The 54,640-nt window shown below is 38.0% G+C and overlaps 1 protein-coding gene, 3 non-coding genes and 1 pseudogene across 4 annotated transcripts in view; 1 reads left to right on the top strand and 4 right to left on the bottom strand.

Moving 5' to 3' along the window:
- The window catches only part of LOC138392813 (U1 spliceosomal RNA), a 164-nt gene extending 122 nt beyond the window's left edge, over window positions 1-42 (bottom strand). Inside the window, exon 1 of the small nuclear RNA XR_011235079.1 lies at window positions 1-42. This exon is cut by the window's left edge and continues 122 nt beyond it. This is a non-coding gene — a small nuclear RNA (U1 spliceosomal RNA).
- Window positions 43-8,561: 8,519 nt separating this feature from the next.
- On the bottom strand, window positions 8,562-8,725 carry LOC138392810 (U1 spliceosomal RNA). The gene has a single exon (XR_011235077.1). It is a non-coding gene; the product is annotated as a U1 spliceosomal RNA (small nuclear RNA).
- A 1,135-nt stretch (window positions 8,726-9,860) lies between these two features.
- Window positions 9,861-10,024, bottom strand: LOC138392809 (U1 spliceosomal RNA). The gene has a single exon (XR_011235076.1). It is a non-coding gene; the product is annotated as a U1 spliceosomal RNA (small nuclear RNA).
- An 11,083-nt stretch (window positions 10,025-21,107) lies between these two features.
- RAD51C (RAD51 paralog C) lies at window positions 21,108-47,814 on the top strand. The gene is made up of 9 exons (XM_069481116.1): window positions 21,108-21,261; window positions 24,198-24,456; window positions 25,054-25,220; window positions 26,015-26,148; window positions 34,334-34,465; window positions 39,662-39,728; window positions 40,785-40,845; window positions 46,188-46,248; window positions 47,576-47,814. The coding sequence occupies exons 1-9, from the start codon at window positions 21,144-21,146 to the stop codon at window positions 47,678-47,680; spliced, it is 1,104 nt and encodes a 367-aa protein (XP_069337217.1). The 5' UTR covers window positions 21,108-21,143; the 3' UTR covers window positions 47,681-47,814.
- A 4,430-nt stretch (window positions 47,815-52,244) lies between these two features.
- On the bottom strand, window positions 52,245-53,191 carry LOC138391425 (mitochondrial carrier homolog 2 pseudogene; annotated as a pseudogene).
- Window positions 53,192-54,640: the final 1,449 nt, after the last annotated feature.

The raw sequence follows: 54,640 nt of genomic DNA, 5'->3' as shown, positions 1-54,640 counted from the left end.
ACCACCTTCGTGATCATGGTATCTCCCCTGCCAGGTAAGTATGAGTCGCTTCTGACCCCGGCAGAACCCGGTGCAGCGCACATCACTGTAAGGTTCGGGTCACTCCAAAAATGATTCTAACTGTACTGTATCCACATAGTGCACGCAAAGCAAAAGAAGATTTTCGTACTGTATCTTTGTATTGGTGATAGAAATAATATGCATCTCTTTCCAGGGAACGTGCTTCCAAAATGCACTCAGTCTGCAATCTACATACTCCACCTCCCGGCGTGACGTCATGCGCAGTCCCGGCAGCTACATTCTCTTGAGCCGCCGCTGCGCACCCTCTGGGCCGACTTCCAACTACCGGTTCCTCCTCCTGCTTCCGCCTACTCTAGTGACGTTTGTCAAGCTATTTTCAAAATGTACCCCTCTCCCAACTTCTGGTGCACCGGAAGGCTTTCATATCTTCCTGTGTGGAGAGTTTCCTTGAGCAAAAAACGGACGCGAATGAGGTTTTAGTCACGAGCCGACTTCATGCCTTCTTTGGCTCCGCACCAGCCCGGCACCATTTCGTCCTATTCCAAGGGGGGTCTAGGGTGTCTGGCGGAGTGTATTGCAGAGGGGGGATTTTGGAATCCCAGGTTTAGTCTGCAATCCAGTGTCACACTGCACGACTGTAAATAAGCTTCTAGCCTGTTAACCTGTTCTTCAGTTTGTAAAATACGCATTTCTGATTTTGGAAGAGTTCTTGTGAGGATTAAACCAAATAAATTAACAAAGCAACAGCCTAAACCGTAAAGCATAATTATAATAATAACATATGAGTAGGCAACCCAGTAAAAACCCTAAAGAAAATCAAGAAATACTAACAGCTAGCATCTACTGAGTACTTACTATGCACCTGAACTTTACATTTAATGCTCGCACTTTTGAGGTAGGAAATGGAATCATCCCCATTTCACAGATAAAAAACCTAGAACCTGAGGCATGACAAAGATCTTTTGTTTGGTCAAACTTTAGTCAGGCTTCTGGACCTTCTCTGAGGCCCCCACCTGTGCATTTTCTTGTAAAATCCAGTTTTAGTAAAAGAACCCTACTAAATCAGTTCAGCCCAAACCCCCTATTCTTTTTTTTTTTTTTTTTGAGACAGAGTCTCACTCTGTTGCCCAGGCTAGAATGAGTGCCATGGCGTCAGCCTAGCTCACAGCAACCTCAAACTCCTGAGCTCAAGCGATCCTCCTGTCTCAGCCTCCCGAGTAGCTGGGACTACAGGCATGCACCACCATGCCCGGCTAATTTTTTCTATATATATATATATTTTTTTTTTAGCTGTCCATATCATTTCTTTCTATTTTTTTAGTAGAGATGGGGTCTCGCTCTTGCTCAGGCTGGTCTCGAACTCCTAGAGCTCAAACGATCCGCCCACCTCGGCCTCCCAGAGTGCTAGGATTACAGGCGTGAGCCACCGCGCCCGGCCTAAACCCCCTATTCTTGATAGCTGATCAGGTTCCTCATCCTGCACCACCTCCCAGGTGATATCTGTTCACCTTGGCCTGTCTTCAGTAAGAATCCTCCTGTTAGGTCAGTTTACCCAGAATGCCCCTTACCCTTGATGTTCCCTCTTAGTAATTTTCCATCCACTGAATCCCCACACTCTTCCTTGGCTATAAATTCCCATTTATCCATGCTGTATTGAGACTTGTGCCCAATCTTTCTCCCCTATCGGAAGATCCCACTGGAGTGGTCCCTATACCTATCTGATGGTCCTAAATAAAGTCTTCCTATTGTGCTTTAACAAGTAGCAATGAATTAATTTTTTCTTTAACAGGAACAGAGGGGTTAACTCACTCAAGTTTACACGGTCAATGTAAGTGGAAGAGCCATGAATCGGATTCAAGTAATCTGGTTCAGGAGACTACTTCTGCTATCTTTTGCCTTTCTTTGCCTTGCTTCTGTCCTTCTCCCTTCTCTATATCGTTAAGAATAATCACCTTTGGCCGGGCGCGGTGGCTCACGCCTGTAATCCTAGCACTCTGGGAGGCCGAGGCGGGTGGATCGCTCGAGGTCAAGAGTTCGAGACCAGCCTGAGCAAGAGCGAGACCCCGTCTCTACTAAAAATAGAAAGAAATTATATGGCCAACTAAAAATATATAGAGAAAAAATTAGCCGGGCATGGTGGTGCATGTCTGTAGTCCCAGCCACTCGGGAGGCTGAGGCAATAGGATCGCTTAAGCCCAGGAGTTTGAGGTTGCTGTGAGCTAGGCTGACGCCACGGCACTCACTCTAGCCCGGGCAACAAAGTGAGACTCTGTCTCAAAAAAAAAAAAAAAAAAAGAATAATCACCTTTAACATAAATACTTACATTTCATCTAATCTGATACCAATTGCAAGATATACTACCATTCTTTTATGTTCCAATAAGAAGAAACCCCTGCAGGCAATAACAAATGCTGGCAAGGATGTGGAGGAAGGGGAACTCTCGTACGCTGTTAGTGGGAATGTAAATCAGTGCAACCACTATGGAAAACAGTATGGAGGTTTCTCAAAAACCTAAAAACAGAACTACCATATGACCCATCAATCCCACTGCTGAGGCCGGGCGTGGTGGCTCACGCCTGTAATCCTAGCACTCTGGGAGGCCGAGGTGGGCGGATCGTTTGAGCTCAGGAGTTCGAGACCAGCCTGAGCAAGAGCGAGACCCCATCTCTACTAAAAATAGAAAGAATTATATGGACACCTAAAAATATATATAGAAAAACTTAGCCGGGCATGGTGGCCATGCCTGTAGTCCCAGCTACTCGGGAGGCTGAGGCAGGAGGATCGCTTGAGCCCAGGAGTTTGAGGTTGCTGTGAGCTAGGCTGACGCCACGGCACTCACTCTAGCCTGGGCAACAGAGTAAGACTCTGTCTCAAAAAAAAAAAAAAAATCCCACTGCTGAGTATATATCCAAAGGAGAAGGATTCAGTATATCAAAAAGATATCTGCACTCTCATCTTTATTGCAGCACTATTCACAATAGCCAAGATATGGAACCAACCTAAGTGTACATCAGCAGATCAATGGATAAAGAACTTGCGGTAAATATACACAGTGGAGTATCATATAGCCACAGAAAAAAATAAAATTCTGCCATTTGCAACAACATGGATGGAACTGGAGAACGTTATGTTAAGTGAAATAACCCAGGCCTACAAAGACAAATCTCACATGTTTTCACTTATATGTGGGACATAAATATTAAAAACAATTGATCTCATGGAGACCAAGAGTAATATGATGGTTACCAGAGGCTGGAAAGGGCAGCAGGCAGGAGGGATAAAGTGGGGATGGTTAATGGGTGCAAGAATATAGTTAGATAGAATGAACAGTATTTGATAGCACAACAAAATGACTATATTCAACAATAAGTTAGGGTATTTACTTTAAAATAACTGAAAAAGTGGAATTGGAATGTTCCTAACACAAAGAAATGTGAAATGTCTGAGATGATGGGTACCCCAATTACCCTGATTTGATTTATTCACATTGTATACCTGTATCAAAATATCCTGTGAACCGTATGAAGATATATAACTATTATGTACCCATAATAATTAAAAAAAGAAAAAACCCCGCAAATTAATAGTAAAACATGGATTGCAAGGTGAATTCTCATTTCACAGATATGTGAAAAAAGAACATCTTAACATCAATCATATAACATGCTAATACACATTTTTAGATATATGTAATATATATATAATATACCTTGGCACTTCCATACATTTAGAGTTCAATGGTTGACACTGAAGCATCCATCTTCAGGACAGAATGTCTCTCCCATCAGGACAATCACCTCTCATCTCACCCAAAGCCAGTCTCTCCCTCTTGTAGGCCCATGTATGGCATGGTCACTTCTAATATATAAGTGCACTCACTTCACAGTCCAAATAAGCACTTTTGACATCACTTAACAGTAAGTGCTCATTAAAGGTTAGTTGGTCTTATAATTCTGCAAAGTCCCAATTCTCTATGCAGAGCTAAGAACAAAGCCATCTCCAACCTAAACACAACAGCAGAGTGCTAAAAAGTCTGCCAACACACAGTCCCCTGGAGGAAGGCGTGTTTCTCCTCAGTGGCCTTGGAGTTATCTATTTACCTATTACAAACAAGCCCCCTTTACTTTGGTTTTCTCCAGCTGGTTTTTATCCTTTGGTTATGTCCAGCTTCCCTTCCTTCTCATGCTCTGCGCCTTTAAACGTTTACTGAAGCCTGTTTTTCAGTGTCACTCAAAGCACTATCAGCATTGTTCTTCTTTTCCCTTTTTCCTTCTGAAAGAGTACAGAATGCTTAGGAAGCCAAACACTAATTTTAAGAAAGCCATTATAAATTCAAAAGTTAGGTGGAGTTTGAAATAGGCAATAAAATTTGGTCAAGGCCTATACCCAGGTCAGCTCCCTTTCTTCAAAGAATCCACCCTTATGCATACTCAGGCCGCCTCTGTTTTGTGGAGTATCTTTTCTATTTGCATTTTCTATCCCAGTTCTCTTTTTCAAGGTTCAGAAACTGTCAAGATGCCAGGAAAGGGCACTGGAGCTCCTCTAATCTAATCATGTCATTCATACTTCCTTGCCCAGAGCTCTTTAATACCCCCGACTGCCCTCAGGATATGAAGCCCCAACAAGAGATACTTCTTTAGAGGGAATCAGAGCAGGCTCCCTAGAAGGGATGACATTTGAGACAGGTCTTAAGGAGTGGGAAGACACAGTATCCTACTACTTATGAAGGGAGAATAAAAGGTATAGAAAGAAAAAAAAGAATAACTGGGATTTAGGTGGCAGGTTAGGGGATATTTATATGTGCTATTTATATGTGCTATTTATTTAATTGCGAAGTCTATTTATATGTAATTAAAATAAATGTTAAGGAAAGAAAAGAGGGGTAGGATTTACCCATGTAAAGACGGGCACTGTAGGCCAAGAGGAATGTATCATCGTCAATAGTACATGTTGGTCTTAAGGCTGAGGGGAGGGGTATCTGTTCATGGACATCTGGCACAGAAACGAACATTAGAGTGTGATAGGACTCTGAATGCCAGACTACCCACTTTAGGCTTTGGATAGGAGGCAATGGATTCTTCTGAAGGTTTCAGTTGGGGGGATTATAGGTTCTAGGTGAAACAAAGAGCTATCAGCTAGTTAGAGATTAACCGTGGGAAAGGGAGAGAGAGCCGTATGGAAATCTATAAAAGAGATGGAGAAGAGGTTAAGGTCAGGGCTGGGTTCATAGACATGTTACCCACACAGTAGCACAAGGCCCTGCACATACCTGGTTTAATACTCTGCTATCAATGTCTTCAAATTCTTAACTATTTTTTAACAAGGAGCTCTCATTAACATTTTTTACTGGGCTGGCAAATTACATAGCCAAGGGAGGAGAAATGATGAAGCGTATTGTGGACATATAGAAGAAGAGTCCTACTCAATGATAAGACAAACCTTCCAATTAAAAAATAGACAAAAGGCAGGGCATCGTGGCTAATGCTTGTAATTCCACTACTTTGGGAGGCCAAAGAGGGAGGATCACCTGAGGCCAGGAGTTCAAGACCAGCCTGAGCAAGAGCGAGACCCCGTCTATACTAAAAAGAGAAAAAATTAGCTGGATGTGGTGGTTCTTACCCATAGTCCCAGCTACTCAGGAGGCTTGAGGCAGGAGGATCACTACGCGAGCCCAGGAGTTTGAGGTTGCTGTGAGCTAGGCTGCCGCCATGGCACTTTAGCCTGGGCAACAGAGTGAGACTTTGTCTCAAAAAAAAAAAAAGAAAAGACATATGTGGACACAGTTGACACAATGACTTGTGTGCAAATGTCCATAGCAACATTATTCATAATAGCTCAAAAGTGGAAATAACCCAAGTATCTATCAAGAGAAGGATAAACAAAATGTAATATATCCATATATAACAGAATACTATTCATCAATAAGAAGAACCAGTGATACATATAATAACATGGATGAACCTCAAAAACATTATGCTAAGTGGAAGAAGCCAGACACAGAAGACTATATAGTATATGATTCTGTTTTATATGAAATTCCGAGAAAAGACAAATCTATAGACATAGTCAGTGATCAGTTGCTGCCTGTGGCTGGGGTTGGGGTATGGGAATCGGGAGTCATTGCAAATGGACACAGGGGAATTTTGGAGGGGGAGTCATGAAAATATTCTGGATTATAGTGATGGTTGGGCAACTGTATAAATATACCAAAAATCATCAAATTATACAATACGTTAATGTTACAGTATATAAATTATACCTCAATAAAGCTGTCAAAAATGTCCAGAAAAGGAAATAGAGCCCTATCTTTAGAGATATGAGTTAATCTTGGGTGAAATATATACTATGATATATGGCCTTTGCTTCAAAATAATCAGGTGGGGGGTGTTTTAGGGTACGGAGGGATAGATGAAACAAGACTGCCGTTGAATTGATCATGCTTAAACTGGTATGGTAAAATGGGAGTATTCTGTATTATTCTACTTTAGTTTACATTAGAAGTTTTGCATAAGTTTCATAAGTTTAAAAAAAAGAGAGAAAGGTTCAAGGAGACCAGCCTTCTCCTCAGGATTCTGAGTACCCTGACATGTTGATACTTGGGCCTCCCCACCCGTGAATGGGAGTGGGCAAAGAGGAAGGGCAGGAGAGGCAGCCCTCTAGATTCTATTTTTAAATTGGTGAAAAAAATGTATTAAAGGAGAAATATAAAACGGATTTGAGGGTCATCCTTTTCTACTTCCTTTCCTCTCATATCCCACATTCAATCCACCAGCAAGTCTTACTGGTTTTTCCTTAAAATTATATTCAGAATCTGACCCCTTCACCTCCAGTGTTACCACTTTGTGTATATGTGTGTGTGTTGCCACTTTTTGGCAAGCTGCTCTCATCCCCTGCTTGTAAGATTGCTGTAGTGTCTGGACTCATCTCCCTTCATCCTTGCTCCCTCAGGCTTTTAACAGAGCAGCCAGGAAGACTGCTAAAACCTAAATTAGATCATGTCATTCTTCTGTTCAAAATCCCCAATACTAATTTCACACAAGCTGAGAAAACAGAACAGGAGAGAACATTTTCCTATTTATTTTCAGAAGCCAGCATTACTCTGATATCTAAACCAGATAAATACAAGAAAAATACAGACTATTATCCCTCATGAACACAGACACAAAATTGCTTTAAAAAATTAGAAACCAAATCCAGCAATATATGAGGGTAATACACCATGATCGAATAAGATTTATCCCAGGAATGTAAAGTTGGTTTAACATTAGAAAATTAATCCCTGGCTGGTCTCCGTGGCTCATGCCTGTAATCCTAGCACTCTGGGAGACCAAGGCGGCAGGAGAATCGCTTGAGCTCAGGAGTTTGAGACAAGCCTGAGCAAGGGGGAGAACTCCCCATGGAAACCTGCTTGGGTAATACCCTAAATCTCAATAAAGGCTTTGGTCCATGGGTCCTTCCCTCTGTCCTTCTCACACTGACCAGGCTCCGTGTGGCCCTCAGGCATACCTTGTATCCCCTTTGACCTGTAAGTAATGAAATCTTTATTTCCATGTTGTGTGTCTTCTAATCATTGAAGGAGACAATGACTTACTCTTCATCTTAAAGATCCTAAATTAATTAATATGACACGGAAGTTTATGTAGAAAACCCTAAATTACCATTTACCACAAAAAACCCTAAAAATTCATAACTGAACTTAGAAAAGTTGCAGGAAACAAGATCAATGCATGTATTTATTTGTACTAAGCAAAATGAAATTTAAAAATTGATATTACTCCCAACACAAAGAAATGATAAACATTTGCGATGATGGGTATCCTAATTACCCTGATTTGATTATTGCAGGTTGTATGATGTATCAAAACATCTCATGTAATGCAGAAATTTGTTCAATCATTATGTATCAATTAAAAAACTGACCAACCAGAAAGAAGTCATTATTATTTACAAGTAGTAAATAAATCACATATTCCTACCATTCACATTTGTTCCTGCCCTTTCTTCTACCACTCTACACAATCTACATCATTAATTTTTTTATGGGTGGGATAAGGCCTTGCTAATATCCTCATATTTCCAAATGAGAGGTCTACAAATAATAAAAGTATACAACTATAGGAACCAAAAATTGCTCCATTTATAGTGCAAGGCTAGAGAGGGAAGGTACTGGGGTGGGAAATATTTAAGTAAATTCTTATTATAAATACCAGCACAAAAACATTAAGTTTCCAGAAAAAACAGCTAAAAATTGGACAGCGGACTCTTTCAGGCCAAACCCCATTATCAATGTTCTCAAAGTCACATGCACATGACATACTTCAGTAAGAAGTAAAACCAGTTTAGAAGAAAACAAAACAAATTCAAGGTCTAAAAAAACATTGAGAGAAACCTGTCATTACAACAATCACACCAAGCTATAACATGGCCAATTACTTTGCGAATTTAAGTGTAAAAAAACGGAAAGCCTCATCTGGGGCCATAGCTCAGAACACAAGACTAACTTGAGAGAATAGTTTCTATTCTTTAACAAAGAGTAATACAGGGGAAAGCGCGAACGCAGTCCCCCACTACCACAAATTATGCAGTCGAGTTTCCCACATTTGGGGAAATCGCAGGGGTCAGCACATCCGGAGTGCAATGGATAAGCCTCGCCCTGGGAAAACCACCTTCGTGATCATGGTATCTCCCCTGCCAGGTAAGTATGAGTTGGAAAGGTCGCATGGCATCTCACCCTCAGATTCCAAATACACTACACATAGGGTCAATCTCCTTGCACAAGTTCTAGCTTATCACTCATAACATAAAGACGTCTCCCAATTATAAGAGCCAGACAAAAACATTTTGGACCGAGAGTATTTGCAAAATCCTAAGAAATATATGTACAGTGTAAATAAGACCAGAAGACACTGCGCTCATCTACATATTCCAAGCCCCTTTTGGTGACATCAAAAACTCCGGACGAATTGGAGACTTTGGATGATGGACGCAGAATAACACCCCACCAAAAATGTCTTCCTTCCTAATCCCTGGAACCTGTGAATCTGTTACTTTCCAGATGTGATTAAGGATTTAAGATGAAAAGATTATGTTTGATTATCCAGCTGAGCCTATCATAATCACAGAGTCCTTATGAGAAGGACACAGGAGGGCCAGAGAGAGAGAGATTACAAAAATGAAAGAGAAGTCAGATTTTCTAAATTGCTGGCTTTGAAAATGGAGCGAAGGCAGCTTCTCAAAGCTGAAAAATGTAAGATAACAGATTCTGTCCTAGAGCCTCCTGAGAAACGTAGCCCCCTAGACTTCAGACTGCTTTGAGATGTAAAACATTTTGTGTAGCTTTAAACCACTAACTTTGTGGTAACCCTTTACAGTAGCTTAATGGGGAGAGTGGAATGTAAGGGATATATACATATTGGCTTCCATGACAGAGAAACAAACCAACCCCAGGTATCAGGAACTTGGCTTTAAAACCCTTCCCACTGGAGATCATTGTCTTAAGTGAAAAAACAAGAGAACAACTAATGTATGTGCTCCCTAACAACTAAGAACTAAATAACGTGCACACATTTTAAGCATAAGAACGGAGGACAACGGAGACTCAGAGTAGAGAGAAGAGACAACAGCAAATTTCTTTGAGAATTAAAACTCCTCTGTTGATAGATTCACTGACACCCCGTTTTCTCACACATTAGACTAAAACTACGCACGAATTCCACACACGTACGAAAAACCGAAACAAAAAACCTGGAAACTCCAAAAACGCTAGACGCTAGAAAAAAAAAGCAAAGACATTCTCACTACGCACAAATGCACGTTCTATTCTTGAACAAAGTTAAAACAGGGGATAGCGCGAACGCAGTCCCCCACTACCACAAATTATGCAGTCGAGTTTCCCACATTTGGGGAAATCGCAGGGGTCAGCACATCCGGAGTGCAATGGATGAGCCTCGCCCTGGGAAAACCACCTTCGTGATCATGGTATCTCCCCTGCCAGGTAAGTATGAGTTCTGGTCGTTGCCTGGCCCTTCACACTCAGATTCAAATCACTCTAAAGTAGGGTCATTTTTCTCATGCGGTCTATCGAGCCCTTTACTTGCGGAATGAAGATTTTCCAACTATAATAACCATGTAACAATAATTTTGTATTTCTGGATATGTCATAATCTTAAGAAACATAGGCCTAGGGTACGAATGACCAGCAGTCACTGCGTTTTATCTACATATTCCACACCCCTTTTGCTGATCTCATTCAGTGCGTCCTTTGCCCGCAAGCTTGATAATACTACTGAAATAAAATTTAAAGACGCTTTACGGATTAAAATGTAAGCACATAAATTAGCTCCTGCCTTTGAAGATTTGGCGTTACTGATGGCACTGTGATTTTGTGATTTCCTTTTTTTTTTCCCCCCCGCAGCGAAAACTCCTGGCCTCAGGGGATCCTCTTGCTTCAGCCTCCGGAGTAGGGGGGACAACAGGGGCGCGCCACCGCGCCCGCCTCCGTCCCTGTGATTTCTGATGCAGTTAAGCCGCTATACCCATAACCTAAATAAGCAAGTCTACCAAGATGAAATTCGGTAAAAGTTCCTTTGAAAATCCAGTCTATATATACGTTGTCAGTCCAAAGCGTCAAGTGTAAGCACAAAATGCTCTTTCAAACATGCAGCAAATGATCACTCTTACTTTTTTTTTCCCCTCCCTTCTCTTGGGTGCTTCTTCGTAGATCACTGTTACTCGAAAGATCAAGTGCACAAACCCTTTTCTTTTTTTTTGGTCGAGAGGAGGTCTTGCTATGTTGCCCAGGCTCACAAACATTACTTCCAATTTTGAACAAAACAAACTAGGAAAACCTCAGGGAGCGCCCCCTTCCACACTCAGAGTATGACAGATGACCCTCACCTGTGGAAATACTTCTGTGATCAGTGTCCCTCCTCCCAATCAGGAATAAGTTGTGTTTGGAGGTGTCCTTAAACCCTCCCGTACTCAATACTACAAGCACAGGGTCAGCGTCTGCTTTTTCACAGGTGTTTCCGAAATCCGGAACAAGACCACTGGAGAATCTACTCTACAAGAAACTCCTGAGCCCTTCTAGATGCCTATTAGACTCCTCAAAAAAGAGCAAATCCTATCTCAGGCAATGATTAATTATTCACATATTCATGACCACATAGTAAATATTATCACTCTTCTCACCCCATCTTCTTCCTTCCTCACTGTAAATTAGAATTGGAGTTTCCAAATTTAACAGTTGTCTCTCCAAGATCACACCAGAACCACCCTACTTACCAAGTCTTTTTATTTTACAGAAGGACTCTTAACTATTCTCTCTGCCAAAATAAATCAAACAGATGATATCTTTAAAACAGGAAGAAATAATGCTGTTTTTAAAAATTTTATTAAAGATTAACAAGCAACAACTGAGAACATACTAGTGTCTGAGACGGAAGAAAAAAGTATTGGGGTAAAGGGGGATGAGATTGTGAAGCAAATAGAAAGTACTCCTCAAGTCTGATCTTCTGACAGTCTACCAGTTTGATTTTTATATACTTTCCTTTTCAAAGAAGGAAGTATTATGTAATATATACACACATATGTGTATATATATAAAATCTGTAAATAAAATATCTACATTTTGTGTTGTGAAATAAAATTAAGATACTTTGCAATCTAGTTGAGAATAAGTTGTGTATGGGAAAAAATGCTGTATGTGAACTATACTGCTATTACCACCAAACAATTCTTACATCCAAAATGCCAGTTTCAGAGGATTTGTGACTAGCAGTGCCTTCTTAAACTAATAACACAGAGTCCCTAAGGGGCCCATAATCTTCCCAAGGCCCAGGTTAAATATTTCACAAGAATTTCATTGTATTGGCTGAGTTATCAAAAGATATATGCTCAAGAGAGTCTGCCTTACGGCAAAAAGGTATCTGTCCTCCACTCTCTTCTACCTCAAGCAAGTTTAAAAAAATGCTACTGTTATAGTCCTCACAGAAACTCTTCATACTTGAATATCCTTTGAGGAGAGCCACAACATGTCTTTGATTAGGAAAAAATGAGGAAATATATATGTTTGTTAAATACTAACATAAGTTAGCACAGAAAAAAGCAGAGAGGCTTCTTAAATTCATTAAACAAAGACTGCATAACTGTTACCAAAACCAGAGAAAGCAGACATAATAATCCCACAGATCAATCTCACTTATGAACAAATATGCAAAACTCTTAACCAAATGTATAAAACCTTTATAAACTGAATCGAGTAGGATATTTTTAAAGAACAGACACAATGATTCAAGAGGTTTTATACCAAGACTATAGAACCTAAATACATAAAAATATATGATAAAAGCATCATTTCAGACACAAGGGGGAAAGATTATTGCTCCACAAAGACTACTGAGAAAATTAGCTTACTCCTGGAAAGAAGAAAAAAATGCTTCCTCCTACTTTATCTTTTTTTTAAAAAAATCAGATAGATTAAAATAGTCAAATGTAAATCAAAACCGCATGTAAAAAATACAAATAAAAAATTATGTTTATAATTTTGAAGAAGTGAAAGACTTTCTAAGCAAGTTACCAAAGTCAGAATTAAATACAAAATTTGACTAGATTTACATACACAAATCTCTATAAAGTAGAAATCCTCTTCATCTCTGTGAGGAGAAAAGAGGGAAAGAAAGAGAGAGAAAGAGAGAAAAAGACAGAGAGACAGAGAGAGAGAAAGACTGGGAGGCCGAGGCGGGTGGATTGTTTGAGCTCAGGAGTTTGAGACCAGCCTGAGCAAGTGCGAGACCCCCCCTCTACTAAAAATAGAAAGAAATTAGCCAAACTAAAATATATACAAAAAATTAGCCGAGCATAGTGGCGCATGCCTGTAGTCCCAGCAACTCGGGAGGCTGAGGCAGGAGGATTGCTTGAGCCCAGGAGTTTGAGGTTGCTGTGAGCTAGGCTGATGCCACTGCACTCTAGTCTGGGCAACAGAGTGAGACTCTGTCTCAAAAAACAAACAAACAAAAAAGACAGAAAGAAAGAAAGAAAGAAAAGAAAGAGAGAAAGAGAGAGAAAGAAAAGAAAAAAAAGAAATGAAAGAAATGAAAAAGAAAGAAAACTTCATAAAACAAAGTTTAAACACATATGGCAAAGTGGGAAGATATTTGCAATATACAGATTAGGCAAATAGCCTGTATGACAGAATATGCATATGAGAGGATAGGCAGCACAAAGGTTAAGAGCATTTTTTTTTGTTTTTTTTTTTGAGACAGGGTCTGGCTCTGTTGCCCAGGCTAGAGTACAGTGGCATCATCATAGCTTACAGCAACCTCAAACTCCTGTGCTCAAAGGATCCTCCTGCCTCAGCCTTCTAAGTAGCTGGGACTACAGGCACAAGCTACCATGCCAGGCCAAGAGCATGGGTTTTGATATCAGACAAAACTGAGCAGAATACGTGGTCTATGATAAGCACAATAAATGTTAGCTATTGTTCCAGATAATTTTTTATCACATAGACTTATTACAAATAACTATTTTAAATCAAATGTAGCCCAGTTAAAATGTAGGCAAAGGATATACACACATGTTCATACCAGCATTATTCACAATAGCAAGAGGTAGAAATAACCCAAGTGTCTGTCCACACATGAATGGATAAACAAAATGTTGTATATACATAGAAAAGAGTATCACTCAGCCTTAAAAAGAAAGGAAATTCTGACACGTGCTACAATACGAATCTTGAGTATATTATGCTAAGTGAAATAAGCCAGTTACAAAAAGGCAAATACTATATGATCCCACTTACATGAAGTATCACAGGGTAGTTAAACTCATAGAAACATAAAGTAGAATGGTGGTTGCCAGGGACCAGGGAAGGAGGAAATAGGAGTTGTTTAATAGGTACAGAGTTTCAGTTTTGCAAAATGAAAATTGTTCTGGAAATCAGTTGCACAAAAACGTGAATATAATTAACACTACTGAACTTTAGACTTAAAAATGGTGAAGATGGTCAATTTTGTTATGTGTTTTACCATGACTAAAAATAAAAATAAGCTGGCCTGGTGGCTCATGCCTGTAATCCTAGCACTCTGGGAGGCTGAGAAGGGAAGATTGCTTGAGGCCAGGGGTCTGAGACCAGCTGAGCAAGAGCAAGACCCTGACTCTACAAAAAACAGAAAAATTATCTGAGTGTGGTGGCTCGCACCTAGAGGCCTACTTGGGAAGCTGAGGCAGGAGGATTGCTTGAGCCTAGGAGTTGCAGGTTCTAGTGAGCTGTGATGACAACACTGCACTCTTCCTGGGCAACAGAGTGAGACTGTCTCAAAAATTAATTAAAATTTTAAAAAATTAAAAAAATAAAAAGGCAAGGGATATAAATGAGATAATGATGATAAAATATATGAATAAAATCATATGAAAATGAAATCATATCCAAAAATTTTGACTTCCAAGGAACATTGCTACCATAGGGGTGGGAAGACCAGCCCTCATGCACTGTTAGTAGGGGTATAAGTGGTGAAACCATGGGGGGTGGCTTTTGACAAGCTATTAAGTAAAAAATAAAAGATATTCAAATTTCTTCACAATTTGATTACAAGTATTGAAAATAAATATATAAACTTGTAGGCCAGGTGTGGTGGCTCATGCCTATAATCTCAGCACTTTGGGAGGCCTAGTTGGGAGGATCGTTTGAGGCCAGGAGTTGGAGATCAGCCTGGACAATATAGTGAGACCCCATCTCTACAAAAACTTAAAAAAAATTATCCAGAGGTGGTAGTGTGGGCCCATGGCCCTAGCCATTTGGGAGGCTGAAGCCAGAGGATCATTTGAGCCCAGGAGTTAGAGGTTGCAGTGAGCTATGATTCATTGCACCACTGCACTCTGGCCCAGGTGTCAGAGTGAGACTCTAGTTCCAAAAAAAAAAAAAAAAAAAGAAAAAGAAAAAGAAACCAAAATGATAATATGATTATGTCTGAGTTAAAGAGAAAGATTATGAATCAGTTTTCTTTTTTTATATTCTCTATATTTTGTTTTCCATAGGTATATACTTTCTACAAGTATACATTTTCTACTATATTTAAGAATAAAAAATAGGCCGGGTGCGGTGGCTCACGCCTGTAATCCTAGCACTCTGGGAGGCCGAGGCGGGTGGATCGCTCGAGGACAGGAGTTCAAGACCAGCCTGAGCAAGAGTGAGACCCCATCTCTACTAAAAATAGAAAGAAATTATCTGGCCAACTAAAATATATATAGAAAAAAAAAATTAGCCGGGCATGGTGGCGCATGCCTGTAGTCCCAGCTACTCGGGAGGCTGAGGCAGGAGGATCGCTTAAGCCCAGGAGTTTGAGGTTGCTGTGAGCTAGACTGACGCCACGGCACTCACTCTAGCCCGGGCAACAGAGTGAGACTCTGTCTCAAAAAAAAAAAAAAAAAAAAAAAAAAAGAATAAAAAATAAAAAAATATAAAGAGTAAGGAGCAAGTTAATCGTTTAATTATCCATTCACTTAACAAGTACCTACTAAACACCTAAGCCATACACTGGGCTGGACATGGTGGCTCATGCATGCAATCCTAGTGCTGTGAGAGACTGAGGCAGGAGGATCACTTGAGGCTATGAGCCTGAGCAACATAGTGAGACCCTGCCTCTACAAAATATTAAAAAAAAAAATTAGCCAGGCGTAGTGGCATGTGCTATAGTCTCAGCTGCTCAGGAGGCTGAGGCAGAAGGATTGCTTGAGCCCAGGAGTTAGAGGCTGCAGTGAGCTATGATGATGCTACCACACTCCAGCCTAGGCAACAGAATGAGACTCTGTCTCAAAAACAATAAAAAAACCCCCCTCCAAAACAAACAAACAAACAAACAAAAAAAGCCATACACTGTGTACGGGCCCTAGGAAAACAGTGATTAAAATCCACATGGTCCTGCTTTATTGAAACTTTTTTTCAGGCTAGTTGGATAGACATATGTCAAATAAATGATCACATGAATGCATTTGGTGCTATGAGAACTTTAAAGATTTGGCCTAGTTTTGAAGGAGTTTGCTGAGGTAGAGGTTCAGGGTCAGAGCAGGGGTCAATGCATGCTGACATTTGAAGGATATTATATTAATAGTAGTTAATTGGGTGAAGGAGGGCAAGGTAATATCACAGGCACGTACAAAGACTCTGTTGAGGGATGAAGCCTGGCACACACAGAGAATTAAAAAAGCGCCAGAATGGCTGGAGTGGAGGGAGTAAAGGGGAGAAAGGAAAAGGATGAAGCTAAAGAGATAAACAGGGGCCAGAACATGCAAGGCTTTTTGTAAGCCTCATTGAGAAATTTAGACCAGGCATGGTAGCTCACACCTGTAATCCTGGCACTTTGGGAGGCTGAGGCAGAAGGATTGCTTGAGGTCAGGAGTTCAAAGACCAGCCTAAGCAAAAGCGAGACCCCATCTCTACAAAGAATAGAAAAAATGGCCAGGCATGGTGGCATGTGCCCATACTCCCAGCTACTTGGGAGGCTGAGGCAGGATGATAGCTTGAGCCCAGGAGGTTGAGGTTGCAGTGAGCGATGACGCCACTGCACTCTAGCCCTGGTGACAGACCAAGACCTTGTCTTAACAAAAAAAAAAAGAAAAAAAAAAAGAAAAAAAAAAAAAAGAAATATAGTCTTTACCCTAAAAGCAAATAGAGAGTAACGTGAACTGAAATGTATTGTAGAAAGATCACTTTGGCTACAGTGTGGGAGAAGACTGGAGGGGGGGGAAGAGAAGTTAGAGGGACCAGCTAAAAGTCTCTTGCAGTACCTATTAGAAGAAGAGACATGGACATAATCAAGATATTTCAGAGAAAAAACTGATATGATTTGTGCATACCTTGAACATTGAACATGGGGAGTGAAAAGGAAGGAGGTGTCAAGCATGATTCCTAGGTTTCTGGTTTGTGCAGATGAAAGGTTAGATATGTGGTTCATGGAGGTAGGGAATGCAGGAAGAGGGTACGTTCCGGATGAAGATAATGAGTTAGGTTTAAGATAGGTTGAGTTGGAAGACAGTTTGAATTGTCCAGTAGGCAATTAGATATTTGTATCAGAAGGCCAGAGAACAGGTCAGGACTATAAATGTAAATTTGAGAGTCACTCCATATAAATAGTGAGGCTATGAATATGAATAAGATAGAAGAGAGACTGAGATACACACACACACACACACACACACACACACACTCACACACATACAAAGAGAGAACAGAATTAGCAGAGGGACCTTAAAAGAACTCTAGCCTTTCATGCTCAGGTTATGGAGGATGAGCTTGCAAAGGAGACATTTGTAGCCAGATGGGCAGGAAGGAAATCAGGAGGTGTGGCATCCAGAAGTCAAATGAGAAGAGTGTTTCAAGGAATTTGTGGACAACAAATACATATGGAACTTCTGCTAAGTATACAGCCTTGTGCAATTGATACTGCTACTCCAAATATATGTGTCTGAGGCCTTAAAGAAGTTTTTATCGGCCGGGCCCGGTGGCTCACGCCTGTAATCCTAGCACTCTGGGAGGCCGAGGTGGGCGGATCGTTTGAGCTCAGGAGTTCGAGACCAGCCTGAGCAAGAGCGAGACCCCATCTCTACTAAAAAAAATAGAAAGAAATTACATGGACAGCTAAATATATATATAGAAAAAATTAGCCGGGCATGGTGGTGCATGCCTGTAGTCCCAGCTACTTGGGAGGCTCAGACAGCAGGATCCCTTGAGCTCAGGAGTTTGAGGTTGCTGTGAGCTAGGCTGACGCCACGGCACTCACTCTAGCCTGGGCAACAGAGTGAGACTCTGTCTCAAAAAAAAAAAAAAAGAAAGAAAAGAAGTTTTTATCATAACCACCTCTAGAGCTAAGCATTGATTCAGAGGTTTTTTTTTTTTTTCCTCAGTCCAAACAATGTTCACTTTTCTTTCTTATCCCAAATCCAATTAAACATGTAGTTCTCTGTTCTTAGGCTAAAAGAAAACAAACTTCTCCCCGGTCATAACAAAAATATTCATATTACTTCTTTCCTACATCGCCAGGAAATAGCCCAGTCAACATGAAAATGTCTCATTATTGCAAAACTTTGACAGATTACAGAGAAACAGTAATAACTCCTTCCTACCCTTAGTATTATGTCTAGATAGCAACACAAGTCAGAAATACAACATATCTGAAATACTCAATAATGATCCTGATAGATTGATTATAGGCTTTGTGAGGGCAGAGAATCTGTCTTGTTTATCCTGTTACTTGGCACATAACTAGCACTTAATAAATGTTTAATCTTGCTTCAGTAATCCAATCTTCAGTGTGCTAACCTTAAAGGGGGACTCCAGTAACTGTACATAGGATTGCTATAAGGATCAAGTCAAATAAAATATGTAAAAGCACTCTAACTTTAGGACTTTTACAACGCTATGCATTTTAAAAAAATCTCACGCTCATAGTATTAGCACTCTGCTAAGTTAGGTGTTCCATGAGGATATAGTCATTGAATACACACATTAGAATATTTTCAAAATAGAGAAAGAGACTAAGATTTTTCTTTTTTCAGAGACAGGGTTTTGCTCTGTCACCCAGGCTGGAGTACAGTGGTACAATCATCGCTCACTGCAGTCTCAAACTCCTAGGCTCAGGCCATCCTCCTGCCTTAGCCTCCTGAGTAGCTGGGAGAACAGAAACATGCCATTCACGTCCAGCTAATTTCTTTTTCTTGTAGAGACAGTATCTCACTATGTTCCCTAGGCTGGTCTTGAACTCCTGGCCTCAAGTGATCCTCCTGCCTCACCTCCCAAAATGCTGGCATTCATTTGAGCCATGAGCCACCATGCCAGGCCTGAGACTAAGATTTATTAAGTACCTTTTCTGTGCTAAGTACTTTGTATTTGTTAATTTAATCTTTCCAAAAACTCCATGAAATAGCATCCTTTTGTACTTGCAAGTGAGGAAACGGAGTAACTTGCTGAAGGTCGCACAGTTGGTAACTTCCAGAGATGTCTGCCATACAAATCCAAATTTGTATGACACCCACGGCCATGCTCATTTGCCCACAGCAGTGCCTGTCAAATTTTTTCATCAACTAACCACAAATTCCAAAGGAAAACAAAAAACATTCTCAAGGGGCTTTGGGAGACTACTCAAGTATCCAGTTTAAGCCTGATCTTTTTTGACGTCTTATGTTTATCTTAAAATTTACTTTTATGTTTATCTTAAAATTTATTTTTATATTTGCATAATGCTTGTTTAATATGAAAAATTTCAAATGACTCACTAGTAAAATCATTCAAATCTTCCTTCCCTAAACAAAATTTTGAGAAAACTGACAATATAGGGAGGTGCACCTTCCATATTTATCCCACAGCTTTAGTTCCTAGTGCCTGCCTTCATAAACCTGGATCTCAGTTTGAAAGCATGACTACACAGCAAACTGCATTACAGAAATATTAATGATGATGAAAATAATAATTTTCATAATAATGAAATTATTATATAATATAATAATGAAAATTATTAATGTAATAATGAAAATTATTATAGGCACCTCACGGGTCAGAAGATATTAACAACACCTAATTGTATAGCTACAGATAGGGCTGACTAGTTTCTTAACTCTCCGCCGCCAATAAAGCAAAATTCTAAATGTGACCGATTCCAATGGGTTTGACCAAACTAAAGGGCTATTGCTGAATGTGGTAACACCATCTCTTCCTTGCCCAAGAATCTAGTTGCTTTATAAACATAAGCATGAATTCTTCCTGAGGACAATATTTATCTAATATCCAGTGAGTGCCCAGACGCAGCTCATATTAGAAGTTAAGCAATATACTTAGCGGCGAACCACATTTTGACCAGTCCTCTCAGACCTTCCCTGACCTACCAAATGGGGTACAAATGCTTCTCGCATTCTTCCCTCCAATAGGTGTTTACAGTTTGGAGGCAGCTCGCGGTAGTAAAAAGGATACTACGCTTGAATTTTGGCTTCAAGAAAACTGTGCTGGGCTTCTATATCCTTATCTTCCTCATGGAGCATTTGAAACTGTGGGACTTGCTGAGGTGCTCAACATATGTTGTTTCCTTCCGTAGACCTTATGCACTTAAAGGACTCTGATTTGCAATATTTAAAGAGTTCCCTTAAGCTGGGAAGAAAAGTCAAGGCTAAGAATCGTCGCCAATAGGTAGGGAATGTTACTCTTCTAAATAAATCATACCTAGGCAAGGAAAGACCTCACAAATCACCGTTCAAACTGCCTCCTAGTTCCCCTAAAGTTCTGTATTTTAGAAGCGGTCACCTCTACGCCATGAACACCCCATTCCCAATTCTGTACCAGAACAGCTCTTGCGCAGCCCAATCCCTCCCTCTCAGGACCCGAGGAGCCCAGGCCCAGTCCACGGTGGGGACATTATTTGCTTACTTTTCCGGCTACTTCTTAAGCTAGGCAGGCCATGTAGCACTAACGGTCTCAGAAACCTCCATGCTCCAGACTCCAGACTCGACTCGCGGGGAAGGCGTGGGTGGGTGCGGGGATTGGGCGCCAAGGACGCCCGCGGTGGTGGGGGGCTGGCCCACAATGCCTCGCGAGGGCGAGAAAAGCGAGGGGGGGCAGGCAAGGGGGACGGCCGGCAAGAAACTGGAACCCTATAATGGACGCGCAGATTAATCCTTACATGACTGTTTCTTGGACTTTTCACACCAAAAAAACTGGTGTGCATTCATTACTCTCACTACTCTCACTCTGGAAGATCGTTCCTATTAAAGATTCTGAGGCTTCCACCCGACAGGCCAGGGTGGAGGTGAGGAAACATAATGTGTAGAACCTTCTAGGCCTACCTCTTGACCCTACAGTCCCCATCCATCTCGTTACTGTCAGGATGTACATTTGACTGGGAAAGCCTAAAGGGGATTTGAAGAAATCACAACGGAAATGGTGCCGAAGTGTGAAAATTTACATGCCACCGCACAGAGGCAAAGCCTAAAACCTCGTGCGACAAGGCCGCAGACCCCGCCCCTTCCACTTTACGCCTGACGTCACACGGCACGGCCGGGCGCTGGCAGGCGGAGTTTGGCTGGCGCGGGGTTTAGCGGCTCTGTGTCTGCGCGATTGCGCGCGTAGGGTTACCGCTTTGAAATGCAGCGGGATTTAGTGAGTTTCCCGCTCTCTCCGGCGGTGCGGGTGAAGCTCGTGTCTGCTGGTTTCCAGACTGCAGAGGAACTACTAGAGGTGAAACCCTCCGAGCTCAGCAAAGGTAACGACTCCAGACGGCAAGCTCAGGCACACCGGGCCGCCCTTGGTTCCGCCCCCTTTTTTTCTCCCGCCTCAGGCTGCAACCCCGTCTCCGCCAGAATCTGCTGCCTCCCACGGCCGGCCGCAGCATTTACAACGTGAAAGAGCTGTTTAACTCCACTTAAAGATTGTCCAAATGATTAGAACTGTGGTCGTGAAACCATTTGTTAATTGCTTTTTCTGTGGCAGTGCCTGCTGAATGCTTTGTGAATTATCTTGTTTATACCCAAAAGAACCCTCTTACATGGAATATTATGTTCAATATATAGAAGAGAGAACTGATCTCTCATCTTGAGGAGGTTAAGTAACTACATGATAACTGGGCTAGGTAACAGTGGAGTCTAGAATCGAAACCAGACAAGCTGTCTAATTTTCGCTCTTCAAGATCCACAGCGGGATCTTAATTCTATCTAGGCAGGATTCGTGAAGTGTCTGTAGACACTAAGAGTGAGAAAGGGAGTAGAATTCCCCAAAACCTGGAGAAAGCAGTAGAAAAAAGACATCCTTTCTCTCCCTTAATTCACTGAAAAACCCAAAAGCTCGTAATCTAGTGCACTGCAAAGTTACACATTGCTGAGTATCACAGCATCCTGAGATGTAAAAAAATGAAGCTGGCTGTGGTCATTCTCGCTGTGTACGTTACACTATAGTATGCCCAGACCTGTGCTGTTTGCTGAAGAAGATGGAACAGAATCTTAAGTTATTGCCCTTAGTGATGGAAAGTAAGGAGGTTTCAACTCACCACTCAAGAATAAGTATTGTGGACATAACCTTAACTATTTGTTTTAAGTGATACCACAGACTGTATCCCCTAACGTTTGATGGGCTCTTTTTCTTTCAACAAGTTGGTTTTCCAAAGAAGTGAGAGACTCTGAATAATAATCGTTAACAATTATTGACCGTTTTGGATGGCCCTGTATTCTACCAAGCTTGCTACGTGTATTGTCTCCTCTTTTTTTTTTTTTTTTTTTTGAGACAATATCTCACTCTTTGCCAGGGCTAGAGTGCAGTGGCATCATCATAGCTCACTGCAACCTAAAACTCTTGGGCTCAAGTAATCCTCCTGAGTAGCCGGGACTACAGGCCTGGCTAATTTTTGTATCTTTTGTAGAGGCAGGGTCTTGCTGTGTTGCTCAGGCTGGTCTTGAACTCCTGGCCTCCGGTGATCCTCCCACTTTGGCTTCCCAAAGTGCTAGGGTTACAGGCATGAGCCACTATTCTGGGCCTTGTTCCCTTTTTATAGAAGAAAAAAATCTGAGGCAGACAAAAGTTTGATAACAACTTGCTCAAAGTCACACAGTGAGTGGTGTGGTTTCACAGGTTCCAGTGATTGTGGGGGGCAGGGTGGTGCCAGGGAATGGTGCAGTCAGGATTTACAAACCCTAGCAGTCTTGCTCCAGAGTTCAGCCTCTTGCATTGGATAGGATTTACATTTCTTATATACTTATCGCCACCATTGGCTTTCTAGACAGATGGGGCCTTGCTGTATCCCAGGATGGTCTCAACTCGTGGGCTCAAGCTATCGTCCCCACTTCAGCCTCCCGAGTAGCTGGTACTACAGGAGCATGCCATCCTGCCCAGCTACCACCATTGTCTTTGATTAGCATTGCATTTATAGTTCATATCATTACCAAATCAAGCACTGATATATCACTGATATATCATACTGAAAAGTGTTATCATCCTCACTATTATTTCCTTAGCAGCTTGCCATGTAATTGCCATTTCCTTTTCTCAGGCCATATTGTCAGGAATGAAATTGTGTAGTTGAGGAAGTATAAGTATATTGTTTAAGATATTTGTGCATTGAAAAATTGTTCCTATTAAATATTTTGGAGTGATACGTGTATTAATTACATCAGTGTTTCTGTGAAAAGTGCTATGTTGCCCACACTGGAGTGCAGTGGCTATTCATAGGTACCATGACAGTGTGCTACAGCCTCAAACTCCTGGGCTCAAGTGATCCTCCTGCCTCAGTAGCTGGGACTACAGGTGCATACCACCAAGCTCAGCTAATTTTTAAACAATTTTTTGTGGAGACAGGGTCTTACTGTGTTGCCCAGGCTGATCTCGACCCCTTGGCCTCCCAAGGTGCTGGGATTACAGGCATGAGCCACTGTCCCTGGCAAAGGTTTTATTATGCACATTCACTTCTTAAAGTTGTACCTTATTTTAGGAAGTCAAAACAGCCATTTTCTTTCTCACCTGAAAAAAATTTGTAAACCTTATGAGAGCAAGATAATTATGGCTTCATAAGACCAAAAAGGATAGTAAAAGGACTGACTGCTAGTACATTTTCATTTCTACCCCCTGAGACACTCTTAATAGGTACTCAGAAATGCCTTTTTTTTTTTTTTTTTGAGACAGAGTCTTGCTCTGTTGCTTGGGCTAGAGTACCGTGGCATTAGCCTAGCTCACAGCAACCTAAAACAACTGGGCTCAAGCAATCCTCCTGCCTCAGCCTCCCAAATAGTTGGGACTAGAAGCACACACCACCATGCCCTGCTAATTTTTTCTATTTTTAGTTGCCCAGCTAATTTTTTCTGTTTTTAGTAGAGACGGGGGTCTTGCTCTTGCTCAGGCTGGTCTCGAACTCCTAACCTCAAGTGATCCTTCTTCCTTGGCCTCCCAGAGTGCTAGAATTACAGGTGTGAGCCACCTCCCAGACCCAGAAATGCTTTAGTTGAATAGGTAAATCTTTATGTGACAACTAAGAAAACAGAGACAACTGCCTTTATTAAGTTGAAAAATTAAATAGTTAAAGGAATGTTACATTTTTATGTTTCCCTACTTTTAATATCATTCTTATCTAAAAATTAAAATTAATGAAGGTAACCCATTATTATATTAGACTGTTTTAAGTCTCTAAAATTAGGATTTTTTTAATTTTACTTTCAGAAGTTGGGATATCAAAAGAGGAAGCCTTAGAAACTCTGCAAATTATAAGAAGAGAATGTCTCACAAATAAACCAAGATATGCTGGTACATCTGAGTCAGGCAAGAAGTGTACAGCACTGGAACTTCTTGAGCAGGAGCATACCCAGGGCTTCATAATTACCTTCTGTTCAGCACTAGATAATATTCTTGGGGGTGGAGTACCCTTAATGAAAACAACAGAAATTTGTGGTGCACCAGGCGTTGGAAAAACACAATTATGGTAAAATAAAATGTTCCCTTCTTAAGGGTGGGCTTAATATATTAAAATATGTAAGACAGTATTGTGCTGTTGGTTTTCAGTCAGGAGACCAAAAGAGGCATGTATGTGCTCTTAATTTTATTTGTGTGTCAAACTAAAACCAACTTAAAATCACATTTGTGTTACTTCAGTACCCCATCTTGATAAATTGATGCAATTATTTTGATATCAAATGTTTCTTTTGCAACAATGTAGTGCAGTCATAAGGGTAAACAAAAGCAGCTTCTACTTTATTAATTCACTCCTGAGAATATATTTGAAAGTCAGATGTTTCAAAGTAGGTTTATGTATAATAAGAAAAGGATTCTGTTTCCAGAGGCCTAAAAATCATTAAAAAGTTCTTAATCTTGGTTTTATAGGCATGTCTACCCCCTAATCCAAGCATCAGTTGATTCACATATATCTAGAGTCATACAGAGTCAGATATTTCTGTTGCCTTGGGGAGAATATTTGCATTTATAAAAATTTTAGGGGTAACTGTTTGTTCTCTGGAGTTTAAAAAACACTGTCTTAGATGATCATGATAATAATTTGATCATTTGACTTTTCTCTTGACAGTATTCAGTTGGCAGTAGATGTGCAGATACCAGAATGTTTTGGAGGAGTGGCAGGTGAAGCGGTTTTCATTGATACAGAGGGAAGTTTTATGGTTGATAGAGTGGTAGACCTTGCTACTGCCTGCATTCAGCACCTTCAGCTTATAGCAGGAACACACATAAGAGAAGGTAAGTTAGCAAATGATCCTTTTTTTTTTCTGTGTAATAAAAGTAAGTTGCATTTGTGTTCATCCGAAACCTCAGCAAGAGACCATCTGGAACCTGAAGCTTAATGATTGATAGTATACTACTGTGAAACTCTTATATCTCTGTTACAGAAAAAGAAATTCCACAGCCTAGCCTGACCTTTTCTTCCCCTTTTATGGTCCTCCCTTCTTACTGCAGGACCTTTGGGGCAAAACCTATATATGTATTCCAGTGTATGATTTCAAATCATCATATTCCAATTTGCCAGATATAAGCTAATGTTGGACACCTTAATATAAGCAAATGTTGTTAAATGGATTCCAGTATATATTGACTCCCATTCTCATTTTTCCAAAACCAAAGGTAGCTTTGAAAACCACATCTGGAAATGTTTGCATTGTTAAACTGATTGACTTTGGGGGGGCTTTGAATAGTATAAAACTGACGACTTAACTGCATTAATTGAATTGTTAAAAGTGTTTGGGAGGTTTTTTGGGTGCATGTTATGTGGAAATAAAGTGTTTGATTTTTAAAATAACTTTTTTAAAAGGTAATTTGTATTCAGGTTCTTGTCCTTTCAATTAATTATAAATTCAATGGCTTCTGGATTGACTGCTTTCATTTGCTTTGTTTTATGTTATTTTTTGATTGTGCAGTCCTTATTTTCTCTAGAAGTTTAAAAAAATGTTTTCCGTAATATGGATGTCCTTTAAATGAAGCAGGTGAAATTAATTATTTTAAGATTTTTTTTTTGTTGTTGTTGTTGTTTGTTTCAGAACACCAAAAAGCTTTGGAGGATTTCACTCTTGAAAATATTCTTTCTCATATTTATTATTTTCGTTGTCGTGACTACACAGAGCTACTGGCACAAGTTTATCTCCTTCCAGATTTCCTTTCAGAACACTCAAAGGTATGGGTCAAACTACTGAAATGTAACTAACCAAGTATTTTTGGAGTTGTTTGATAAGCATGAAAAATAACTATATTTTTTTTAGTTTCGTTTAGCATAAAATGGAAGTCAAAGCCAACTCAGGCAATATCCTCCTTCCCTGTCCTACAGTTTATTTACATTTATTTTGCTATATATGTATTCATAGTTTATGCCCAGCATAAGAAATTGAAATAATATAGGAAGAGTAATGGTAGACTAGTTCCTATTAAACAAACGTATAGAAAGGAATGAGATAAAAAACAAAAACTTCCCTTTCGCTACTGTTTCTTAATGCCTCTCTCCAGAGTTGACCACTATTTATGGTTCCCTGTGTATCTTTCCAGAAAAATTTTGTACGTATTGCAGCATCTATCTTCCCATTTGTTAATGGGATTATACTGTAACATTGTTCTGCACCTTCCATTTTGGCTTAAAATATTTTGCATGTCTTTCTGTGTCAGCATATATGGATAGGCCTCATTCTTTTTTCAGCTGTATATTATTTCATTTTAAGTACTTTATTTAGCTAGTCCCCCATTGTGGACTTTTAGATGCTATTATTAAAGATGGTTTGGGGTAATCCTTATATATCTTGGCATAATTTATATATTTATGGGATAAGTTCTAAGTATTGGAATTTGACTATTAAAGGGTATGTGCATCTTTGTCATAAACATTACCAATGACAGAAATTCTCCTTGACCAAATTTGGCCCCCATCCTGTCTTTGGCCTACCCAGCCCTGTCCTAGGAAACACGATCCTGTCAGTTTAGAGAGAATCTCTCACACTGGACAATCTGATCATTCTTTTTATCTGATCAAATTCGTCATTCCCCACCTTTGATGTATAAGTCCTTGGCCTGCCTTTAGCAAGAATCCTGTTGTCAATTTAACAAGAATTTCCCTACCCTTGATGTTTCCTCTTAGCAGTTTTCCATCCCCTGACCCCTTCACCCTGCTCCTTTGTTATAATTCAAAACTTGTCCTTGTTGTATGCAGATTTGGACCCAATCTCTCTCCCCTACTGTGATGGCCCTATTGCAGTAGTCTTGGATAAAGTCTTCCTTACTGTTTTAACACTTGTTAGAATAATTTTTTTTTAATACAAACTGCCCTTCAAAAATGTTGCACCAGTTTTCACCCTTACTGGCAGTGTATGAGAATGCCTGTTACCCATCATCCTGAGGCTATGGATATTTTCGCTAGGATTTTCTACATACAAAATGCCATCTCTTTGTTATTTTGATTTATGTTTTTTCAGTTATGAATGAGATAGGGCATTTTTTCATGTTGAATAACTTGACTACACTACAGTTTTAAAAAAATTTGATCATTTAATATTTCTGGATGCTAAAAATTATGTTCTATTATTCTACTCTTTCACAACTAACAATACTATTCTCTTTTAATACATTTATCATGGAGTAATAGTCACTCCAGTGGTTTTACTTCTCCCTAAGGCAACAATGCTAAAGATAGGTTTTTTGGATATTGCAGGAAATTGACACACGTTGGGGAGTGATAGGGAGCCATTTCTGTTTTGAACCTTTTTCATTTTAGGTTTTTTGGAGGAAGAAGTGATGAGAGAGTCTTTATATTTTGTATCATTTTGTTTTTTAACCCAATTTGCTTATTATTATACATTTGCAACTCATTTTTGATAGTGGATCTGTACGGTCTTGTGCTAATTTGACCCTCTTATATTTGAGGTTGGCTGTTACCTCAGGGCTAAGATTTCTGCCCATTCAAAATACAGTGCCTTTTGAGCTGGGCACAGAAGCATAGGCCTGTAGTTCAGCTAGTTGGGAGGCTGAGACAGGAGGATGGCCTGAGCTCAGTGGTTCAAGTCTAGCCTGGGCAACATAGCAAGACCTTGTCTCTTTACAAAAAAAAAAAAACAGTACTTTTTCAACATGCCTTTCACCTGGAGGGCTTGTTAAAACATCTATGGCTGGGCCCCACCCCGAGTTTCTGATTCAGAATACAGAGGATATGGCCTGATGATTTGCATTTCCAACAAGTTCTGAGGTGTTGGTCTGGGAACCATGCTTTCAGAACCACTACTTTTAGATGCTTAGATGCCCTTACATGCTTAGCTTTAATAAGAAAGGATAAACAGCAGGGGTTTTTGGCCTTGGGTGTGGGAGATGGGTGGTATGTATTAGAATAGCCTTAAAAGATTGAGAAGCCTTTTAAACTTAAGCAAAGTTTTTCTCTACTCCTCCTGGTTTTTTCCTGAGCTAAGGTTCTTTTGGGGAGGAAAAAGTTTTCCTCTATCTTTTTAGATTTGGGAGGAGAATGCAAATTAAATTGACAAAAGACAGATTAGCAAGAATAAAAAACAGATTTAATCACTCATAAGTATGGGAGCTCAGAAAGAAATGAGACTCAGAGGGACAGTTAGAATTTAGAGCTTATATTCCATCTCCATAGGTGAAAGGTATTGGGACAAGGGCACTTAAGGGAAAACATGACTTCTTGGAAAGGGCATTTATGGGAAAACAAATGACTCTTTGGGAAGATACATGAATGGGTCCTTAGGAGAATAGATAGGAGATGGAGTTGTGTGACAGTGTGTGTTTGGGTATGTTGCAGACTTCTTTCTGACAAGGGGATTTATAACAATTGAGTTCTTCTGGGACACTCTGCTTTTAAGCAGATAAGGCATTTCTGAAACTCAAATAACTCTCACCTCAAAGTAGTTTTTATTGCCATAGTGGCATATTCTGGACTCGTTTAGTTGCAAAGTGGTATCATGGATGTGCATAGTTTAGAAAAAAAGATCCTTTGGCAATGTAGATACATTTTCTATCTGAGAACCTCTTTTGTGAAAATAGAAAGTAAGAACTTGGAGAAATTTGCTTCTTTAACTCCTATACTAAGGCTCCCACAGTTATATTCTAAATATTTTTAGAATTGAGCTAGGCACACCTATAATCCTAGCTACCTGGGAAGCTGGGGTGGGAGGATCGTTTGAGGCCAGGAGTTCAAGATTGGCCTGAGCAAGAGCGAGACCCCATCTCTACAAAAAATAGAAAAATTGGCCAGGCATGGTGGTGTGTGCCTGTACTCCTAGCTACTTGGAAGGCTGAGGCGGGAGGATCTCTTGAGCCCAAAAGTTCGAGGCTATGGTGAGAGATGAGCTATGATCGTGCACTTCAGCCAGCCTGAGCAACAGAGCAAGACCTTGTTTCTAAAAAAAAAAAAAAGAGAGAGAGAGAAAAATATAAGTGATTTTTGTATGTTGATCTTATATACCACAGCTTTGCTGAATTTGTTTGTGTCATTAGGTAATTTCATTGTGTAAACTTAGAATATACTTACACAAACTAAGATGGTCTAGCCTTCTGTATACCTAGACTGCATGCTATAGCTTATTCCTCCTAGGCTGTACATCTGTACAGCATATTACTATACTGAATACTATAGGCAATGGGAACACAATAGGTATTTGTGTATCTAAACATAGAAAAAGTACAGTAAAAATATGGTATGAAAGATTAAAAATGGAGTACCTGTATAGGGTACTTACTATGCATGGAGCTGGCAGGACTGAAAGTTGCTCTCAGTGAGTGAGTGAATGTGAAGACCTAGGATATGACTATATGCTAATGTAGACTTTATAAACACTGTACACTTAGGCTACATGAAATTTATAAAAAAATTTTTTCTTTCTAACTGGGCGGTAGCACATGCCTGGAGTCCCAGCCACTTGGGAGTAGGTGTTCAGCCCTTGAGCCTAGGAGTTTGAGGCCAGCTTCCAGCCCGAGCAACATAGAAAGAACCTGTCGCTAACAAAATAATATTTTTTCTTCTTGAACAATAAATTCACCTTAGCTTACTATAACTTTTTTACTTTATATAAACTTAGTTTTTAAAACTTTTTGACTCTTTTGAAGTAATAACATTTAGCTTAAAACACAAACTCTTTGTACAGCTATACCAAAATATTTTCTTTATATCCTTATTTTAAAGTGTTTTTCTGTTTTTTTGGGTTTTTTTTTTTTTTTTTTTTTACTTTTTAAAAGTAAAATTTAACAATTTACTTTTTGTTAAAGGCTAAGACACAAATGCACACATTAGCCTAGGCCTAAACAGGATCAGGATCATCAATATTACTATCTTCCACCTCTACATTTTTGTCCCACTGCAGGGTCTTTGGGGGCAATAAAATGTCATCTCCTATATTAACAATGCTTTCGTTTGGAATACTTGCAGGACCTGAGGCTGTTTTACAATTAACTTTTTTTTATAGGTAGGAGTACATGCTAAAATAATGGAAACAAGTATAGTATAGTACAGGGGTGGGGAGCCTTTTCATGTTCGAAGGCTGCATTCAAGAAACTTCGGTTAAATATACTTAAAAATATACATTATTTTGTAAAAATCTGACTACTATGTACTTAATTTCAAAAAATGAAAACTCTTTTTAATTTTAAAGTTAACCATTTAATGACTCTGTCCTGTCTGCTTTTTTTTTTTTTTTTTTTTTTTTTTTTTGAGACAGAGTCTCACTCTGTTGCCCAGGCTAGAGTGAGTGCCGTGGCGTCAGCTTAGCTCACAGCAACCTCAAACTCCTGGGCTCAAGCGATCCTCCTGTCTCAGCCTCCCGAGTAGCTGGGACTACAGGCATGCACCACCATGCCCGGCTAATTTTTTCTATATATATTTTTAGCTGTCCATATAATTTCTTTCTATTTTTAGTAGAGATGGGGTCTCGCTCTTGCTCAGGCTGGTCTTGAACTCCTGAGCTCAAACAATCCGCCCACCTCGGCCTCCCAGAGTGCTAGGATTACAGGCGTGAGCCACCGCGCCCGGCCCTGTCTGCTTTTTGTTGGAGAGCATTTGAATATTTGGTTGTAGCATGGAGGTCTGCAGTTTCAGTTGATCCTCTAGATGGGTATCAGTCATTTGCAACCTTAAGGGCATTTGATTTTGATTAAGCATTGCACAGTTTACAGTAGTGGACATGTGTAGAGTGGTGAAAAATTGAGTCACCTTAAGCACACATTGCCAGCTGAGGTTGAAGAAAGTGATGTTCTGCCACCTTGTTTCCATTCTCGTACTATAAAAAAACTGTCTTTTTCATGGTCTAAAGAATGGCACATTTTTGCATTTTAGGGATTTTTTTTTATTGATTTCACTGTTTAAAATGGCCATCAAGTGTAGTGCTGAAGTGTGTTGGCTAGTGTTCCTAAGCACAAAGAAGGCTGCTATGTGCCTTATGGAGAAAATATATGTGTTAGATAAGCCTTGTTCATGCATGGGTTACTGTGATGTTGCCGTAAGTTCAATGTTAATGAATCAACAACATATAATTACTATCTTTTTTTTTTTGGTGCCTTTTTTTTTTTTTTTTTTGAGACAGAGTCTCACTCTGTTGCCCTAGCTAGAGTGCCGTGGCGTCAGCCTCGCTCACAGCAACCTCAAACTCCTAGGCTCAGGAGATCCAACTGCCTCAGCCTCCTGAGTAGCTGGGACTACAGGCATGTGCCACCATGCCCAACTAATTTTTCTATATATATATTTTTAGCTGTGCATATAATTTCTGTCTATTTTTACTAAAGACAGGGTCTTGCTCTTGCTCAGGCTGGTCTCGAACTCCTGAGCTCAAACAATCCGCCTGCCTCGGCCTCCCAGCGTGCTAGGATTACAGACATGAGCCACTGCACCCGGCCTATAATAACTATCTTTAAACAGCAACACATAAAATAAGGTTATATAATGATCAGTTGATGAAAATATGTGACTGGAGGCTCACAGACACCTAACCGTGTATTTTTCCTAGGAGCAATGGTTCAGTATTCACTACTTCAGTATTGGTGGTAGCTTTATAGACTATAACTACAGTGAATTACAAGAATCAACTTTCTGATATTAGCAGTGGTTTTTCATAGATACCTTTTATCAAGTTGAGGAGGCAATCTTTTATTCCCAGTTGAGTGTTTTTGTCATAAAAGGTATTGGATTTTGTCGAATGCTTTTCTGTATCCATTGAGATGATCATGTGGCTTTTTCCCATTCTATTAATGTGGTGTATTCCACTTGTTGATTTTCATATGTTGAGTCACCTTTGCATTCCTTAGATATATCTCACTTGATCATGTTGTGTAATTTTTTTTTTAATATGCTGCAGGATTTGATTTGCTAGTTTTTTGTTTGTTTGTTTGTTTTTGTTTTTGTTTTTTTTGTTTTTTTTTTTTTTGTTGTTGAGACAGAGTCTCTCTCTGTTGCCCAGGCTAGAGTGAGTGCCGTGGCATCAGCCTAGCTCACAGCAACCTCAAACTCCTGAGCTCAAGGGATCCTCCTGTCTCAGCCTCCCGAGTAGCTGGGACTACAGGCATGCGCCACCATGCCCGGCTAAGTTTTTCTATATCTATTTTTAGCTGTCCATATAATTTCTTTCTATTTTTAGTAGAGATGGGGTCTCGCTCTTGCTCAGGCTGGTCTCGAACTCCTGAGCTCAAACGATCCGCCCACCTCGGCCTCCCAGAGTGCTAGGATTACAGGCGTGAGCCACCGCGCCCGGCCTGATTTGCTAGTATTTTGTTGAGGATTTTTGCATCTATATTTTTAAGGAATATTGGTGTGTAGTTTTCTTCCCTAGTGATGTCTTTGTCTTGCTTTGGTATCAGTATAATACTGGCCTCAGAGAATAGTTTAGAAGAATTTGAGAAGACTTCGTATAAATTCTTCTTTAAATACTTAATAGAATTCCCAGAGAAGCCATCTAATCCTGGGCTTTTCTTTTTTGGAAGGCTTTTGATTACTGAGTCAATCTCTTTATTTGCTATAGGTGTATTCAGATTTTCTCTTTCTTCTTCTGTCAGTTGTGTTAGTTTGTCTATTTGTAGGAATTTGTTCATTTCATCTGAGTTATCTCATTTCTTGGCATACAAATGTTCGCTTTCTTCTAATTGTTTTTATTTCTGTAAGGTTGGTAGTAATGTCCCCACTTGCATTCTTTTTTTTTTTTTTTTTTTTTTTGAGACAGTCTCACTCTGTTGCCCGGGCTAGAGTGCCGTGGCATCAGCCTCGCTCACAGCAACCTCAAACTCCTGGGCTCAAGCAGTCCTACTGCCTCAGTCTCCCAAGTAGCTGGGACTACAGGCATGTGCCACCATGCCCGGCTAATTTTTTCTATATATATTTTTAATTATCTATAATTAGATAATTAATTATAGCACTCCCAGAGTGCTAGGTTTACAAGCATGAGCCACGGTGCCCGGCCTAATTTTTTTTTTTAAAACACAGGTCTTACTCTGTTGCCCAGGCTGGAGTATAGTGGCATAAGCATAGCTCACTGTAGCCTTGAACCCCTGGGCTCAAGCAATCCTCCTGTCTCAACCTCTAAAGTAGCTGGGACTATAGGCTCATGCCATTTCACATATCTAATTTTTTTTTTCTTTTTTACATTCCAATGTCAATACTCAAAATTTTTCTTATTTTATTTTATTTTTTTTTTAGAGATGGGGTCCCAAGCTGGTTTTGAACTCCTGGCCTCAATCAATCCTCCCACCTTGGCCTCCCAAAATCCTGGAATTACAGGCATGAGCTGCCATGCTCAGGTATAATTTAATATTTGAAGGTGTTGTGGGGTTTTTTTTTTTTGATATAAAAGGAACTCTGAAGGTAAAGTTGGTATATTTAAGAAATTTGTTTTGCCAGGACTTTAAATGTGCTTTTTATCAGTAAAAACTGTGTATAGTGGCAATTTATAAGAAAATTATAATTTTTCCTTTTTCTTTTTGAATTACTTTTTTTTGAAATTGACAAATTATCAAACCACAGTACATTTTGACTTTTATTGATTTTATTGATTACTATAGAAAGCATTGGATAGATTTCCAACTCCCACTCTGGCATAGTAGTCCCTGTAGTCCCAGCTACTGGGAGCGAGGGGGTGGGGATGCTGCAGGAGGATCACTTGATCCCAGGAGTTCAAGGCTGCAGTGAGCTATGATCCTACCATTGCATTCCAGCCTGGGCAACAGATCAAGACCCTGTCTCTTAAAAAAACAAACAAAAAACACCTCTCCATGAGAAAACTATTCCTTGGAGAGTTGGAGATGAAGCCCTGAATTTCAAGATTTTTTTTTCTGTAATGGATGTCACTTTTATTATTTTATTTTTCGTAGCTAATCTAGTATCATTCTCTCTTTAGGTTCGATTGGTGATAGTGGATGGTATTGCTTTTCCTTTTCGTCACGACCTAGATGACCTATCTCTTCGTACTCGGTTACTAAATGGCCTGGCCCAGCAAATGATCAGCCTTGCAAATAATTACAAATTAGCTGTAAGTATTACTAGTGAAGAGAATTTCATAACAAAATCAAGACACTATAAAATATTAATATCTAGAAATAGCAAAATAGAATTTGCCTGGCCAAAAGCAAATAATACAGACATGCCATTTTAAGTATAGTTTTGTTTTGGTTTAGTTTGGTTTCTATAAAAAATCAACTCTTGTCATAAGTGTTGTGTGGCAGTTTTCCTATAAAATAACAAGCATAACCAATGTCATTTTTAAAAATGGACTTTGATAATGAAATGCTACCTTTGGTAATTGCAGTGTTTTCTTTGTCTAAATATACTTGGATTTTTTTTAGGTAAGCTCTTCCAACATCTCTGTTTTTCTTTTACTCTGAATCTTGATTATTACATAGTGTACAATCACAGACTCAGGTAGATTAGAAAACTACATAGTGTAAATAAACTAGATGTTTTAAGGTAGGTCTAAATAACTCTTCTAGATTTGAAATGTGGGGAGAGAGGTAAATATAGGCTCAGAAGTGAAGAGATACAAAGGAATGAGGTAAAAGTTTTTTTTAACTGCCTGTTTGCCATTACTTCCTTCTCTGTAACCCCATCCCACCACTGGCACAACTGTGCACACTTGTCTGGGAATGAGATGGAAGAAGGTCAAATTATTTAACTTGATTTCTTTGTCTTTGCTTTGATTAGGGTCCTTAGCACATACCTGCAATACATCATAAGTAAATAAAAACTATCCCAATAAAATCATTTAAATTTAAAATCATACGTCTTTTATTTGAGTTTCCAGATTTTTTGCCATATGCTGAAAAATATAGTGCTCTGTGTTTGAATTATTAATATTTCTTGCTATTAATTGTAATTTAGCATTCTGTTTATGTCAAGGAGTGCCTCCAGTAGGGGGCACTCAAGACTAATGGGTTGCATAGTTCCTTAGGTTTTAGTTTTTGTTTTAAAAGACATAGCTTCATCTTTTCTGGTTAAAAAGGTAATCCAAATGATAATATCAAATAATGTGCATTATTTAAGAAGAGTAATGTAAATATAACATACCAACATGGAACAAGATATATGCAGATAAAAGATTATGTGAAAAAATTTATGTTGCATAAAAATATATTTAGTGTGGCCAGGCATGGTAGCTCCTGCCCGTAATCCTAGCATTTTAAAAGGCCGAGGCAGGAGGATCGCTTGAGGCCAGAAGTTTGAGACCAGTCTGAGCAACATAGTGAGACCTTGTCTCTATTAAAAAAAAAATAGAAAAACTAGCTGGGCATGATGGCATGCACCTGTCGTCCCTGCTATTTGGGAGGCTGAGGTGAAAGGATTGCTTGAGCCCAGGAGTTTGAGATTGCAGTGAACAATGATGATGTCACTGCACTCTTCCCCGGGGCAACAGAGCAGCACCCTGACTCAAAAAAAAAAAAAAAAAAAAATACTGTGATCCCACTTTTGGGAAAAATTACAATTATATGTGTGCATTTATATTTACATATATAAAGAAAAAGGTCTGAAAGAACCAAAACATTAACAGTGGCTACTTCTAGGGATAGGACTTTATGGGGTTAGGAATATACTTTTCCCCTTTACTTTATAAATTCTTTGCTTGATATTTTTTTCCCCAGCTAGCATGTATGGAAGCATATATGACTTTTGATAATAAACATATTTAACAATTATAAGTTATGTATATTTGTTGTAACAAAAAGTTCTAAACAATGAAAAATGTAGAAAGTAAGTGATTATCCGTTACCCAGAGATGATTATTGTGTGGTGTAAATATTTTTTCAGACTTCATTCTATACATATACAAACATACTTTTTAGAAAATGAGATCATATTATGCATACTGTTATGCAAAGCAGTTTTTTGTTTTTCACTTACTATATTGTGAACATCTTCCCATGTACATTACTTATAAGTCTACCTTACCTTAACAGCTGCATAGTATTCCATTGTGTGATCAGCGTAGTCTTTTCTTTTTTCTTTTTTTTTGGAGACAAAGTCTTGTTCTTTTGCCCTGGCTAGAGTGCCGTGGCATCAGCCTAGCTCACAGCAACCTCAAACTCTTGGGCTCAAGCAATCCTTCTGCCTCAGCCTCCCAAGTAGCTGGTACTACAGGCATGTACCACCATGCCCGGCTAATTTTTTCTATATATTTTTAGTTGTCCAGATAATTTCTTTCTATTTTTTAGTAGAGATGGGGTCTCTACTAGCCACCATGCCCGGCCTAGCATAGTCTTTTAACCACCTTCCTATTGATTGTCTTTAAAGTTGGCTCCAATTTTTCACCATTTAAAACCCTACAATTAATAGTTTTATATTGGCCAGGTACAGTGGCTCATGCCTGTAATCCTAACACTCTGGGAGGCCGAGGCAGGAGGATGGCTCGAGGTCAGGAGTTCAAGACCAGCCTGAGCAAGAGTGAGACCCCGCCTCTACTAAAAATATAAAGAAATTAGCCAAACAACTAAAAATAGAAAAAATTAGCTGGGCATGGTGGCGCATGCCTGTAGTCCCAGCTACTTGGGAGGCTGAGGCAGAACGATTGCTTAAGCCCAGGAGTTTGAGGTTGCTGTGAGCTAGGCTGACACCATGGCACTCTAGCCCAGGCAACAGAGTAACACTCTTATCTCCAAAAAAAAAAAATAGTTTTATATCTGCATCTTTGTTCATTTGTCCAGTTGTTTCTTTAGCATACATTTCTTAAAGTGAAAGTATTAAGCCAAAGGAATATCTCCATTTTTAAACGTTTTGTTATATATTATCAAATTACTCTCAGCATATTCTAGAGTATGTTCTCTACAGCAATGAATGGGAATTCTTGTTTTCCCATATCTTTACCAACTTTGAGTGTTAACTATTCTCTTAAATCTTTGCCAAACCGATATGGGGATAGTCCTTTAAAAAATACACTTCTTGGGCCAGGCGTGGTAGCTCACGCCTGTAATCCTAACACTCTGGGAGGCAGAGGCGGGTGGATCGCTCGAGGTCAGGAGTTCGAGACCAGCCTGAGCAAGAGTGAGACCCCGTCTCTACTAAAAATAGAAAGACATTATCTGGCCAACTAAAATATATATATATGAAAATTTAGCCGGGCATGGTGGCACATACCTGTAGTCCCAGCTACTCGGAAGGCTGAGGCAGTAGGATCACTTAAGTCCAGGAGTTTGAGGTTGCTGTGAGCTAGGCTGAGGCCACGGCACTCACTCTAGCCCGGGCAACAAAGCGAGACTCTGTCTCAAAAAAAAAAAAAAAATACACTTCTTGGATTATTCGCAGAAATTTTTTATAACAGCTTTCATGAGATATGACCCACATATCATAAAATTTACCCTTTTAAAGTGTATAATTCAATCATTTTTAGTATATTCATAGAATTGTGCAACCATCATCACTGTCTAATTTTAGAACATTTTCATCATCCCAAAAAAGAGACACCCCCACCCCACAATAACCTTGACCATATTAAAAATGTATGCTTCTTCACTTTGACCTTTAAATCTCATGCAAATTTCTCTTGTGATCAACCCTAACTTGGTACTGAACTGGGAAAGTAATTCTGGGAAGCACAGTTCCAGATTAAAAAAAAAATTTCTTCCCTTTAGTTATTCCCTATTCTGCCCTTCTCTTAGTCCTTAACAACCACTAATCTGCTTTCTGTCTCTTTAAGTTTGTCTTTTCTGGACATTTTATATAAATGGAGTCATACAATATGTGGCCTTTTATGTCTGACTTTTTTCACTTAGCATAATATTTTCAAGCTCTATATTGTACATATATCCATATAGAATATCCATATTGTAGCATCTATCAGTATCCTTTTTATAGCAGAATAATTTTGCATTTTATGCTTATACCCCATTTTGTTTTATCTGTTCATCAGTTGAAGGATATTTGGATAGCAGAAGTATTTTTAAAACACTGAAGTTTATAATTTCAAAGTTATTGTTACTTTACTGTTTTAAAGACATTCTTTAGAAGCTTGGAGCAGTCACAGTAATTTTCATTTGTATTACGGAGCCTAACATTTTTACAGAAGTAGTATAATTACACATATTTGCTAATAATGCAAAATCTAAATCTGAGATGTTCAGCAGCTGGTAAACCAGTACTTCTATTTATGTTTTCCTGAAGGTATATAATGGATAAATTAAATACTCTTTCTAAACCAGCAGTGCCCAGTAGAACTTGTGGAAAGATGAAAATGTGCAGTCTAGTACCCAGGATGGCTTTTGAGCACTTCAAATATGGCTAATGCTACTGAGGAACTGAATTTCTAGTTTTAATTTAACTTTAAAAAGTTACATAAGGCTAATGGCTATAGAATTGGATAGCGGCACCTCTAAACAAAAAGTGTGTGCATAAGTAAATGTCCCAGTTGCTAGAGTTTAAACACTTGGTAGTATGTACAGTAAAGAGTATTACTCAGCATGTTGGGGATGCCAGTTGGTCATATACTTCAGTTAATTACCAATTTAGATTCCTGCTTAGCTTGTTCTAAGATGCCTGGTGTGAGATAACAAATGGGGTAAGCACTATGGCACTTAAAGGGAGAGGAACTAGAAGTCATGTCATCCAATTGGTATCTAACCTGAGACCTGGATGGATCACAGATTTCTCCTTTGTGGCTAAACAGAAATTTTAGGGTGTTACCACTGCAATAGAAACAGCCACACAGCCTTTTCTTTCTCAGTTTTCTTATGGAACTGATGATTCTTTCAGAGTAGGCAGCTTTTCTTACTGCTTTTCATAGAATTTCTTTATCAATGTCAGCTTGTGCTGGTAACTCTTTATAGGGAAGATCTATATTGAAAGAATATTTAAAATAACTGTTTCTGGAGAATTTTGGATGAAAAGGTGCCAGAAATCTGACTTGTATTGTATTAAGTCAGCCGTAAACACTTTTGTTTTTCCAGTTTTAAAATTACTACCTTTCAAAATAAGGAATTTTTTTCTGTAGGCCACTATTTAATCAAGAGCATTAGTAATATTTTTACCTTTGAGGGCCATCTGTGAGTAGTAAAGCAACACTTGTTGCTATTACTAGCAGACTAGCATAGTCATAGTCTGGATTCATTTGACCTGACCACTGGGTTTTATTTTTTCCTAATTCTTCTACTTATATTGTACTTTCTTTATTTTATGATTTTAGGTCTCTTCTCATAATTCATTGCCTCAGAGATTCACCTAATTTTCTCACATTTTGTTTTCATAGGTAATTTTAACCAATCAGATGACAACAAAGATTGATAAAAATCAGGCCTTGCTGGTTCCTGCTTTAGGTGGGTAATTCATCAGATAAACATTTTAGTTACACACATTTCTTTCTACCTCTATCATTTGATTCTTATTGAGTACTATAAGCTCCATGAAAGCAGAGACTATTTGTCTTGCTCGACAAATCTTAGCATCAAGCACAGTGCCCTTAGATACTAACTGTTTATTTAACAAATATTTATTCAGTATCTCCTGTCTGACACTAATGTGACAACTACGGGGATATAAATATTCATAAGATGATTCTTGCCCTCCGAATGCTCACAGTCAGGCAGGAGGAATGGTGAATCCATTTATATACAAATCACACTGCAGTGTGTAGATTTAAGACACTCTTCCTAACGTCAGTCATAGTTTTGATAGAACACAATGCTTCAAGATTTATTTCCACTAAAATCATTAAGAATATTCTATCAGAGTTTTTATTTTTCTTCTAGGGTTCAGAAATATGTTAGTCATGGCCGGGCGTGGTGGCTCACGCCTGTAATCCTAGGAGGCCGAGGGTGGGAGGATCGCTTGAGGTCAGGAGTTCGAGACCAGCCTGAGCAATAGCGAGACCCCGTCTCTACTAAAAATAGAAAGAAATTATCTGGACAACTAAAAATATATATAGAAAAAATTAGCCGGGCATGGTGGCACATGCCTGTAGTACCAGCTACTCGGGAGGCTGAGGCAGTAGGATCGCTTGAACCCAGGAGTTTGAGGTTGTTGTGAGCTAGGCAGACACCATGGCACTCTAGCCCAGGCAACAGAGTGAGACTCTGTCTCAAAAAAAAAAAAGAAATATGTTAGTCAGCCTGATGATACTGAAGAATGACAAATATACTGACTTGAACTATAAAATTTTCTAAAAGCAAATAGAGGATAATGATTTGCAGTATTTCTCTAGATAGGTAAAAATCTATCAATCTTAGGATGTTACTCATTTCCCAGGTTTTTTGAAACCAAGTATACTCTTGTTATGTTAAATATAGTAAGACTGTATTTGGTCAGAGACATTCTGAGAAACTTATAACCTAGTCAGTAAGGCAGTATTCAGTTATTATGTTCTTTTCTCTCAGGGGAAAGTTGGGGACATGCTGCTACAATACGGCTTATCTTTCATTGGGACCGAAAACAAAGGTTTGTATAGAAAGAAGTTAATGATTCTAAATATTGGGTTAATTACACTTAACACTTACTAGTTTCTTAGAGTCAGTCCTGTGGATGAGATCTACAGTGACCCATGAACTAATGCTTTTGTTGCCTTGTCCTATATCACCTAGAGCAAACGTAGAAACATGTTGTTATACTGCACATTTAGCTACATAGGAAATTCTTTGGAATATTTAAATGACTGAGTGCATGCACCTAAAATGAGTAGGTGGCCAAAGAATGCCACCTTCTAAAGCTCTTTGAAATTATTTGTTAACCATGTAAAAGGAGGTGGTGAGTACTCTGTGTTCCTGCAGGAGACTGAAAAAAATGAAATCAGGACAAAGGAAAACTTTTGGGGTTAGCTTTAAGGCTCTAATTTATGTGGAAAATAGGACAGTTTTTTCTTAGTTGTTTAGTATGTTTCTTGTATGAAATTGTTATTTTTTTCTTTGTATTTTCTTATCCTGCTTTTATTATCCAGTTACTTACTTACCTGCCTTTCACAAGTATTATGTTCTTTAAAATAAAAGTATGGCAGCATGAAACCTTTGTGTTTGTTTTTAAAGCTGCTGAGCAAGTGAACAAACCAGCTTTTATTTTCTTTAAAATAGGCCATTGAAAGCTGTGAAGTCTTTTCTTCTACACTTCTAGAAATGTCAGATTCATGCCAGCCTTTCTGCTTTGTGATTAATTGGCATAACCTCGAGAATTTGGTTTAGAAATGCTCTAATAAAGGAGGAAATTTGAGACAGCATATGGGCAAAGATGGAGTAAAGGGTTACATAAATATATATTGGGCCTAGTCAGTGATATTGTCTGTTTTTTAATCTGCATTTTTTTGTTCTTCTACAAACTGAGAAAAAAATCATTCCTGACCAAGTTAGGTTTTACTGACTCTAAGCTTATAGCAGAATCAGTGTCACTTCTGCATACATCTTTTGCAACTGCTCATGTATTTTGTGTCTCCTTTAAAGATGGTGTTTCCAAAGAACTCAGATAAGGTTTTTTTTCTAATACATAGTGCTTTACAATGAACTACCTCCTCCTAATTTTGTAAATAAGTTACTGTATACTGTAGTCACAAAAGGAGCTCTTTTCTCAGCAGCAAACCTTTTTGTAAAGACTTGGCAAGAGTTCTCCAGCTGAGAGTCTTTTCAACATATTGCTTATACTTTCCCAGATTTAGCTTAGCTTGTTCTATAAAGTGCACTCCACCTTTTTTTTTTTTTTTTCAGGGACAGGGCCTTGCTCTGTCACCCAAGCTGGAGTGCAGTGGCACAGTCATAGCTCATTGCAACTTCAAGCTCTTGGGCTCAAGTGATTCTTCCACCTCAGTCTCACCAGTAGCTGAGATTGATTACAGGTGTGCATCACCACACCCAGCTAATGTTTAAATTTTTCATGGAGATGTGGTCTCACTATGTCGCTCAGGCTGGTCTGGAACTCCTGGCCTCAAGGGATCCTCATGCCTCAGCCTCCCAAAGTGCTGGGATTACAGGCATGAGCCACATTCTACCATTTAGATATTCTTAGGAATTCCCCCTGAGCTAGTATACAGTAGTAGTCTTCTCCAGATTAAAATTAAATACTCACTCATATATTTAAGAAGAAAGAAAAATAATAGGGGCAGAGCAAGATATTTCATCTTTTTATGAACTCATCAGAAGGAAAAGTTTGCCTTCCTTATCTAAAAATTAGCACAGGTCAGAAAATCATGCTTACTTTTTAAGAGTTAACCATTGTATGAATTCAGCTTACTACGAATCCTTCCCAAGAAATTAGAGAATGATGTAGAATACTGACATTGAATTTAGATAGAGTTTAAAATTTTTCCTCTCATACTATTTTTCCATCTCATACTATCATTTGAGTGCATGCTTGCTTGTGCTAGGTATTTTACTAGGCACTTTATATACAACATTTCAAATAATCCTTTCAGTAATTCTTTGAAGAATCTTTACCTGTTATTATTAAAAGTGAGAAACCAAGGCCCAAAAAGTTTAATTGACTAAATAAGTAGTCAATAATAGCTATGATTTATAGAATTTTAATTAACTGTACTTTATTTTGCAAAGCACTGTGTATAAGTATGTATTATTTTATTTTTCAAATAACTGTAAAATAGATAAGCCACATTTTATAGCTGACTCTATAATAGAGTTCATTCCTTTTTGCCTATAATAACAGTTTCTAGAAGGTAATTACAGTATTGCATTGATTCCCTGTAAATCTGAATGTGCAGCTCTTGTTCTTCTTTTCAGGTAAAATCTTTTTTCTCCAGACTTTTTTCAGGCTGTGGATATATGATAAGTAATATGCATACTTTATTATAATCAGAATAAGTTGACCTCATTTAATAAAATTCTTTTGATCTTCATTAAAAGCATGTATCTTTATGCCATTAAAGTTGCATGAAATCTTATACACTTTTAAAAATTTAGTTTATCTTACCGGGTGTGGTGGCTTATGCCTGTAATCCCAGCAACTTGGGATGTTAAAGTGGGAGGATCACTTGAGGCCAGGAGTTTTAGATCAGCCAGGGCAATGTAGTGAGACCTCCATCTCCAAAAAAAATAAGAAAAATTAGTTGGGCATGGTGGCACATACCTGTAGTCCCTGATACTCGGAAGGCTGAGGCAGGAGGATCCCCCGAACCCAGGAGTTTGTGGCTGCAGTGAGATATGATTGTGCCACTGCACTCCAGCCTGGGCGACAGCCCTGTCTCTAAAATAAAATAAAATAAAATTTAGTTTATCTTGAATGGATGGAAGTAGAAATTCATACCGAGGAAAAATAGTTATAAAAAGGAACAGTTTTCATTTGGGTAGAAAAACTAAAACCTTAAATAGCCAAATTTATATTGGGAATTGAACTTAGGTATACCATCTCATGCCCAGCCCCCATCCTTCACCAGTAACACCTGATCTTTACCCTTTGACTAATGGTGGAATAATATTCCAACAGTTATTAAAAGAAAATTTTGTCTGTGTCCTTATATTATGTGGGTTTTCCTCCAATTTGCATATTCATGATAATATGAAGCCAAGATTGTTCAGAATTACACTACTCTTTGCCAAGAAGATCTGATGGTAGAGTGGAGTAATATATCAACACCCCCACACAGTGTTTCATATGTGTGCTCAGTTTTAGAGCACAAATTGTGCTTCTTTCTTGTTTCTTCCTGACCCAAACGATGTATTTCAGCCATATGTTAAGGTTCATCTCAGCTAGGGCCATGAGCCAAGTGATTCTTTGGTTTAGTTTCTTGTTTAAAAAGATCTCTTGAGATACAGACATGACACACAAAAATGTGTTTTTACTTAGAAATTTGAGAACAGTTTTCAGCCTGAATAATTAGAGCCCCTTTGACTTTAGGATTCTTTAATAAACATGCAAATGTATCTTAAAAGCTTAATACTTTTTAATAATTTCCTCAGAAAAATAAAACGCACTGGGTACCTTTTTCAACATACTGTTAATATGAGGTGATTTAGATACTAATTTTTCAGGTTAGCAAATTTTTGTTTTATTGAATCAAACAGTGATTTTCAAATAAGGCCAGTTAGAGTGTACTTTTCCTCTATTTTTATGCTATATTTTTGCATTAAAGATAGAATATCAGTCCCAAAGCATTGCAAAAATTTATAATCCTACACAGCTATTCTGATTACATATTATTTGACAGCGATTTTATTTATGTGTAAAGTTGCAATTATAGAAAATATGATATTTTGGATTCTGCTCTTTTCATCCTGGAAGTCCACACCTAGAACAATAAGCTAATGGACCATGGTTTCTGTTTGCTTTTCTTTTAAATTTTGCCTGAGGGGAGGAGAAATTTCAAAATTAAGAGAGTAACAAATCATAACCAAAATGTCTCTTTTGAATTGTCTTTGAAAACAAATCAACATTACTTGTAAATGAATGAATGACCCTTATAGCCCTGAGTGTATGATTTTTTTTCTCTGAGTTAGAATCGGCATTTTGTATAGCTATATCAGTTTTTAAAAATTGTGGTAAAATGTATGTAACATAAAATTTACCACTTTAATCACTTTTTAGTGTACAGTTCATTGACTTTAAGGATATTCAAATTTTGCACCCATCACCACCATCCATTTTCAGAACTTTTTCGTCTTCCTGTGCTGAAACTCTGTCCCCAATAAATGCTAACTCCTGGTTCTCCTTTCCCCTCATCTCCTGGCAACCACCATTCTACTTTTTGCCTTTATGAATTTGACTGCTCTAGATACCTCATATAATTGGAATCATACGGTATTTGTCCTCTTGTGAGTGGCACTTAGTATAATGTCTTAGCTTATTTCACTTAGCATAATGTCTTCAAGGTTCACCCAAGTTTTAGCATGTGTCAAAATTTTCTTCCTTTTAAAGTCTGAATAATATTCTATTGTATGTATATACTACATTTTATTTATTCATCTGTCCATGAATACTTGGATTGATTCTGCCTTTTGGCTATTGTGAATAAATCACAGGATCAGTTTTAAAGTAATTTTAAAAGGTACTCTAAAGGTTTTTGTTTACATTTGTTGTTCTTATAGTATTTAAATATAGTTACAAGTTTAGATTTTTATTTCTCAACTACTTTTATCGTTCAGTTTTATATTATTTACTTGTATAATAATAAAACTCCACCTAAACAAACCTTGTTCTGTCATGATAGTGATTTTTTAGGACATAATTATTTTAAAACAATGTGTCTTCCTAGCTTATTTGTATTAGTATAATATAGTATGTGTTCCTCATTTATATTCCAAGAAATTGTCTTAATTCTATAAGAATACAAAATATATGTGATTACTGTAGAAAGTTTGGGAAATATAGATAAACTTTACCTTGTGATAACAATTATTAACTTTGTAGTCTAGCAATTTTTTTTTTTTAATTTCATCTTATTGTTATGGGGGATACAGAATTGCAGGTTACATACGTTGGTAATTTTTTAATACATATATACATACTCATAAATGGATCATACAGTATAACTATTACTTAATATATGAATACTTTTCTACCTAAATAAATATTTAGTTCCACCATTTGTTTTTAACATAAGTAGTATCTCATCATATATAAAATAATTTATTTGTATTAGTCATTGGACTTTTTTAAAAGTTCACTTATATAAACAACTGTTATATTAATAATTATTACATGCATATATATAATAGATATTTTTGATATTTCTCTCTTTTATGTGTCTTTAGAAAACAAAATTATAGTAAAAAACTATAAATTATGAATTTAGTCACCTGAACTAATTAATTAAGGTTGTGTGTTTTTATATATTCTTTTTCTCTAAGCAGGTTGGCAACATTATACAAATCACCAAGCCAGAAGGAATCCACAGTACTGTTTCAAATCACAGTCAGTATTATTTGATTAGAGTGGGATTTTGGTGTTGGTGGGCAGTAATTATCTGAAGAGATCATTTACAAATTGCTTCTGTTAACTTTTGTAGGCAGCAAGCATATTTGAGGACAGCTTTTAATGCTTAGAACATTGTCCCCAAAATAGTAGTATATACAGAATACTGTAGTCACAATTGTACTGAAATTTATTCTTAAAAGCAGAGGAAATACTTATTTTTGGGTGGTGTGTTCCATGCCATATGTAATGTCAGGATATTAAAGATTTTTAAAGTGAAAGTTGTTGAAGATTTCCAGAAAAGAAAAAATACTAACATTACTCATTTTAGCCATAGATTTTATAGATCTATCATAGCCACCAAATATAGCCCACTTTAAAATGTTAGTTTTCCTGGGAATTTACATCATAGAACACACATTTTTGGCTGAAATATGCATATTTATCAATAGTGTTGAGCCAAGTATATTCTTGGCATCTCATTTTTGTAAGTACAAAAACAGAAATGAAAAGAGATTCTGAAACTGAATTATCCACTTAGTCTTTGCACTGCCCAGGTGCATTTGAAATATCGTAGTGGGAATATTTTATTTTAGAGTATTTAATTGGGAAAATAAATTTTTTTTTTTTTTTTTTTTTTTTTTTGAGACAGAGTGTCGCTTTGTTGCCCAGGCTAGAGTGAGTGCCGTGGCGTCAGCCTAGCTCACAGCAACCTCAAACGCCTGGGCTTAAGCAATCCTACTGCCTCAGCCTCCCGAGTAGCTGGGACTACAGGCATGCGCCACCATGCCCGGCTAATTTTTTTTTCTATATATATTTTAGTTGGCCAGATAATTTCTTTCTATTTTTAGTAGAGACGAGGTCTCGCTCATTGCTCAGGCTGGTCTTGAACTCCTGACCTCGAGCGATCCACCCGCCTCGGCCTCCCAGAGTGCTAGGATTACAGGCGTGAGCCACCGCGCCCGGCCGGGAAAATAAATTTATAAAGTACTTAAGAATTAGTACATGTTACCTCCTTTCACCTCTTCCAACAGAGCCACCATAAAGCTTGTTAGGTCTTTTAGAGAACATTTTTGTAAAGCAGTGTTATTTCTCTGTGTGTGTATATGGATATGTGTAAATAAATATATACATATAAGATACTCTAATACAGCCCTGGCTTGTACACCTATCCACTGTTCATTCACAGTGGTTGATAAATTCTATCTCAAGAACAGAGTAGCTTTCTTATCAGTTACTTAAAAATATTTGGGAAACTAATCTTTATTTTACATGTTCTTAAAGTATATTTGTGTATGTGTGTGTGTTTGTGTTTTTTGTCTTACAGCCTCAGGGATTCAGAGATGCTGTTGTTGCTACTGCATGTTCATTGGAAACAGAAGGTTCATTGAATTCCCGGAAACGGTCACGAGAACCAGAGGAAGAACAATAATCCAAAACTAATCTCAAAGTATACAAATGTATTTATGCTGTGAAATCAATGTGTACAGTAATAGACTCATTACTTTAAAATATAAACACACACTATGGCATGACTGAGTCAGGATTATATGAAGTGAATGGGAAAAATACTTAAGGAATATGATTCTCTGAAAAAGTTTTTCTAAACTAATGTTCTACAATCATATTTTGCCCTGTTCAATTAACATTCCAGTAGATATGATGTAGGTATTATATTTCATAAATGTGGAAAGTTGATGTTATATTGCCAGTCTGAATTTACCATTTAGATTGTTTTCCACTCTTTCTTTGCCAATTGTCTAGAAAATCCTAGGAAGCCAGGCACAGTGGCTCACACCTATAATTCCAGCACTTTGGGAGGCCAAGGTGGGAGGATTGGATCACTTGAGCCCAGGAGTTCAAGGCTGCAGTGAGCTATGATTATGCCACTGTACTCCAACTCTGAGCAACACAGAGTAAGACCTTGTCTCAAAATTTTTTAAAAATTGGATTTTTGAGTGGTTTCAAAGTCATCTAAAAATGTTTTGGCACTGAATTCTTACTACTTTCCAATTCATTTACAAAATTTACTTTGGTTCCCTGTGGAAAAAAATTATTTAAAAAATTGATTATTATATACTGTGCAGCCGTATTTCCCAGATTTTAGTGTCAGTTGGTATTTCTTGTCCCAGACTAAGCACTAAATTTATAAAATTTCTCAGTGTAACTATTCTGCAATTGATTATACATAGAATAGCCATAGTTTACCAGGAATTTTTTTTTCTTTTTGAGACAGAGTCTCACTCGGTTGCAGTGAGCTATGAAGACACCACTGTGCTCTGTTGCCCCTGCTAGAGTGCAGTGGTGTCATCATAGCTCACTGCAACCTTAAACTCCCAGGCTCAAGCATTCCTCCTGCCTCAGCCTCCTAAGTAGCTGGGACTACAAGTGTGTGGCACCACGCCTGGCTAATTTTTTTCTGTTTTTAGTTGTCTGGCTAATTTCTGTTTATTTTTTTAGTAGAGACAGGATCTCACTCTTGCTCAGGATGGTCTCTAACTCCTGAGCTCAAGCGACAAGGACACTTTTGATTACATGTAGAACCCACCCAAGGTACTCCAGGATAATCTCCCCATCTCAAGATCCTTAATTTAACCACCTCTACAAAGTCCTTTTGGCCTGTATGGTAACATTTATAAATCCTGTGGATTAGATTGTAAACATCTTTGAGGAACCATTATTTAGTCTCCCAAATCATATGGTAACATAATTCAAGAAATAATGATCCCTGGGTGATTTATTTGCATATTAAAGTTTAAAAAGCACTATAACAGATGTGTTACCATTTTTAAACTACATTCGTAGAGGGTTATTCCCATTTATGAAACTGAAGAAAGGGCAGATCCTTAGCTTTTTGAAAGCTTTATTTTTCAAATATTATTTCTTAGTTATAAAATATATGTAAATATAAGCTTTTCCCACTAGCGTTTTCAGTTGCCTGGTTTTAACTCATGATGGGACAGTATACCTATCCCACAATTTGTATAGGCTTGCCACATAATGCTAGACTACTAAATTGGTTAAAGTCTCACCTTCTGGCAAATCAATGATTGCATCCAGGTTTCATCTTATGGGTAGTCAATAAGGTAAATCCAAAAGATGTATATTGCCTTTTACTCCTTTTCATGTCATTACTGTGATCACCCTTTCTGGTAATTCATTTGCAAACATAAATATATTTGCTCACACACATAGAAAATTTATTTTTGTTGTTTTTTGTGTCACTTTATGTTTTAATGCTTTGGCCACAGTTAGTACAACACAGGCTATTAATATAGTCTACTTTTAAAATTACTCATTCCAAGAACAAACAAATATTAACAATTCAAAATTTGCTCTGCTTTGAGAAATGCTTTCTACTCTGGGAGTACTTGGAAACTCAGTTTGATCCCAAGTAAGTTATTAAAAGGATAAAATATGGAATTAAAAGCTCAGATAACCTAATTTAGGGTTTTGTTTTTATTTATTTTTAGGATAGAGGCTTAACATTTCAAATGCAATTGTTATAGACCTTTATTACTAGAGGAAACCTTATAGATCATCCCACCAATATCTTTGATAATAAATCTCCACACTTTTTCAAGTGTGCATGTAATTTTTTTGCCAATCCTTTCTTGGTTTTACGTAAAAAACATCTTTTATTGAATTGCATTTTTTTCCCCAGAAAAATGTATTTTTAGCTTCCATCTTGGGATATATAACTTAAAACATATTTATATAATGTTTTATTATTTAAGAAACATTTTTGTTTTTTTAGAGATGGGGTTTTGCTCTGTTGCCCAGGCTGGAGGTCAATGGTGTGATCATAGCTCATTGCAGCCTCGAGCTTCTGGCCTCAAGCTATCCTCCTGCCTCAGACTCACAAAGTGCTAGGATTACAAGCATGAGCCACCGGCCACGCCAGGAAATACTTTACATCATTTTATTTGATCCTACTAGCAACTTGTAAGGTGGACTGATAGGCTGGCTCATCTGCTTTTCTTTCCATCCCTTCATCCATCTAGTGCCTAACACATATTTACTTCTTGTTGAATAAATATTTCCAATAAGATTTAGAATAAATTCTGCTTTTCAAATGATCAGATAAAAATGCCATTTGGTCATGCATAGGATGATGTTTCTGAGCATTTTTTGTTATAAAATAAATACATAATAGTCTTTTGGTTTTTATCTTTACTTTTTTATTGTGGTAAAATAGCTATATGTAAAATTTGCTATTTTAACCACTTGTAAATGTACAATTAAGTGCGAATAATTATATTCATAAATACATGCTACAAGGAAGCCAAAATTAATAAAAATTAAAAAAAAATTATATTCATAATATTATGTAACCATCACCACTGTACCTTTTTTTTTTTTCCCACAGCTCATTGAGCATCAGAACATCACCACTATTTCTAAAACTTTTCGTTACCCCAAACAGAAAATCTGTACCCATTAAACAGTAACTCCCTTTTTTCCCCTCCCCTGAGCTCCTGGAAATCTCTCATCTACTTTTTATTTCTATGAATTTCAGCTCCAACTAAATAAATAAAAGATAAAAATTAATTCTACCCAAGGTCCCAGCTCCAAAAAAAATTGTATTTCTATGAATTTGCCTACTATTGTAGATATTTCATAGAAGTGAAATCATTTCTTTGAGACACGGTCTCACTATGTTGCCCAGGCTGGCCTCTAACTTCTAGCCTCAAACAATTCTCCCACCTCAACCTCCTGAGTAGCTGGGACTAATTTTAAAACTAATGAATTATTTATTTCTAGAATTTTCCATTCAATATTTTTGCAGATAACAGAAATCATGAAAATCAAAAACCTCACATAAGGGGGGACTGCCATACATTTTGTTGACCCATTCATGTGTTGATGGACAGTTGGGTTATTTCTAATAGTGTTTTAATTGTTTATAAATTTATTTAAGTAACAACTTTTTTTCCTGAACCTTTTATGGACCTTTATTGTTTATCTAGTTTGGGGCAATTGATTTGTCTTTGGTATATTTTTAAGCTGTTCTACCAGCTTAAATTTTAACCCTAATAGGTTTATTTTCATTTCATAGATTAGCTATTCTTATTTTCTCTCTCATTACTGTATTTTCTTGTTAATAATGTTGTTACTAAAATGTTTGCAACTAGTGATAAAATTACAGTATAATGTGGTAGAAAAAACATAGGACTGGGCTGGTGAGGTGGCTCATGCCTGTAATCCCAGCTACTCAGAGGCAGGGGAGGATTGCATGAGGCCAGGAGTTCGAGACAGTTTGGGCAACATAGTGAGACCTCGTGTCAAAAAAAAAAAAAAATCCTAAATCAGCAAAGAACGTAGGACTACAGTTAGAAGACAAACATATTAATTCAAGTTGAGACATTAATAAGCCATATCAATTTTGGCACCTTTATTTTATCATGTCTTTACCTTATTTATAAAACAAGATAGGACTAATGATTGCTTAATTCATTGCTCTAAATTTTGTGGTTTCTGCTTTTGTAGAGGCTTTATTAAATATTCATTTTAAATGATCAATACTGGAAACAGAAAAGAGTGACATTTTTACATTTTTATTTTTAAATCTGTAATGCTAGGATCCCCACTGCAATATATTGCATTTCAGTTTTGAGACTTGATGTTGAATTGTTCTATTGGTTTTAAAAAAAACATTGAATTGCAGAAGCGAGTCTGGCTGTTCATAATATGTATTTTTAGTTAACATCAGTGCCTAAATTTACTGTTACTGTTAAAATTTACAGAACATTTTGCTCCCTGAGAACTGATTTTGGCATAAAATATGTTGACAAGATTTCATGTTTTTTTGACCACAATATATTCCTTTGCTTGTTTTCAGTTTTAGTTCACCATTGACATCTGCCTCTTTATGTTTCAACTATCCATTTGACTCCCATTATGTGTAGTAACATGTGAGGGTTTTTTTCCCCATTTTCCCAAGATTAAATGTTTATTAAAAAAGCACATCACACTTTATAGAAATCAACATTCTCTCCCATAATTCTCTGCATCTGGGACTATAGTAATGTCACTGTCCCTGCCCCACATCTTCAAATTAACATTTTCAGGTCACAACAGTAAGTCTTCCCAAAGGGGACCTTCTGGAAATACAGGTTTCCTCAGCTTGTATTTCCCTCTTTTTGTAACATGCACCAGTAGTCTATCCAAGAAGTATATATTGGGGGATAAGGAGGAGATCCACCAGCAGGTCTGGAGTTGTTGACAGCCATAAGATTAGATACAAGCACAAAGGTGTAGGTCAATATACTGGCAAAAAATCTCATGACAGCTTGGGTATAACTTCATTTCATTCATGATGGAAACTCCGTTGTCCAGTGCACAGGTATTGACAACATAGGTCAGTGAATTAACAGAGCCACAAAAAAATGTCACCTAGGAAGCAAGGAACAAGACCCATGAAAAAATCCTAGGATGCCCTCTTCCCAATAGATGGTTACTATGGAGTCACAAAATCCACAGTACCTGGATTCTCTGCCAATGAATTGTATTATATCATAGATCTCAAGAGAGATCATGTGGAAGGGATATGTGATAAGGGTAGCAGCAGACCCAGCGATCATCTCTCCAGTTTTCTCCTTGATAACTTAGTCAAAAGAAGATGAGACTTCTTTCTGTACATTTCCAGATCCTAACTGCTCACACTTGTCACACTCCTGGTAATGCTGTAAAACTTTGCCATGGACCACAGTTCCAAGGACTCCTGAACACAGTCTTGGAGTTAAGCCTGTGAACAACCCAGGCCTCCAATCGATGCTGGCAATGTGTTGAACATAACAAAAGAGACCAGGAAGCTGACATACATGTTGCCCCAAAATACTTTGTCCTGTTTTTGGAGGAAGAGCCTCATATCCCACATGAACGTCTGGGACAGGATGGTGAGACCAGAGCCCAGGAGCACCTGGCTGGCCAAGTCTGCCATGATGGCACCCCCAGATGGAAGACAGCTACCAAATGTGCCAGTCATTGTGTGAGTTTTTAAACAGCATTACTCTGATAGCAATTTCATGTGTAGCTTATTTCATGAGGGTATAAAGGTTGGGCTTACCCAAAAGAGCTTGAGAATTCATGGAAATTATGTCCTACCTATTAATACTTTCAAAAAAAATTAATACAAGATAAAGGACAAAAGCCTTTTCGTCCTTTGTCTTTGATAGAAGACAAAGGAAAGAGAATTTGTATCAAGAGGTCATGTAAACCAAGGCAAAGAAAAACATAATGGGTTGATTGTCATTAGGATTCTTTAAGAAAAATATTTCAATTATATATAATAAATATATATGTTTCAGTTATACATATATAATCGTTTCTCTTTTTTTAAAAAAAAGAAACAATTGGTTACATAACTCTCTTGGTCTAATGATATGAAGTATATGAAGTATCCCAGTTCCTCAAGAGAAAAAATGTTTTCTGGTCTTTTTTTAAAATTACTTTTTGTTTTTACTAATATTTGCATAAGATTTAAATTTAAAAGGCACAAGATTTAAAATTCAATGAAAAGTAAGTCTTCTTTTGTCTCCTGTCCCTTACTCAGTTTCTTTTTAGAAGACAACCATTATCAGCTTCTAATATGACCTTTCAAAGATATTCCAGGTATTTAAAATATATTTTTTTCTTTAACACCCAAATTTTAAATAATACACACATTCTTTTGAATTTACTGCTTTGACCAACAGTGCACCATAGAAGTAATACCATTGACTTATGAGACTAGGTCATAAAAGACTATGCACCTTCTGTCTTACTGGAACACTCACTTTTTTACCCCCACATTCACTACTTCTGTTCTATAGAACACTCACTCTTGAAGCCCTAAGCCACCATGTAAGAAGTCTGACTACTGTAAGGCCACCAGGTTTTGCACCTTGTTTCTACCAGTACATGTAGAATTTTCTCAGTTAAAAAGTTGCATTCCATCGAATGAATATACTATTATTTAATCACTTTTATTGATGAATATTTAGGTCAATACAATTTTTTATGAGGATGCAGGGTTTTGATCAGAATGTATATGCATTTAAAAATTTGGTAAAGTTGCCAAATTATCCTCCAGGGAGGCTAACAGTTTACACCTCCACCAATGATATTGAAAAGTAGCTGTTTTTCCACACTCTTGACAACACACTGTTTTATCTTTTTTGACAATTTGATAAGTTTTTAAAAATGATATCTCATAATGTCATTTTACATTTTTCTTGGCTGCATCAGACTATCTCAGCTCGATGCCATTAAATATTTGAATCATAATGAACTTATCTGATTCTATGCATACCAATTTCCCAGGTACTTTGGTTACACCCAGATCAATTAAAATGTCTGGTGTCTTTGGAATAGTTCTCATTGTAAATTCATATGTTGTCATTGTGATTTT

Source organism: Eulemur rufifrons, chromosome 9 (assembly GCF_041146395.1).
Source record: "Eulemur rufifrons isolate Redbay chromosome 9, OSU_ERuf_1, whole genome shotgun sequence".
In the NCBI taxonomy this organism is placed as follows: domain Eukaryota; kingdom Metazoa; phylum Chordata; class Mammalia; order Primates; family Lemuridae; genus Eulemur; species Eulemur rufifrons.
This window is presented reverse-complemented; position numbering and strand designations above follow the sequence as displayed.

What these genes read in the sequence shown, in the direction of transcription:
- RAD51C (XM_069481116.1), top strand. Translation starts at nt 21,144, where the DNA reads ATGCAGCGGGATTTAGTGAGTTTCCCGCTCTCTCCGGCGGTGCGGGTG. An exon ending in TCCTTTCAGAACACTCAAAG is followed by an intron (nt 26,149 to 34,333) that starts GTATGGGTCAAA and finishes TTCTCTCTTTAG; the next exon opens with GTTCGATTGGTGATAGTGGA. An exon ending in CATTGGGACCGAAAACAAAG is followed by an intron (nt 40,846 to 46,187) that starts GTTTGTATAGAA and finishes TTCTCTAAGCAG; the next exon opens with GTTGGCAACATTATACAAAT.